The sequence below is a fragment of the Dermacentor albipictus genome, chromosome 9, assembly GCF_038994185.2.
Source record: "Dermacentor albipictus isolate Rhodes 1998 colony chromosome 9, USDA_Dalb.pri_finalv2, whole genome shotgun sequence".
Lineage (NCBI taxonomy): Eukaryota > Metazoa > Arthropoda > Arachnida > Ixodida > Ixodidae > Dermacentor > Dermacentor albipictus.
Window position 1 is genome coordinate 16,144,626 of NC_091829.1, and position 71,744 is coordinate 16,216,369.

General features: G+C 47.1%; 3 protein-coding genes across 4 annotated transcripts in view; all 3 read right to left on the bottom strand.

The window, feature by feature from the left end:
* Positions 1-10,581: 10,581 nt before the first annotated feature.
* On the bottom strand, positions 10,582-37,786 carry alphaCOP (coatomer subunit alpha). Its single transcript, XM_065434002.1, has 14 exons — positions 37,418-37,786; positions 35,564-35,948; positions 34,601-34,772; positions 33,001-33,158; positions 29,894-30,056; positions 27,534-27,735; positions 25,095-25,234; positions 23,283-23,504; positions 22,221-22,383; positions 20,876-21,022; positions 18,640-18,726; positions 17,575-17,760; positions 12,832-13,096; positions 10,582-11,865 (listed from the first exon to the last, which is right to left on the bottom strand). The coding sequence occupies exons 1-14, from the start codon at positions 37,643-37,645 to the stop codon at positions 10,730-10,732; spliced, it is 3,654 nt and encodes a 1,217-aa protein (XP_065290074.1). The 5' UTR covers positions 37,646-37,786; the 3' UTR covers positions 10,582-10,729.
* A 3,777-nt stretch (positions 37,787-41,563) lies between these two features.
* On the bottom strand, positions 41,564-53,103 carry LOC135903677 (uncharacterized). Its single transcript, XM_065434003.1, has 5 exons — positions 52,981-53,103; positions 49,953-51,009; positions 46,368-46,468; positions 45,859-45,949; positions 41,564-42,495 (listed from the first exon to the last, which is right to left on the bottom strand). The coding sequence occupies exons 2-5, from the start codon at positions 50,858-50,860 to the stop codon at positions 42,369-42,371; spliced, it is 1,227 nt and encodes a 408-aa protein (XP_065290075.1). The 5' UTR covers positions 50,861-51,009; positions 52,981-53,103; the 3' UTR covers positions 41,564-42,368.
* Positions 53,104-61,424: 8,321 nt separating this feature from the next.
* LOC135903678 (neprilysin-3-like) overlaps positions 61,425-71,744 on the bottom strand; it is a 19,397-nt gene continuing 9,077 nt past the window's right edge. The window contains exons 4-7 of one of the 2 annotated variants that reach the window (XM_065434004.1): positions 70,327-70,513; positions 66,355-66,643; positions 64,132-65,226; positions 61,425-62,460 (exon numbers count right to left, since the gene is read on the bottom strand). In XM_065434004.1, the coding sequence (XP_065290076.1) occupies positions 62,109-62,460; positions 64,132-65,226; positions 66,355-66,643; positions 70,327-70,513 (1,923 nt within the window). In that variant the 3' untranslated portion in view covers positions 61,425-62,108. The remainder of the gene's footprint in view (positions 62,461-64,131; positions 65,227-66,354; positions 66,644-70,326; positions 70,514-71,744) is intronic. The other variant, XM_065434005.1, reaches the window with a different exon arrangement.

Consider the following 71,744-nt stretch of genomic DNA (forward strand, 5'->3'; position numbering starts at 1 on the left):
TTCCACTGGAGAAAATACATCCGTTTATCGAAAACAAAACTACGCGCACGAGACAGTAATTCTTGCCTGCGCCTTTAACCATTTCTCGGCGTGGCTAGTATCTCCGTATTGGCCTCGAGCTCCACCACTGGAAAAGCTGGCGCCACCGTCGGCGTGACGTGCTAGGAGGGATCACGTGGACATAGCGGCCGCGTCGGCTGCTTCGGGCGCGCCGAAGCGAGCTGAAAACGAGCTTAAATTCCCTCGTACGCTGCGGTTTTCATTTAGTGGCGAAATTTTCCCGCTTCGAGTGTCTCCTTTACAACGCTTGAAAGCACTACAATAGGTAGTGGCTGCCTTTGAAGGCGCGCGACATGGTAGGCTACTGCTCGGTGCCGCAGGGCCGGACGCACGTAACTGAGGCCGGTGTCAGCCTTATTCGCACGTAGCCGCAGGACAAGCTGGGTGAAGCTTGGCTCGCGAAACATAAAACCGGTAAACAGTCATCGGCTACAACTCGGGTATGCAGCAAGCCAAGACGCGAGGAAGATTTCTGCTACGGCGCCCGGTCCGCGACGTTCTGAAAACGCGCACTGAGACGCTCGCGCGGGTCCACTGCCCGACTAATGTCATGACGGTTTAGTCTATGAACTTGTGATATTATAGATACTGGCAAGTTCAGTGGAGTGGAAAGGCAGCGGTAAGAAGCACATTTAAAGAAAGCATGGCATATGGTCATGTTTGTGTTATGAATTATAGCACTGGATTACAAAAAAGGAGCATCGAGAAATTGCGCGCTGAGAACGCCGATAAACATACAGTGCGACGCAACTCGAGAAATAGTATTGAAAGGTCAAAGAATTTAGAAGAAAAAAAAGATTGAATCGTCGCGACGGCACATCACAGTCCCGTAGGCGTCAAGTCTCTACAATGAAATTATTTTTGAACAGCTTTGATAGCGCCCACGCAACAATGGTTGCTTGTATACTGTCAAATGCTCATATTCTGCGGCCTTAAGCTCATGGCACGGTGCGAAAACGCGCGCGCGGAGAAAGCGAAACAGTGCGCGGACAAGCATGCAGACGCGCAGTCGGTCGCGGCGAATCTGCGCGATCGCTGCATTGAGGCTTCATTCTATTCAATCACCTATATATGCAATCACCTATATATATGTTCTTCGTTTCAATAAAAATTTAGTTGAGAGTTAGCGCTCGTCTTGTCTGCTGCTTTCTGTGTCCGTGTTTGACTTCGCGCTAGAAGCCAAAATCATGTTCATTCTATTACGCTCCATTTAGTTATACAAACACTATAATAACATATTTCACATAGTTTGCTCTCAGCGTTTACCTACCTTTCACGCAAGAAGCCGGTTCGGGAGACTCCATCGCGGCGACCGCGCGCAGTGGCGTTCACTGTACGTATTCGGTAAAGAGATCGCGGCTGTAAACGATGGTGTGCTTTCAGTTTGCCAAAGATTATTATTTAGACAGTAAGAAACTTCTCTCGTTTCGGAAGCACTCACAGAAATGTCCGGGAGAGCTCGCACGTGGTGTTTTCAGTGAGCGCTGACAGCAAAACCTATGAGGAGCGCGCCACGTGATCCCTCATACTACGCCAGCGAGGCGCTTCCGATAGAGGGCGACTCCGTAACTCCTCGCCGCCAATACTCAAGCGATCCTCGACTCGAGGCTCCTCCTTCACTCCACCGTGTTGAGCACAGCGCCACTCTTCGACTGATGAAGACGGTATAAACTACTAGAGAACTGCGATGCGGTGTCATTGAAACGCAGTACCCGCTTCTGTCGAGGAGCGGCGCTGCCACCCACTTATTAGTAGAGTCACTGGAAAAAATTTCAGAGTACCGCAAAGGTCGGGATTTGACTGGCAACACTGAGCGGCCGTCGCCATATACCTTCCAAGCCGACTGCGTCGCGGAAAGGCCGCCGTGTTGGAAGAGCTTGATTTTCGGTGATACATCGGGTTGAGTGTTTACTAAAGTACAAATACTTTGTGCCCGGAAATAATGGTTGCTAAGAACGAAAATAAAATGTTATTTTGTGCGAAGTAATGCAGCCGGTGGTTATTTTGCACGCCGATCGAGTTTACTGCTGGAACTGTGCTACGATTGTGGGCAGCAGCTTAGCGCTGCTATCGGGAGCTTATGCACGCGTTCTTTTTTTTTTTCCGCTTCCGTGGACCGAGCTACGAAGGGAACATTTAGTCACTTCGAGCCGGAATGAGGCAAGCTTGTGCTTTTGGGCATGAACATCGTGGACCGCCGTCGGCTTCTGTTGAATGTTTCCAAGCAGGACGAAACTGACACCTGACAGTGTCACAGGCACGTACGTTCATTGTATAATTTCACAAGCTAAATCGGATACATCTAATTTAGTTTGTTAACGGATACCACGCGTTCTCGATTCTGCAGGGCGACTTTGTCCGCCGTATACGCACGACACACTGCGACTGCCATGTGCACACCGGTGTTTGGTCGTGATCGTATAAGACGATCTGTGCACAGCAGGCGTAAAAGCCAGCTTCGATGACCATTTTGCGCACTAAATCTTATGGAGGGCCAATATGAGCCATTTGCGTGATTGCGTACTGCGTATATGTTCTTCTGCACACTGATAATGAGCGAGAGTTTGCTACGTTGCGATTTATGAACGCGGCTGTCTAGTGCGTTCATGAGCGGTATACTCTTCTCAACTTATTTATGACTGTTTTCGTAGACTGCCAAGATTTGCTGCCTGTGTAAAAAAAAAAAAAGCAGGAACGCCCGCTGGTGACGCAGCACTTTCTTTTTCTAAGTTATATAGGCGATGTATGAAATTCTTGTGCTTTTGGAGCGGCTTATGTAACATGCATAGTGACAGAGTGAAACTAAAGCTACTGGGCGTTTTGTTGTTTTGTATTTCTTGTTATGCATCAAGCACAACATTATTTGGGCATGCACCGTAGCATTTCAACATAAAACATAATATGTATGCTGGCTTCAGTTCATTCATATGTGCTCGGCTTACGAGCTCAAAATTTGAAGTATCAGTTGTGAATATCACCTGGCCATTGGTTTCAAGCTCGAAATGCGTATGTATAAATGAGCAAAGGATAAGTGGAAGAAAGGAAGTATCATGGGCCTCGTATTGACCATGTTTTTATTGACTACGATCGTCACGATCTGCGAAAAACAAGTGTCATATGGGTCGAGTGACTCGAGGCGAAGCGCTCACGTGCGCGGAGAAATCATGCGAGTACCTGGTGCTCGTGAGGACGCGGAATTCTCGCGCGACAAGTGTGCCTTCGCGTGCCGCGAGCACGGAATAACTGCGTGTGTTGAGCAACAAACGCATACACTTGTACCCGCGTCAATCGTCCAAGATGCGAACGATCCCTGCAATGAACTCCTATTTCCGTACCATGGCTAACACCGCGGGCACTTCGCTTAAGTACCTTCTAAAACAGTGCCGAAAAGCACAAGCAAGGTGTACTTATACCTCGCACACGTGGGTGTTTTTTGTAGGCTTGAAGTTCTCCCGGCCGATTCTGTGTAACCACGCAGAACGACGCTCTCGGTCATTTTCCCCGTCGGAATCTAGAAAAAGGTCTTTCCAGACTCAGTTCGGTTGCTGCATCCGAAGACGACAATCGGAACACACACACAAACACACACGCACACACACACACACAAAAAAAAGAAAACGTAGGGAACCTGCGCCACCTGCTCTCTAATTCAGCCGGCCCGCCCGGCGCTTGGAAGGTATATGGCACCCCAGAGGTCACATGGTACGATTGGGCCAATGAACGCGTCGGCGGCGCGGGGAAAACGAATGCGGTACTCTGAAATTTTTTCCAGTGACTCTACTTATTAGAATGTGAAGACGTCTACCCAGCGGTCGATTTAGGCACCACTGGCCTCCTTGAAGCACTTGGGTCCAGAGAGAGCAGTGGAAAAGTAAACATGTCCGCAGTAGGCATTAATAAGAGGCGATTGGAGGATCGGTGGAAGAAAAGTAGGGAAACGACAAAAAATGGAGAGGTACAAAAGCACAGTTCGCAATAGGGGATCAGAAAATTTGGTTGTGGGATTTCATAGTGTTTTCTTTTTTTATTGTTTAACTTCGGTAGGACATTAGGCAGTATAATAGCAAGAGCTTAGTAGCGCAACCCACCGCCCCTTTCCAAAGGGGACGCTCATAACATCCATCCATCCATCCCGCCGAGGTGAAATGTTGATTGGAGGAGCTTTCCATAGAATGCAGGGGTACCAGCGACTTCTCGACGCGCCAGACTGTGTGTAGACGATCCAGCCCACTTCCATTGCTGTCTTCACGGTATCGGCGCAACATATACACCGCAGAAAGTGCTAAAAAAATAGCGTAACACAAACACAAGAAAATTAACGCCCGCAGCATGCAAGCGGCTAATTATGACCCGATTTCGCCCCAACTTCAGTATAGATACGTCTCGATTTCGACATAGTCAAGTGTGCAGTTCGTTATGAAGGTGTTATTCTACACGAGTATGGGTCTGTAAGTTTCGCGTTCTCGATATAACGGATAATTCGCTTTATCCGGTTTCGCTATGTATATTCGTCATGAAAAGATCGCCGCACCCGCATTATCCCTGGAGCTGGAACTGCTGCTGCTGCGTTTCCTCACGCCAGCGTTTTAACAGCGAGGGCCCGCGGTCATCGAGTGTGAAGCGTTCATGTTTGCCTGCACGCGCTGACATCATGCTAGTTCATTTAGTTAGTAAGCGAATGTCTACGAGGGGGCGTTCTACTCCGGCGGCTGCTGCGTATGGCGTGGCCGTGCGAGCCCTGCCACTCTAAACATTTTACACCCTTAAGGGTGTTTTCTTGTCGCACTGTAACACCCTTATCGTCAGGGCCTTAAAGTTATAGAGGACGACGGCGGGGCTCTAACGAGACGTGCGGTGGCAAAAGACGTAGTTGAAAACTATGTAATCATTCTGACAGCCTAGGGCGCATATAAATATCCGACAAGAGAGTTTCAGAAGAGTATAGGTTTGGGCTGGTTGGTAAAACATGGTTACACTGGAAGCATAGCGCGCAGAAAAACGAACCACAAAGACCAGACAGGACGAGCGCTCGTCCTGTCTGGTCTTTGTGGTTCGTTTTTCTGCGCGCTATGCTTCCAGGAGAGTTTCCTATCACTCCCAATGAAATTCACTTGTCGGATATTTCTGTGCGCACAAGGCTGTCAGAATGACTACATAGTTTTCAACTACGTCTTTTGCCATCGCACATCTCGTCAGAGCTCCGCTGTTGTCCTCTGTAAATTTTTTAAGGCCCTGACGGTAAGGGTGTTACAGTGCGACAAGAAAACACCCTTAAGGGTGTCAACTTTTTAAAAGTCTGTCTGGAATACGACCTGCAATGCAGACAGTGTAGGCGTCTAGGCACACCGACGGCCGGTGGCGTCGTGTGCCCTACAGCACCCATACGCTTGTGGGTCACCCGCGTGCACGAAGTGAAGCGTCACTATTTTTTTTTTTCTTGGAACAGAACCGCAACCGTATAACTTCCGCCTGCGATGGTTTCGTGCTTGTCCAAACGCGGAAGTGCGAGAAAATAAATCAAACTTGAACACTCAGAGGCGTATTTTGTCTTATTTTCCTGTTGTAAAACAAAAAAAAAGGCTTGTTTTCTTTTCCTCAGCTTAAACTAACGCGGATGAACATTGGGGACTCCTTATCAGTAGCGCTCTTGCTTGCGCTTTAATTGCCCCCAGAGCTTCATTGCCACAGAAAGTTGGCCCGCGGGCCCAGTCGCTAATCATCGCTATGAGACTAATAAGACATCCGAAAACAGAAATTAATTGCGACAATATGTAAAGTAGTTCGGAGAAATCTTCCTGCTTAAAGTCTATCCGAACCGCAACATGCGGAATCAAATAGACGACGCTTGACTACATACATACACCGCGGTGGCTTGGCGGATGTTATGAGGTTCTGCTGCTGCGCGCGAGGTCGTCGGTGCGATTCCCTACTGCGGCTGCGGCATTTCGATGTGGGCAAAATGCAAAAAAAACGTTCGTGCACTTGGATTTAGGAGCTCGTTGAAGAATCATGCAGTTGGTCACAATTAATCCGCAGTCCTCCACTATACGGTGTGCCTCATAATTACACCGGAGTTTTGGGAACATAAAGCCCGAGAAATTAATTTAGACTCTTGTCTACGGCCAGCGTATGGAATTTAATTAGCCAAAATACCAAGTGTAAAAGAATCGGCCAACGGTCTGCGCACTGTCCGAATTGATTTTTACAACGCTCAATCCAACGCTTGTGACGCGCCCATGAAGGCCGCAGGCGTGTTGAAGGAAAATGTATGCGCGGACAAAATGTCGGGGGTAGTGCACTCCTCCACAAGTTATGCTAAGAATTCCACAGTTATTTTTTTTTCTTGACTACATCGAAATGTCTTGCAGGTGGGTCTTTGAATGTCAAATAGCGCACAGTCGGGCGTGCGGTATGAATCGTTACTGTCGTGCCAAGGATTTGCTTCCGAAAGAGTTACGGTCATACTAAGCGATTGTATTGCTACGAGTTGAAGTAGTGACATTATACCATGTGACAAAACGAAGAGAGAGGTAAAAGTGCAATGGTCAAAGCTTTGAAAAGAAGGCGGCCACAGGACCGGAGAAAATAGCGAAAGGAATAAGTGGAATGTTTCTTGGATAGCGTTGATGATTGTGTCCAACGATTAGAATCACCCAACCTCGTTTTCAAATAAATGTTCATCTGTATGCCTATAACATAGCTTAATGGGGCCCTGAAACACTTTTCAAACAGAATAAGCAAACACTGCCAATCTGTATACGAGGCTTCTGTGAGCATGTAAGCCAAATATTATTGCAAAAGGATAGAAAGTTGGGCGAGTTGGTACGGTAACATGATCTTGGATTGTAGTGCGAAGTAACACGGACAGAGTCGTGTCTGCTTCTAGTCTCTGTCCGTGTCACTTCGCACTACAATCTAAGATCAAATATTATTGCACTGCATGCAGCAGGGAATTCACAATCTCGTGTCAACAACAGTGAACAATCGCTCGCTCTCTCCGCAATGTCGCCACGCAGCTACGTCGCAAGCAGTCAAGCCCATCGAACAGTTATTGGCTGATTTCGTGACAACGAAAACATTCTTAGTAATACTACAATTGCTCATTTTTAGTTCAATAAATGAAAAATACACGTCTGCGATCTCAGATTGCACAGGCGTGCTGCGTAGCGTAGATACCGCGGCTGCCACAAGGTGTCGCGAGTAGCCCTCTCACAGTTTATCACATGCGATACGAACAAAGAAACGCGTGCGCTGATTGGCCTCTGTAAATGACGTAGGAACTCCAGGTGCCCGAGCACCCGCCTCGCGTCGAGACAGCGCCGCACACGCCTGAACCGAAAGTAGCGTTATAAAGAAAAAAAAAAAGAACTTTGTGGCGGGGCCTTGCCCCTTTGCCATCCCTCCTGTGTAGCTTCTAGCGCGCTAGTGGAGACGAAAGGAGAAATCCGCGCGTCAGTGCGATGACTACCACTAACTGCATGCATACTAGTAGAATTCGCTTTTTTTTTTTCCGGCAGAATTGTGAAGCGACGTCTTTTATTAGCGAGGCTATTCTTTGATCTGTGTTTTCGGGCCCCTTTCATTATTAAAAAATGTTTGACAGATTATGTTACCATTTGCTGAAACATTTCCAAAAAACTATGGTCAAGTGGCCCCCTTTCTGATCCACCCGGTTGAGTCCAAACTTGTTCGCTTTACTGCCGATTCTTGTAGGCCCCATTTGTTATCATTTGCTTGTTGTACTCTGTCGCCATCTGCATGCAATGCAGCTGGGGAGTGGGGAGTGGAGGGGTGTTCTGTAAGTGTTCTACCCAGGCTCTTTTTTCCATGTTCGTCTATTATCATTTGGTCTAGTTGTTCGTGGACCATTTATGAGACTAAGGCGTAGTCTATACATGACTGCCCATTTCTGCATTGCCATGTGACCTGTCCACGACTTATTCTCCCTGTTAACTGCCATAAGGCTCTGTTTATCACACGGATCCAGCACTGTAGAGAACCCAATATATCCATCTCAGAAACCAGTACATCCGTCTAAACCATCCATGTGTATGTTCACATCTCCCACTAATATCCCCTAGCCCGATTTTCTGAATTCATTAATATTGCTCTAATACAATCAATCAATTCCTTATTTTTACCTCTGCTATAACTACCTGTCTTTAGGTAAGCTACTTCTAGCCATGTCTTTTTGCCTTGCCATGTGCCGCTAGAACATAAATGCTCCTTACATGTCTCTTTTACCCTTTGAAATCACGGGGAACGCAGGAGATGGAAATTCAAGACAATGAGCAAAGCGAGAACAACGTGAGAGCAGGAGCCAACTTTTCGACAAGTGGACTTGTCTTTTTCGAGGCGACATGTGCTCTCCTTGGCACAGCATATGTAGGCACGGTTGTTCTAAAGGGGTGAGACGGTAAGGCGGGTGGGTAACTCCCGAGGGTGCGTTAGCGGCGAAAGATAATGCACTATCGAACATCGGTGGAGGAATGTGACCCTCTGCCACTTCAGACCGCGCCTAATTAGCAAGCTTCCGCCTCCGCCTTTCTTTGACCCGGTCATTCTGTTGCATCCCTCCCATACAAAAATGTCAATAGCAGACGGCTGCACCAAATCTCGTAGATGCCTTTCAGTCACGGCGTGCACACGCTAATCGCTTCGTCATTTAGCTGCGTTTTAATTTCCAGCTACTTTCCTGCTTGTGACCATCTCGCATGTTTATGTAACAAATTTTACCTTCTATATTCTTATCCTTTGTACGTCTTTTCCCAACTCCTAGTGGTCTAAGCCTGCCCGTTAACGGTGTGTTTCTATAGTCAATACTCAATCTTTGCCGATTGCCTGGGGCTCACGTAAAAGAAGCTACAGCCAACTCCTGCTGTAGGCAGTCTAGCCGTGACCTTAGCACACACACCCCACCCATAAAAGCTGCACTGTTCGCTTCGCGTACCGACTCAAACCGCGTTTCTTCCAACGCGCAAGAGCGCTCGTACCCAGAACAAAGCACACGTGGGTTCCCCCTAGTACCAACCATCACCTAGTACTAACGAGGCACAGTGTCTCTCAAGTGAATGATGCAGGCGACGCCATGTAGAGCAAAGCCACCTCCATCAGCTAAAGAGTGCTGTCATTCAGTACAAGGAATTGTTACTCTAAGGCACTGCTCAATTAGGATTTCAGTCCAGATTTCATGTTGTCCTGTTTTCACATCAAAACATTATGGATGGAAGTTAAAGCACCAACTTAGCCACTGGCCCATTTTGCGACCTTCAATTAAATCGTAACGACTAATTATTCAGATGGGCTTCAAAACTACAATAGTGGCTATGTAGAAAGCATACACTCACCCTAATACTGCTGGCAGGTGACCCATAGTCTCCAGGATTCCCAATGCTATGGTAGTGCTTTGCAGACAGGGTGCTGTACATACAGTCGTCAGACTCAATCAAGTACTCAAACTGAAGGGCCCCAAGTGGCTACTACACTTCATTTCATACTTGGCGTGCAACACTGTGGAAGCTATGCAAGAAGTTTACTCACCAAAATTTATTACTCTGTGTATTCCTTCTATACTTTGCTGAGTGCCAACGGCGTTTGCTCGTGTGAGCATGCACACAAGGCTACTTCGATAGGTTGCAAATAAAAAACTCGACAAGAAATAGCATGAAATGCAAATCGACCTAAAAACACATAAGCAGCCATATAAATGCACAATTGGTTCTTCATGAAGAATTTCTTTTTCACATAATACTGAATGTAAATAAAGAACAATGAAATCAAAAGATCGACGAAAACTCGTCTGGCCAGGATTGCTCATCGTCAAGGGTAAAATGGATGCCGACTGAAATCATTAAAACAAAAGAAACCAAGACATTTTGGCTTCCATACGGAGGCCTTGCCCACAAATCTTCACTACAGTTTGGCCATACGCCCGGCTAAGATCAACGAGATCAAGAGATTTGTGAACTAGGCACCCGTGTGGGAGCCGAAATGTCTTGGGTTCCTTTTCTTTCAACATTTTTGGTCGGCACCCGTTTTACACTTGACTAAATAAAGGACGCTTTCACCTAATAGCTGGCAAGCACACCGCACGATTTGTTAGTACGAACCAAGCAAGTGCAGAAAGTCTCTCTCTAGCCTCCATAGTGTTGAAAGACATCTATGGAACAAACTGCACTATCAAATGTATCAGTGTCCAATTCAAACGGCTCTGTATACAGCAGAGATCGCACATCATATCTGGCAAAACATCAGTTCCCATACAGGGATGGCAGGTCAGCAAGTCCAAACCTAAAATGTCATGTATGTCAGTAGAGTGCCGAGCTGCTGCCAACTCGTAGGTTTAGTTTGTCAAACAGCTCCAATGCTTTATTCTCAGCACTAACTGAAGTGGGAACTCATGAGGGGGCAGGTGCCTTCCGAGCTTAAATGTTGCATGTTGCCTAGGTTCTCTAAGAGCATATAGAACTACTTCGAATGCATGTCATGCTCCAGATCTGAATAAGCGAGAAGGACATGAGCTCTTTTTCTCATTGCAGCTGTGTTTTATTCACTGGAATGGACAGCAGCAGAAAAAGAAGAAAGTGCCATTAGTCTCTGTCGAAAATAAAATAAAGTCACTGCCAAAGCTATACAAGGTTGCCAGGTCTACAAGAGTTCCAACATAAGCTCAACGGAACTGCAGAGCACTGATGCGCAGGCCAATGGTATCCTTGCCAACCTCGGCCACAGAACAGACACCGCACACGGAACCCTTGAAATCGGGTAGGTAGCTGGTTCCACACAGGGGACATTTCACTTCTGGCTTTCCTCTGTATATCGGAACATAGCTTTTGCCGCACAGGGCAAATGGGTTGTGCTCATCATACCGCAGCTCGTGCGAGTCTGTCGGTGTCTTGTCGCAAGCTTGGAGGATCTTTCTAGTCTGCGCGGCAACATCAGGACGTGGTCCTAGTTCCAGAAGCCGCCTGCCAAGGGATGCCGCTGTCTTGTAGTTCTTCAGCTTGAAGAACAGGTTCAGTGCGGTACGAAGGGTCAGGATCTGGTGGATTGGCTGCAAGTTACAGTGCGTGAAATATGCTGCCATCTCGCAGGCCCGCTTCTGCTGCTCTAGGGTCTCCTTGGGGAGGGCCTTTCGTTCGGTCTCCAGGGAAAGACCCAGGATGTACTCGCGACAGACTTCAATGAGCTGCTGGGCCTCCGCCATCTCCTGTCTTGTGTCAACAGCAAGGAGGAGGACAGAGAGGAGAAGGGCCCGGAACTTTTCAACCGCTTCGGTGAACTTTCCAGATGTGGTCAGCTGGTAGCACAGCTGCAGACGATCAAGCAGGTCCGAAAGCTTGCAACCGACAGCAGGGAGGCCGCTCTTGGCAGAACTGGCGTCCCTCCAGTTCCGCAGAGGGTGTCCATAAAGACAGGGAAGCTCGGGCAAGCCCTGAAACGCCGTTCGAGAACGTGCGAAGGTTGCCATGAAAAGTGGTCGAAGAGGTTCAAAGACAACCGCGCCGACTTGGTCATGAAGCAGGCGAAAGGCAGATTCGAACGAACCAGCCAAGACATGGTCGACGGCAAGCTTGGAGTTGTTGGTCCATTGCTGGCTCTGGGAGACACCCTTGGTTGGGGCCACGAAATAGCCCTCGTCCCCAGCACCAGGGGTGGGTCCCGCTGCTTCAGCAAGTTCTGGTGGCAGCTCGATGTCTTCGTCGACGTCCCATCCGCCTTCTCCGGCTTCACCAGCTTCGATGGGCTCCTTTTCAGCAGCAGCGCCTTCTTCATCCAAAGCAAGTTCAGCATCATCTCCCCAGCCTAACAAATCACAAAACGAAATTACATCAACGCTACTTGTTTCAAATGTAAAAATAAATTTATTAAATAACATAGTACTAATGGTGCGAACAAGAACTAGCTAGGAGCCATCTCACAAAGGAAAAGGAAATGGGAGTCCCCAAAGGAATCCCTTATCAATCAGTAGTTGCAACTCAGTGATGCAACTTCCTGTCACCCTGCAACACCATATTTTCGAACAACTCTTGGACAGGCCTGTGACCATATTTACAATCGCCCACTCCACCCGGCATATCTGGTGCTGCAGTTGAATCTCATCGCAACAAAATAAACAGGGCTCGTTTAAAAATTCCTTGTCACAGAACTTTATAGTTGCGAAATTTACAAATAACCGTGAAACATGCAGCTTGGCTTCACAGAAAAAAATTTTTTATTCCTAAAGTATGTAATTTTGGCATGCTTGCATTTGCTGGCAAGCAGAATTGTGATGTGGCTTCTGCATTCAGTGATGTGAGGCACCATAGTGACACCATCAACGTGCACTCCTAACTAAACATTGCATTGCATCCATTACACAAGATGCTGCCAGTATGGGTGGATAGCCATAGTCTGTCTTTCGATAAAGTGAAACCACTGAAAATGCTCCTTTATAGAAAAATAAATAAAATTGAGTGTATTTCTTCATCACTCTTTACTATGCAAGCGACAGATATCACATACTAACGAATTTCGATTGACGTGACTCAACAAATTTCTAAAGCAGAAATGTCTATGGAATACTGAAAACAGGTGACATGTCTTGGCTGCTGCTAGCTTAACACGTAAAATGGTGTATCTTTTGAATCAGCTTTTGGAAGCGTTAATTGCTGTTGACGCTGCACCAACAAACCCAAATCTTTATGCTTCTAAATGTTATGCTCATAGCAAATAGAATCCAGACTAAGCTACAGAAAAACACTGCTTATCTCACACAACTTGCAGACTCACCTTCAGCGTCCACCTCCACATCTGCTGCAGCCATGGCAGTCTTCTTTGTGGTAGCCGCACTGTCGAAAAAGCCCCGGGTGACACTCAGCAGAGGCCAATTCTCATCGCATGGTTGGATCGGCACAGGGGGCGTGAGGAGAGGGGCATTTGGATCCGGGGCACTGTGAGACTCTGCATTCGGCACGGTCGGAGCAAGAGCCTCCGCCTCCTCTGTAAGGCCGTGTGTGCGAGCACACAAGTACGCCAGGGATGTCTGTCCGCAGTTCTGCAGGGCAGCAACATGAAAAACACATGATTTCAAAAAAAGAACTGTAGAGGGCAACTCAAAGAAAAACCATTAAGTGGTGCAGGAAACAGTCTAGTCTAGTGAAAACGATGACGGCAACAATGGTACAATGGCGGCAGCGATGATGATGATTATGATGACGATGGCATGGCAGCAGTATGACAGGGACAACACAGCAAGGACAACACTGTTTCAGAAAATCTACTGTTCATAAGAATGTGCTACAAGCATATACCTATGTATCTGAAGTGCTCTGTAGTACCTTTAGCTTCTGTATCTTTTTCGGTGTAGTATATCAAGAAAAATAAAGCGTCTGAATGGTAACGATGCCAGCATGATGGCAACCTGCTCACATGTTGTGGACATTGGATAAAATTCGGAATGAAGACCCAAGTTTCTTTTTTACTTGTCACTTTTGTCAAGGAAACATGGTCATGATGCCAGGGAAAGATGCCACAAGAACTGGACAAAGTAATCAGATAATGCTACAACAATCAGACTTGGGAATTCCTGCTGTGAATTCATTTATCAGGACAGCAGCAAGCTCTCAGTGGACACTGCACCTAGTTGCTCTTCAAATTAAGGCCCACTATCTTCTCAAAAACAATTTATTCTTTCCAACGTGCCCACGAAGTTGTCTTCTTCACATGCTACAGTATTACTTGCCGTCGCCCTTGAAGGGCCATTTACTTCGGTAGAAGCTGCCCTCGGGTAACACTTTCAACACCCCCCCCCCCCTCACACTCCCCTCTTGAAGTCAGTCAAAAATTATAAAATGTAACAGAAGATTGAATTTGGAACATATAACATTCAATATTTGTTAATACAGTTGCTAAAAGGTTTAAAGCTGTTGGCATAGCCGGCAGCATGGGCAGCACAGAAGACAACTATCCTTGAGAGGGTGCTAACGAGGCAGCATTTCAGTTTCAGTGACGACAGGCCCAACATCAAGAGCAGGAGCCACGAGGAATGAAGTAGAAGTGGATCAGTGGTGCTGAATCTTGATTTAAATATATTTGTAGTGCTTAGCTAACGTTTTCATAATTCTGAACATCATTTGCAACATTGTCCTCGGTTTCAGCAGGTAGTCGCATGACCTACTTGTCTGAAAAGCCGCACCCTGCTATTATTTCAACAAGTGGATCTCACATAAGTAAACACAGTAGACGCACAGGTGCCACCACTCTCGGGGTCTGCTTGACATAGAAAACCCCACAAAAATTGCTAAGCGTGAATGCTGCACAAGAGGTCAATGGGTAGCCCATTTGGCTTCTACATAATCGCACATCTCCACAGGGAGAATAGTTTAAAGGGACACTAACCTAAACACAATAATGACACAACAACAATCATGGCATAATGGAAAGAATTAGACGTATGCAAATATTCAAAGCTTAAAGTATTCTATTCGAATCAGTTGGCATTCGATTCGATTCGAAAGACATTTCTATTATTCAAAATATTCCAACCCTCAAATATTGCACTATCTCAGTTTTCAGAGCACATAGAGCCATAATTTTAACAGTGGCATGTAGCTCTATGTGTTTTCTACATAAAGCTATGGGCAGACTTTTTCATTTCGCTTTTGTAAGTGTTAAAATTTGGCTACTAATTGCACCACATGCGTGCCATATCTGGAGATCGAACTTCAAATTGCTGTAAAATTGGTAATACCTGCAATATAGAAAAGGTAGCCCTACAGTTGTGTTGCTTACACTTTGTAGTATCCAGCCATATGTCTTTATAAACATTCTGGGTGATACTCTTCTTACAGTTGTTCAGATAAACAATAGGTGATTAATTTTAATTATATCACGAACCACTCAGTCAACTTAAAAAGCAATTATATTTTTGAAATCAGCATGAAAAACTCTGTCTGGGTGACAATTTTCATTAAATGTAGTCAAAAAATAAAAAAGACAGTTTCTAATCCCTTCTTCCCCATGGATTAAAAACCTGGCTTTAGAAGGAGCACAGAAAATTTAAACACCTAGGAGCCCAGACATCTGCACAACAAAAGCTCCCGAAGAGGCTCATTCCGCATCAGCACTGTGGAGAGAGTGATAAGCACATCTACCAGCAGCAATTTTGACTTCACTGCCACAAAACCAGGCTGAAAGATGTGTGCATGATGAAATTTTGGGCCATAAAGAACATTGGTGCGAGCAGTAGTGTAAGTATGGTGCCCACTGTCGGCTCAACTTGCGAAGAGATACCAGCGGGTCCAAGACACTGGTGCATCCAGTGAGCGACTCTTTTCAGTGTCTAAAGAAACTTTGACATGCAGGAAGGTGTCACAGCCCCCTCGATCATGTTGAGCAGCTATCTTTCGTTCATGAAAACATTAAATAATGGCAGTTGTTATACAGTCGCCGACTGATTTTCTGGACTCCGAAAATTCAGATATGCTCGATTATTCGGTCTGCTTCGCGGCACCGCCATTCTCCCCCACAGACGATAATGTATAACAACTGCCGAAAGTTCGGACACTTTGCAACCTCTCGTCTGATTTTTCGGACACTCCTTGAGCCAACTCAATTGAGAGCAGCATGCACCAACTCTAACCGGTGCATGGTTCGACTTGCTGAACGCCATTTTTGTTTTGAACAGAGCCTCCTTGCTGCCCCACGAAGTGGTGCTGCTCATCATCCCCGCTCATCATCATCGTTTCTGCCTGGTTCAATAGAGTGGCTTTACAGTAGCTCCGGTTTCAGCTTAGTAAGCCATATCAAGACAATCCAGCAGCTGATTTGTTTCTTTGCACACAGCGTTGCGAGTAGGCCACGTTTTTCATTTGTGCGACTGGTGTTTGCTGTGTGCTGTGTCGAGGTTCCGGTGATTCAATGCAGCATACGGAAACATCGCGCCAAGTGTCTAATGGCACTGACAGTGCCCGCGCAGACTGCGGGGAATGCTGGCAAGTGGGTGCCGGGAAGCCTAAGATTTGTCGCCTTCCGATGTGCTACCTACTGATTCGGAAAATGTTCTGCCGAGACTTGCACAGTGGTTGCATGGCCATTCCGAACACCGTCTCATTTGACAGTTTCACAGGTGCTGACACTGCTGTCCTGACATGCGCAGAACTCCACGACGGCGAGATCATTCGTCAGGTTTCTGCTGCACTGTAGGACGATGACTCCAAGTCGGAAAATGACACACCATGTGCTACGTTGCCGTCGCATGCGGAGCATGTCATACAAGCAGTGACTGTGCTTTCAGCTGCCTATAGTGACCGTATGACCCTCTCTGAGATTCAGGCTTATCTGATTGCGCGTAAATGGAACAGCGTGCAATGGCGCATTCAAGATTTCTTCAAGCCTACGACCGAGCCCGAATAAGTGCATGAAAATAAAGGATTTCATTTTTTTTTTTTTCCTTAATCTGCTTTTTCTAACACCTTTTTATTCGGAGATTACCGCAGTCCCTGTGAGGTCCGCATAAAAGGTCAGCGACTGTACTGTGAAGCAAAAGTGTTCTAGAGATCTTTGTTGACTACAAAGCGTAATTTTCTTGTGAATTATGTCCCGTACAATAAACTTGCTCGTTTTTCTCACATGTTGCATTGGCGAAATAAATTGCATTTTTATAACATCAAGAGTGTTTCTATTTGAAAACTATTTGATTAGATTAGCACTTAGTTTTCATTATTCAAATTTAGTTCGAAAATTCAAAATTTTATATTTGCACACCTAGTCAAAGGATGGACAGATGGACCTAGCAAATCCAGTTTCAAGCTTTTAACTGCTGTCACAAATCCAACTGAATAAGACTTTGTCCATGCAGGTTCAACCTTGACATAGCGAAGTGGTACTTCCCGGAGAAAAAGCTTGTCAAACCAAGAATTTTATTTGAGTGGCAGTCCCCTGTCTCACAATTCCAAGAACTCCACACGCTCCAAAAGCACTACCATTTGGTGCCTGTGTTTTTTCATTGAACATTTAGAAATAACATGTCACAAAAATGCATTTATAACTGCCACTACAAAGCAAGATTATTTTGCCCAAGTGCGGCAAAAAAAGAAAGTACACTCTTCATTGAAGCTTTATAATGAAAACAATATGGTTAAATTTCGAATCTTGCTAAGCCCACATTCACTATATGAAGAGTTGGCAGAAATATTAAACAAAACAACTCAGCATAAAAAGCTACATTTAAAGGGCCAGCTCCTCATGAAGGTGAACAGTATGGTCCACTTTGAAAGAGGACACCTAATAATTATTTAGCTACCAATTACTGCTGAACAATGCATTAAGACACACAGACTATTTCTTTATACACAGATGTCATCCCACTGCATCCTCAGCCATATTTCTTTATCAATAAAGTAAAGTGTTTGAGATATATGGCCTGTATTAGCAGCTCGGTGCTCGAACAGTGGATCATACTGTGCATCTCCCGCCTCATAACAGGCAACCTCACCGTCAATGAAGAAATGAAAGGCAATGGCAAACACCAACCTTGAGGATCTTGATGCGCTCCTGCACATCGCCGAGGTAGAGGGCGTTGGTGAACTGCCCGCTCGTGTCCTTGCGAATCTCCGCAATCTTGAGCATCTTGCGAAGCTTCTCCAGGTTGCCCGTGATCAGGTAGAGGAACGACAGCTTGTCAAAGTTCTTGGTGCGCTGATATGCCATCTCCACCACCTGCAACACCAACAAGGAATGCAGGTCCAAACATGACATTCACGACATTACAACTCATCGGTTGACCCTTAGACAAGCTTAGCACGTTGCATTTATAGAGCCATCAACAAAAATCTGACTATTTGAACTGATTATTTGCATATCAACAAGTAGCATACAGGTACTCAATGCACGCTAGTGCATGCTAGCGACAGTTAAGAAGGATTCAGCTGCATTTGTTTGGGTGATTAACTAATCACTCCAACCCTCAATAAGTGCCCGTCTGCACAATAAGGGGTTGTCATGCACAGTACTTGTCATGGTCCTTCTGCATGACGTATGTGCTGCTAGCATCATCATTACGATTATGTGAATAAGGACCTGGAACTTAAGCAGATCTCATCAGATGCACCATACCATAAATTAGGTTCAGTTATTGCTATCAAAAAGAGTGACTGAATGGCTAAAGGCGTTCTAATCTGGATATCTTAATTGAATAAGTGTGCACAAGTAATTCAAGAAATATCTTAAATTTAGTTCTGGTTAATGAAAAAGTGAGCACCAGTGGGCCACACCAATTTCGCTTTAGAATCTAGCAATCTTTAATGAAATCTGCCTCAATTGTTCAAAACCTTCTTACTGGAATCCAATTTTCATGATTGAAGTGAACATCACATGTGCCCTATAGTTGATGAACAATGCTGCTTAAAGTAAGGCAACATTTTTAGTAAATTACAAAACTGGAAACACCAGTGCACGGTGTAATGTATGCAGAATGTATGACACGAAAATGTGAACTGTAGATTTCAGAATGCGCAACATGCCTAATCACAACACTTAAATTCTCTACGCAGGTGCGGCAAAGGCAAATCCATGTTTTCCTTCAGGTGGCCCCATTACCTGGTGATTTCCTTGCAGCAATGCAGCTTCGCCCAGCTTTTCCCAGCATTTCTTATCATCCAGGGTGCGAGCTGCCTCCAAGGCAACCTACCAGAAAGAAACACATACATTCTTGAGGGCTGGAATGAATGCATGCTAGCATGCTTTCATGAATACACCCACGCTAGAATTAATGACTTCGCTGCTTTGTTTGCACAGTGATGGTCTCAAAATCAGGAGCCTAAAGTACAGTAAAGCTAACCTTAATTCCAGGTAAAGTAATAGATCACTGCTGCAAAGTGTGAAAAACATTGCTTTTATAAAAAACATTTCTACAAAAAAAAAACGAATAAGGCAGGCTTTTTGTCAAACCTACCTCATGCTAACTCCAAGCATTTAGTGTTGAAAATGTTGCGACAGTACTAGAGGCATAGTTAAAGCTATGCGTGTGCTTAGTTAGTGACTGATGCTAGTGTTCTACAGTAGCGATTTCAATTGCTCCTTTGCAGCACAAGATCTTAAATGGCCCAATTTCAATTGTGCCCTTCAGTAGCAATTTCATTTTACCCCCCAATGGACGTTGATTCTCGACTGAACAACTTGTATCAAGCTATATAATGCAGTTGGCCCTCACGAACACAGACATAACAAATTATCTGACATAAAAAGTTGCAGTTTTGCCGGAAAGGCGAAGCATCAGCTGCAATAGCAAATTAGTACACAGCTATATGAAGTAAGGATAGATGTTTTACCAGCCGTACAAACTTGGAAACATTTGCTTACTAAGTGAATTAACAAGCATGGTGTCAGCGCACACAAACAAACATGAACACATCACACTCAATGAGTGCGGACATTGGCTGTTAAAACGCCCGTGTGCCCAAGTGCGGCTGAAGCAGCAAGCAAAGTGACCTTCGTGCTGTCTATCGCTTCAATGCAAGAGCGGCTAGAACACAGCGTGCACAAAGGTATGAGCCGTCTGCAGACCCCTTTCAAGATATGGCGCAAGTGACCGCGTGCGGCTGTGCAAAGTACAGACTTATTGCTGGAGTCGAAGCGCCACCCCCCTCCCTCTTGCGCTGTCTTCCCGCTTTTCTCCATATATGGCGCGAAATTGAGCCACGATCGTAAATTCCCTAGTGCCTGGTCGCAAAATACACAGTTACTGCCGGAGCACAACGCCGCCCCGCCCCCTCTCCCCTCCATTTCTCCCTCCCTCCCATCCCCCCACAGCCTTTTGCACGACGGAAAACAAGCGCATCTGCTCTCTGCTTTCTCCTTCATGCACGCCAGATTTAGCCGTAATTGCCAGCTTCCGTCGCATGCTTTCACTCACACATACAGCATATGACGCGCGGCAATGGCGTTATCACCCTTTGACTTTATACGGAGCATCACGGCGACAGTGATGCCGATGTCGAAGGGGCGAAAATGCACCTGGAATGTCCACATAATTGCTATCGCAATAATACAACGATGTAAATCTAGAATTTTTCTCACTGATATCAACACAACAAATATATAATTATAACAAAAATTGTATATAAAGAAGGTATTTTCGTGTTTGAAGCAACTTCTTTATAGCAAGGTCCAACTATATAGCGAACCTATTGCTGCTTCTCTCTGTAACTGCTCTGTACACCACCTTTTAATAGCTTCCTTTTCCATTACACCCTTTCTGGCACAAAATTATCAAAACCAAAACACTTTATCGGCTCAGTGCCATCTCTCTAGCAGCATCAAAACAGCTGACCTCAATAACAGTAGCAAAACAATATGAATACTTTGCCCTCAGTGTGAGACGAGACTGAGTGGTGGCAGATTTTACCACTTATTTCTTGCCGTCACGATGGACAACCAGCAGCAAGAGCACAACTGAATTGAAGCAGGCAGTCCGGCCCTGCCATGTATAGTTATCCCCGCTTACCACCACCAGCTGTAGCTGCAGCAATACTCAATGGCATAAGATGCACATGCACACAGTATTGCAGTATGGTAACATGTCATGCAACATGCACAGCTAAAATGTCCATTATCTTAATGGGTAGAATTGCAGATGCAGTGTCAGACTTTGCACGGGATGTGTCGGCTTCTACAGCCTTCACTGTAAGAACACCGTTTCTCGTAGAAACCGGCTCATCCGAGATATCACGAAAAGAATAAGGATCTTGTGCCAATGATGTTGCCTCGTTTTCCTTGTCCACACAGTTTGACCTGTCACAGTTCCCACCACTGTTTCCTCACTTGCCCTTCTCACCTCAATGTTGCCACACTCCAATGCAAGGGCGAAGCGTGTCTTCTCGTCCTTGACAAAGTGCAGTGCCACCTCAGGGTAGCCCTTCTTCTGCAGGTAGGCAATGATGGACTGGCCCACGAGCTTGGCATTACGCACCATGTGCAGAACCTGTGGGTGGAGTCATCATCATTATCATCATCATCAGCCTGGTTACGCCTACTGCAGGGCAAAGGCCTCTCCCATACTTCTCCAACTACCCCGGTCATGTACTAATTGTGGCCATGTCGTCCCTGCAAACTTCTTAATCTCATCCGCCCACCTAACTTTCTGCTCTCCTTTGCTACACTTCCCTTCCCTGGAATCCAGTCTGTAACACTTAATGACCATCCTCCCTTCTCGTCACACGTCCTGCTCATACCCATTTCTTTTTCTTGATTTCAACTAAGATGTAATTAACTCGCGTTTGTTCCCTCACCCAACCTGCTCTTTTCTTATCCCTTAACGTTACACGTGGGTGGGTGGAGTGGTAAAGTGCAAACTCCTCATGGCAGTGTTGCCTTTGCAGCACCATGCCCTAGGGCTGCATTTAACCTAATTTAGGGTTTAAAATCCCCAGGCAGTCGACGGGCTATGACCATCCAGTGTTCCTTAACCCCACAAAGCCTGAAATATCATTTTTGATACACTGAATTCGATACCTCAAAATGCTGATTTAGGTAACGGGAATCTTAAAGGGCCACTAAATCAAAACACTAACTCAGTTTAAATTGATTAAATATCGCTTGAAAACTTTATTGTCGTTAATTTCGTGATAATATGTTCATCATTAGAAGAAAGATGAAAGTCAAAAGTTTATTTTGTTTTTGTTTTTTACTTTCACTCTAAAAACCAAATACTGATACGTCAGTGGGACGTCACTGATTTGAAGGCATATTTTTCGTATTGGTCAGCTTAGCAAAAGTTCCCAAAACTTGCCATAGTCAGTCCTTCGCTTCTTTAAAACACAATGCCGTCCATTTTTACAGATAAAGAATTACCTAGGACCAGCAGACGTCATCAAAATCCATGACATCATGGTGGTCTGTTGCAGGAACTTCAAAGGGGCGGCGCTACCATTCTTCCATTTTTCCATCTTTTCTGGCTTTTTGATATTTTAGAAGGGCAGTTTACTAATACAAGTAAAGTCATTTTTCTCTTTAGTGTCCCTTTAACACGAAACCCATGGCATATCTAGAACAAAGTTCAACTGTATCAACTTCACTACAATTCCCAAAGTCTTGCCATATAGAGTCGATGGGACTTATAGCAGCATTGTTACAAGGTTTTTCTTTTGTTTAGGCCACAATATCAGGGGAAAAGTGCTCACCTCATCATACTTTCGGTTGACCAGAGCAAGCTTGAACCGATACTCAGTGGGGTCGATGCCCAGGACACGGGGCCGGCATTCGCGGTCCAGGCAATACACACTCGAGTCCTTCACACGAGTTATGTAGATGGGCAAGTCCAGGGTGCGGATTATGCCATGATCTCTGCGATCCGACCCAAAAGGAAAAGATGTGACTACAATACACTGCTCACAGGAACTAGACTGCTGACAGGGTGAAGTTCATTCAAAGGATACCGAGGCTTTGATAGAATAACAATCTACAGACAAAACAGAGCATCAGCAAGCCTATTTTTAAAGGACTGTGAAAGAACTATATCTGGCACCCTCTGCCAACTCAACATCTTGCCTAACGGGAATTCATGGCACAGGTGCTAAGCATAAATTTAAATATGAACCGGAAAAAACTGATCGGAACACCCATTACATGCAATTATATGACAGTGCAATGTAGCTGTTTTTTAAGTGTAAGGTAGTGCCTAGCATACACATTGAAGTCTGAAATAGGCCACTGTTTCAAATGCAGATGAACCTGAAAATGCAACAGTGCACTGTGGTAGGTATTGACTTGTTAATGTTTGAACTCAAGCTGATAATTACAATCGCTTTGTCTTCAATTCATCAAATTTCTAAAACAATGATGTCACATTACCCTGCAATCTATCTTTCAGCAGCACCTTTCTATAAGCTTCTCTTCCTTTCCTGGCTAGGGTAGCCAACTGAGCAGTATTCTGAGGCAGCATTCTCGATCGTTCACTTTCATTGATACATCACACTTGCATGATTTTTCACATGGCTAGCACCGGACACATCTGCACCTGTGGGCGACAGCAGTCCTGGCACAATGCAAAGCACATCTGTCTTGGCACACTAGAAACGGTCACTAGAAGCCGCCGATGAACTCAAATCTCATGAAAGTGACTGCATTTCCGTGAGTAAACGACCGAAACTACCATCCCTGGTTACCGACCTGCCTTTTGTGCTAACATGCTTGCTCCCCTCTCTTTCGACATAATTACTGAGCAGACGAGTGTCGGTGCTCACCCATTGGTGAGGGTGTACTTGATGTGGTTGGAGGTGGTGTAGACGAAAACACCAGAGTCGTCCCAGGCACCGCTCTTGACACGTGTGCTCTCCTGAACGCTGCAGAGCACCTCCAGGTTCCGGTTGCAGATGGTCAGAGTGTGCTTGGCCAGCAGGGCCACGTGGCTCATGTCTGAGCTCCAAACCACATACTTAGCCTTGGCCTTGACCGAGGCTCGCTGCCTGAAAACATGGACGAAAAAGCATTGCGCTATGCACTCAAGTTGCAGCAACTAAAGAGCAGTGTTGTGCGAATATTATAATTTACATATAGTTGTTTCGAATATTTTGCTGCTGTTCCAACTAGCTTCAAAACAAAATTTAGATCTCGGCTTTTCAAACTAATAATCGGCTCCCTATTTTCAGCTTCGCTGCAATACAGCCAGTTTACGCGGTGAAGCATAATTTTCGTGCAGTGAAGCACATTAAAAGTGGAAAGGGGAAGCATAACGAGGCTTAGAAAGTATTCATTATACATGTGTGCACGACCTGTCTCCAGTCACAGTACTAACACCAAGATGTCTAATCAGAATAAAAGCATTGGTATAGCCCTATACTGTGTTTACACTTCCTCTTATCATTGCAATAGTCCACATTTTCAATTTGTGCATTGTTTTACTTTTGTGTTCTTCTAACTTCCTACATGCACAAAAGCAGTTGCATCATGCTTTGTCATAAATGAACCACTTTGTATCTTTGACATCTAGTTAAAGAGTTCTATTCCACTAAATTTCGGTCTCATTCTTCAACAGAACAAGTAACTACTTCCAATGCACAGTAGTTCCCATGCAAACGAGTTGGCAGCCACTTTTCTGCACAACAGCTATTCAATATTCAATTAGAAAATATTCATCCCAAATCACTACAGTCAACTTCCATTAATTCAACTCCGGTTGATTCAATTTTTCAGTTAATTCGACACCAAGCGGAGGTCCCAACAGGTGCCCATGCACTTCATGGGTCCAAACTTTCGTTATTTGGATCCTAGTAATGGCCTTTGCCAGACAATTCAAACTTTACCAGTCAGCACGAATGTGCCTGACCCCTACGGACCCAATAGTGACCCCAATAGCGATTCCTTTAGTGGCAGCATCTGTCTCAGAGGAGCTTAGGGGACAGTGAATGTGTTGAACACACATCATCTCCCATCGAAGTCACCTATTTTCAGCCTGCCCTAGGAAGATTTTCAAGCAATAACTGTAGCTCACAAAGTCTGATCACGATATCAACCCAATCTTAAGTACGTAATCATTCACTGTGAACTGCTGTTCCTGCTTCGAAATTTACCAAAGGCAGCCCGACAAATGGCATTTTCGACGGGAGATGGATGACATGATACATTTACTCCTAATGTTGCCAAGACAGACGCTACAGCCACTGGAGTCTCGATTGGATTCATTATTGAGATGAGGTGTGTGCTTACTGACCAGCAGAGTTCAAATCACCTGGTGAGGGCCAATTCAAGGATCAAAATAATGGAAGTACTGGCCCGTAGGCACACATGGGTGAGTGCCAGGACCTTCAGGTGGCATCAAATTAACTTAAAAAATTGGATTAACAGAAGTGGAATTAATGGTCACCTACTGTAAGGTTTACAATTTATCCTTATCAACAATTCAAACAATTAACAGTTGAATCTGTTCAATGGAGACCTAATCAGAGCATTTTTAGATATCAAATGGACTATTTCAATAGCAAAATCAGAGATGCTCTTGAGCTAAAGTTTAAGCCCTTCAGTTCAAGGGCAGCTTAAATGAAAGCCAGTACACTCACCTTCCCTGAGTCACATCAAACAGCATCAAGCTGTCTGAATCACGCAACAGAAGCATGCCTGTGCCAGCATAAAAGATCTCATCGCAGCTAGGCGTCTGCACCTTCTTGCTGACCTCATTCTTCATGTTTTTGATGACAATCTGAAAGTGAATCGGCAATAATGCAAAGTTACAATAGTTTAGGTAAGACCACCGTTGCAAATGTCCTTTTTCAATCTGCAACACTTAACAATGAACACATAAACAGGTCAGCACATCTTTCCTGAGGAGCTTGTTATAATAGTTGGTGTTTTAGCTTAACATTCCCATTTTTTAACAAGATTAAAACTCACACAAAGGGAAAAAGGACAAGCACTAATAAGCCAAATCAAATTTTTTCTTCACATCCTTTCATTATGAACCCACCACACATCTGAAAGACGTGGAAAGGACCTAGAGGTGAAGTCAGGTCTAGAGTGAAGTCAGGTCTGACAAAATGACGTCTGGTCAGGAAGAATCATCACTAGAACAGGGAACTGAGGCTGGCCACGGTGAATTGCTCAGTGCTGTGGCATGCCCCTGAAAGTCTGAAAGACAGTGTCTTTCGGACCTTTATACAGTCGTATCACATCTACCATTTGCAATTCATTGCTCCTCTGAAAACTCACTATCACCTGCTCGGCACTCTTCGGCCTCCCTTGCACCAAATAACCGCATATACATCACACAACATTACTGATGATGATAACAACCTCAGAAACTTCATCAACTTTCTATGCATTAATGTGGTCTTCTCATGTCCTCATCGTGTTTGAACTGCGTTAGCATTCCAAGATGACATATCTCACTTACACACAAATTTACAGAGATATCACTCTACTTTCCTTTTGATGAAATGTACCCCCCTTCTCGAAGCTCCCATACAGCACACTCATGCGCAGCAAGATGCAAGCATGAAGTTTCAAAATGGGTTGCAGCAAAGCTATAGTGAGCAGTGCGGTAACCAATGGCAGAGCCTCCTGTATGTTCTGTGCCTGCTGGATCATTGGCAAATGAATGAGAAGCAGCTGTCATTGAAACTAGGGCTGTGGCATCATTTAGGCAGGCTGTCTCAAGCGCACTTTTCAGATTTATGGCGCTCGATGCCGAGAAAAACAAGCATGAGCATCAAAAAAATAGTAAAAACAAGCTAAACTTGAATATTTCGCTTATAAGTGCTTATCAAAAAGAAATTATCTGTTACCGCTGCACACGAACATTGGCAATTCTAAGCACATACAACTTTTGCCCTCCACCGTCAATGACGCGCAATAGGGCACTGGCAATCTTAGTCGTTACCCTGCCCAGAATACCATGACTCTCACCCTAAGTGGTGTCTTCTGAGACAGCACTTTTGAGGTCACATGACAGACACAGAGTACCGTATTTACTCGCATAATGATCGCACTCGCGTAATGATCGCACCCCTGAATTTTGTCGTCAAAATTCGATTTTTTTAATTTCCCGTGTAATGATCGCACCCCGAACTTGCCGCAGCGATATGTGGTGTTCCAAGTCTAGCTAACAATGATCGCGCTTACCATCTGTCGAATGCCACGCGAACGACTCGCCTGCACGCACCAAACATTCTTAAGTGGATGCCTCATTTCATTACTTTCATCACTTTCCGCACTTCCATGACAAAAAGAGGTAGAACGAAACCTGCCTTTTTTATGGGTAGGCTTTATAATCGTTGTGGTCAACAAAAACAAAAGAGGCGCCTTTCGATTCTTTTCATGTGCACTCGTGAGCCCGCAACAACTCGCGCGCGGCAATGATAGTAGCCACGTTTACACGGATACGTTAAAAGTGTACCCTATTCATACGCCGACGCTTGTAACGCAGCTAACATATTCGCCCATCCTTAGCGAAAACGTGCCGTGTTAGGAGAGTAGTGAAACCGGTGCCGCAGTTTCCGCAGCACACCGGCCATGCGTTTCTGTCACTGGCAGCTAAGTGCTCCCATCGGTTTCTGTCCCCTCAAAGTGGACATGGCTACGTTATTGCCGCAAACTTGCCGATACTAACGATATTATTCATCACTGACACGGAAGAAACTGTTTCAATGCACGTAACGTACTCACGAGAAGATAAAAAAACCGCGTTCGGCGCGCTCGGCTTGCTCCGCCGGCCGCCATTTTTGTTTTGGTGTCCCGCACCCGCATCCCGCAGCAAACGCGGGACGAAAAAAAAATTTTTTTTTTTTCGTGGGAAATTTAACCCGCGTAATGATCGCACCCCTGAATTTGCGTCAGTTTTTCTGGCGAAAAAAGTGCGATCATTATGCGAGTAAATACGGTATATATGGGAGGCTACGCCAATGGCTACAGCTACATTATAATCTACCAAACAAATGGTGCATGCTGGCGTTAAACTCAAGCCAATTCAGTGCAAAAGCAATTCAGCAGAAAGAGACACTCACATTGTGGGTGCGATCAAGTACAGCGAAACGGTTGCGTGCCACCCAGACAGCGGTGAGGCCAGTGGACCGCTTTCCCTCGACCATGTCAGGATTCTGTGGGTCGTAGTCTTTAGGAACCATGCAAAGGTCGTACGTGCTGTTGTCTGGGTTTGCAGTGCGTGTGTTCAGCAGAACGGCGTTCTCCGCTGGATTGTACGACATGCTGCCCGGAAAAGGAAAGAAATCGAAAAACTATTATCAGTTGTCCTGTTTAAGTTACACAAGTGAACCCTCTATGTATATTGCCTGATAAGTTTGTAAAAAGGGTACCAGAAAAAGAGGATATCATATCTTATTTAGATCACAAACATACTATAATGGAATGACATTGGAACAGAAATAATTACATTATCACAGCCCTGCTTTCACTTGGAGAAAAAAAAAATATCCATACCACTGTGAACCAGCGTCATTCATCAATGCTATAGCAGGGCTCTTACCGCTATTATTAACAGCCACAGGGCATTTCATCTCTGGTGCCGTCCACAGCATTTGAGATACCAAATTTTTTAAAGGGACCCTGCACCACTCCCAAGACAGCTTGTTGGGTGGCATCGATAGCAGCATAGTGATGGGGCGATGTGGTTAACTTCATGCGACAAACCTGACATCAATGAGAGGCGCAATGATTGTTAATTGACAACGTAATGTGCAATTCACATTTGCAAAATATTTCTAGTATTGTGGGAAAAAACTATGGCATTGCATTCGAAAGCCATTTTAAGTATCACCTCATTATCGCACAGCCATGAGTAAGATGTTGCAAGCATGGGACCGATGTATCAACATGGCGAGCACGTGGCACGTCAACCACGACCTCACAGAAGCTGTTGTAACCATAGCAGGGACACCATGGTTTCCGAGATTAAACCATACACATTGCCTGATCACGGAGAACATAAGAAGGTCCCTGGACAAGCTGAGCAGACTTGGCAACCATGGCGCACGATTTCCGCTAATGCCCTGCTGCTATTGGCGCTACTCTATAATGTCATCGGAGAATGAAATGGGGCAGCTAGAGCCGTGAAAATTTGAATTGAGGATGACTAAGTTGTAGAACTTTGAAACTACCCTGATCAATAACTTCGGTTTATGAGCACTCATTATTGCAATTTCTTTTGCTGTTAGTTTTTTGATGTATTGAGAATACAGTAAACCCTCGTTAACTTCGGCGTCTCGACATATCGGTCAAGTCAAATTTTTCCTGGCTTAGGGCAGCTCCATGTATCTTTCATCTTTTATCTAGAAAGGCTTGTGCTCCGTACTCCAGATATCTTGAAATTTACCCCGATTTTTACAACTTCGAGTTAACAAGATCTCGCTGTATATCTAGAGCACATATGGTGGCTTGAAAAAGTTGGTGATGTTCCACTTCATGAACTTGGGTGATGCGCAAAGTATGGGTGCTAAAGCGCACTTGAAGCTATCGGCCCTCGGCGCAACTAGACTGTATGCATCGCAGATCGCTTTCAAGATAGGGGTAGTGCAGCCGTGCCATACACAGCAGCTTCCGGAGTAGAACGCATTCCACTCCAATCCTGTGGGAAGACGGCGAGCTTCTTCCCTGCTTTCCTTTTCTCCCTTGTGCATGCGAGATTAAGCCACCATTGTTGGCTCACCACCAAACGCTTTCACTTGTGCATACAGCACATGGGGCGATGTTATCACGAAACAAATCTGGTACATCGATTCCACACACAGCACCCATAAGCAACTGCCAGAAGAAGTGAACCCAGCACGCCTCCACCTACTCTCCTCCTCTGGAATGCTTAGTCTTTTTTCCTTCCCCGCTTCGCTCAACACCACCTAGACTTTCCTCTAGATGGCGTTGCTTTGCCGCGCACTCAGCGCGCTCCTTCGTACTTTCCCCGGCGTGCGATTATATTCTCTACCTCCAGGCACTTTCTTCCTTCCGCACTCACTTCCTTCGTGGCTTCAAGCTAAATATTGCCAACTTCCCAGGTAGGCCACTTATGCTTGTGTGTAAAAAAGTGTTGCAGGGCCCCTTAAAGTGCCTTGCAGACCATGACAAACTGACGAACGTACCAGTAATGGGCACAAAACGCTGCCTCGGCAACAGCAGCTCCTATTGTAGAAGCAGACTTTGTCAAATGGATTACAACAACTTTTCATGCCAATGATAATAACTTGTCACACACATAGTTCATGTTTTGCACTCAATTTTGAAGCAGATGCAATTTTTTTTGCAATATTTTCAACAACATAAGTATGGTACCTGAACTGCAGCTAGGAACAGCAAGCTGTTTACTGTTAACAGTTTACTAAACAACTGTTAACCAGGTGGCACAGACCGTCCATACCTGAAGACAGGGCTGCGGCTGCCACCTCGGAACTGCAGGTAGGCCACATCCTTGGAGGTAGTAAGGTCCAACCGTCGCAGGAAACGATCCTTGCAGTAGTACAGCAGGTTACCATGTAGGGCAAAGGCAGGGCGCTCACGCTCAAGCTTGAACAGAATCATGCCTGTGGGATGACAATGAAGCACAGCTTGGATTGGCACAAGTTGCCAAGAAACAAAGAAAACATGGCAATGAGGGGAGTGGAGTTGTAAAGCAGATTGCAAGAAATGCAAACAGAATGAGAATATGATGTGGTGATACGCAGAGTAGAAATTTTGTATGACTGAAATTTACTGAAGGGGCTTCATATAAAATTTGGTACACTTGCTGACCCCGTAGTCCCTGTTTGTGTGGGCGCATATTCCCAACTGTGTAAGGACAGCTTGTACGGCCCAACGTGGTTGTTGTAGTTGGCACGGTAAGCACCTATGGTGGGTTAAAATTTAACTATTAAACTCTAGTGCCAGAGCCCCAATCTGATTATAAGGTACGCCGCAGTCTGGATTCATTTGCTTCAGCTGAGCTTATTTAATGTGGGCCTAAATCGAAGCACATAAGCATTTTTTTAGTTTAACCCCATCAAAATTCAGCCACAGAGGCTGGGTCAAACTGCTATCTCGTGCTCGGCAGTGCGAAGCCATAGCCATTGAGCTACTGTGGCGGGTGCCAGCAATAAGTGACTGCCAAAAAGACGTACGTATCAGAGTGAAAAACATGATGTGCTTGGACTTATAGGACAAGACTCAGAAGTAAACAAAGTAATAAAGTAAAAGGATGGATGGTTCACCCAACAGTGATAAGTTTAAGAAATTGAGAATGAATGCATTTGTGACAATTCAGCCGTTTGTAGTGCACTATAAACACCTCATAGAACATCTATAATGCACCAACTTGGGAAGAAACGGAACACCGGCAAATGACATGCCAGCACAGGGATTGAACCAGTGGCCGGCACTGTGACAAAAAAAGATGGCTGTGTCGGACAGGTGGCAACTGTAAGCATAGGAAAAAAGTAGCTCCGAACCATGCCCAAGACAAGTTGCCACAGAGCTAGTATAACAATACTGCCATGATGTTTTACGGAAGCCAGCATAGCCTGGTCCACATGTACATCCAATACTACAAAACTAAGTTCAACCTCATGAGGAAGAGGTCAAGTTAGAGCAGACAGAATTTGAAAAAACGCATGCCGCAAATTCCTCCACAGAACTATCACCGTTCTATGTGTCCAAACTAAATCAGCCACTATGATGAAATGGCACGAATTGATTGCACAATGCTCAACACTGCTAAGGGAAAAGTCTAAAGACAAGCAGGAGCAAAATACCAGATGAAGCTGGTGTATCTTATTTTTCAGATGAAATAGGCTCTGCTTATCTTAGAGGTGAAGCAACTTTAGACCTGACTGAAGCTTACAAAGGAACCAAACAGCAGTGTTAAGATACAGACTTTGCAGATCAAGGAACATCCATGCTGGAGAATCCGAAACACAGAACCATTCTCTTTTCAAAATAATCACTCATATAAAGTTGGCGTTTCAAAAATACATAAATGCATCCCTTTGTAGCCCTCACTACAATAGGGTAGACAGCAATTTCTTTTAAAGCGCATCTCAGGCGGCCGTTAGTGCGTTGAGCGTCAGCGTGCATCGGCCACGTTGTAACTTGTAACCGATCGAACAAGCATAACAAAAGATAAAGATCGACACGGAGGAAAAGGTAGCAAAAGCGGAGGGGAAACGGCCTGTGCATGTGCCGGGTTGCCGGCGGTGACGGCATCTGCTGCCCGGGGGGGGGGCGTCAGGGTGGCATGAGGTGGAGGGGGGTTACGCTCGTGCGCGGTGTCAGCTGCTGAGGTCAGTCTGTGGTACCAGCTTGTGTGACGAGAATCACTGCTCCTGCAAGGGGCAATGGTGCACGGCTACGAGTAAGGCTCGATGTGACGCTCCCTTGGGCATTGTCACCGCTGACACTGGTGGCATGATTTTTCTGTGACGAATGGCCGCTCTCGTCACTGGTGGAACGAAAGCGTGAGAAGAAAAGTGTAGTGCCTCGCAAGACGATCTGTGCAGCAACGATAGCTACAATGTGGCGCCAAAGTAGCGCATGTCATCTATATGGAAACAAAGTGCACTGCTTACAGTGTACTCTTCCTAATATAAACCGTGTACCTATATACTCACAATACAAAATATTGACATGCGAAATGAAAACCTGTATAGAGCTGCACTCAAATTTTGCACTAGGAAGCATTATAATCGTTGAAATTTTTCTTTGTTGAACATTTAATCACACCTCAGTAGATTGCTGGAGCACTTATTTGATATTTCTTTTGTTTGATGCTTCCAGTTTTCAATAGAACATAACGATGCCATTTGCTAGTCTCCTGGTTAGCTCTGATGGTAAAGTAACTGACCCTCGAAGGTCATAACCCCTGGTTCAATCCCTGATCAGGGATGAATTTTTCATTACCTGCAAGATTAGCTTTTAGAAGGACACTCAAATTGGTCCCTTTGTCGCATTCTCTTGCAGTCAAGGCAATTTTTTCAGTACACAATAAAGTACATGAATCCCATGTACATGTACATGGGATCGGCTAGCGCAAGACAGGGGTAATTGGAGATCGCTACGTTGGAGCTTTCGTGATGTGGTGGACATAGGATATGCTGATGATGAAATTTTATCACCTGTTTAATTTTGGTTCCAGCCCCTTTCTATGGACACTTAATTCAGCATTTGAGGGTTCTAATTTTATTATTTTTGCCATTGCCCCCTTTTCATGTGCTTCATAACTTTATGTAGCTGCTGATTTTTGCCCTCTTTTTTTCATTCTGATCTTGTTGTTTTTGCAGCCCACCGATTTCAGCATTTGCTGTAGTAGCTTTTTTTGTTTCTGTTTTACTTTTCATTTGTGTACCTGTCCACCCCTAAAGCAGAAAGCTCCCCAAGAGGCATACTAGAGATAGCGTACATTTTTTTTTAAGACACTATAAGTAAGCCTACCCTGTACCTTCAGGGTAGTTCATCTACAACAGCAAGCAAGGACTTACAAGCTTACAAGTAACGCACCTGAATCATGTCCTGCTGCGAAGAGGTTGAGGCTCGGGTGGCTAGCCAAGATCCAGAAACGATCATGCTCGCGCCGGAAAGTGTGCAGGCAGGTGCGCTTCGACATGTCCCACACTCGGATGCTCTTGTCTTCAGAGTTACTGAGGATGAGCTCCTGCCTGAAAATGAATGAAGAAAAAACAGGTAGCTTAAAGCCCTTTTCATAGGCCCATTTCACACTCACTTAACTTACTTGGCAATGCTTCACTTAAAAAAAAGAAAAATAAGGAAGGGAAGAAATCAGTGCTTAGCCATTGCAGAGGATGCTTTAGTAACTAGCACTAGGGCAGTATACCATACAGAAATGCATATTAAAGAAAACTGTTTACGATGCATGGCAGACAAGAGAACAAGCATTCAGGCCAGCTAGGAACACCATGCACTCGCAAACAGAAGGCCGTTAGGCAAACCAATAATTATAACATATAATCTACGACTGCGAGTTCATGACAGTTTCAGGTGGATGCCAGCTTCCTTGTTCATGAACCAGCCTCCACATCACTCACTAAGGCACATTAATGAGCCCCTAAACAACTCTGAGCTAAAAAATGTGTTATGTAGCAGCATCTGTGTACCAGCTTATAATGAGCATACAGCCGGAAGAATTTTCTGGAATGATGCCATAGCAGCAAAGTTACAGGCATTTGATGAACAAGTATTTGAACAAGTAGATGAACAGGAAGACATGTGGGGTGTTTGTGCTCTGCCAGTGTTTTATGCACCTTACTAACACAAATAAACTAATGAAATGCAGTACGCAGACGCTGTGATTTCTCTCAAGCCTTCACTACCTCTCTCAACAGGCACTCTCTCCTCCTCGCCGCATACTCTAGTTAACTTCAGGTAGTGCAGCGAAAGCTACGGGTCACAACACACCCGAAGAGAGACTCCTCCATTGTTTGTCTCGAACTGCCCTCCGCGTGAAGCCGACCGAATGGAAGCTCTACAAAAAATTTGTGGTGCATGATGACCAATGGGGATGATGGGCAAGCCTCCCCACCCTTCTCAGAATACACAGCTGGCTCTCGTCATGTTGGCACCATCATCCCTTGTCAGCTGACCGGTTGACAGCTTTTACACTGATGACTGATGACACTGATGAGCACAAAAGTCTAAAGAGGAGCACAGGAGCTTTTCCTTGAATTTGTGGCATCCTCGTGGTGCATAGCTGCCATGCTGCATGCGATGCGTGTTAATATAAATTGTGTGAAAAAATGTCAGAGGCTGTCTAGGGGCTTCCTAAGAATATTATCCCAAGAAAACAGGCTTATACTGCCAAATCATTACAAAATGACATGGTGGTACACTGCTCTAAGAAGCCATACTATCAACAAGGACATGAAATAAGATACTAGACACACATGAAATGCAGTATGCGTGTTCAGTGCAGTGTTCCACCCTGTTATAGAACCATCTGGCCCGCTACAGCATGTTATCAATACAAAGTGACTAACTAAAACCAGCAGAGAAAATTTTATCTGACAGTTATGAAGAGGTGAGCCCCATATAGGCTGAGAATGTGCAAACACCACATGTCAAATTAAAGAAGCTATATCCTCACCTTGGGTGGAACAAAACGCAGGAAACATTGCAGTAGTGGCCACGGCAGGTGTCCACTTCCCAGGCCTTGGACTCATTCATGCGCCAGAGCTTGATCTGCCGGTCATCAGCGCCCGACACCACGAGGGGTGCGGTGGGATGGAACACTGCCCAGTTTACACCACGTTCATGACCTAAGGCAAAGTCATGCACTTGTGGTCAGTCAGCTTGCATGAAATTTTGGCGTCGCTGAAATCTCGAACATTGCAAATGATCCCTTCCTTTGATATACACATAATTCCACAGTGTGATCAGTGTCTTACGAAAAATGAAAATCGCCTTAGCCGATTCCATGGCAGTTTTGACGTAACAGCTGATGAAGTCAAAAAGTAAACACTAAAAGACTGCATAGAAGTTCTCAGTAGGCAGATTTCACAATATTCAGAGCACATGAGCAGCAAACTTCCTGGCGTCATGATTGCAGTCTCCCTCATCGCGACACTAAGGGGAATGCCACAGATAATGCCATGGTTGATTTTTCCAGTGAATTTTACAGGAAAGTAGTGGCAGCTCGCCTAAACCCCGCTACCCTAATGCAGAATCGTTTTACGCTCACATCTCTGCCTATTAATCCCGAGAGCTAAGCTGGTTTGTCATGGTAGAAACACAACATGCTTCTTACCATAGCTGCCTTCCAGCCTGCGAAGGACTTCTGCTTGCCTAACATGCTTAGCAGCAGCATAGTGTAACTGACAGTGAAATCGGTCTATTGCTGAATAACATGGCTATGTGTCATCTAGAGATTGAAAACACAGCTGAGGGCAGCAGAAACATAGCGGTAAAAGTGATAAAATTAGAAAAGCCACAGGCAGAGGATAAGTTCGATTACTGCAGGACAGGGCTGATAAGTAGTATGGTGCTGGTGAATACGCTGAACCGTCAAAACAACAAAGAAGTAAGTGTGCAGTCAGAAGGCAAGCTGTACCATCAAGGAAGTGCCGCACAACAGCATCCGACGTTCCAAACAGGTCCGTGTGACCTGGATTCTTCAGGTGTTCGTCAAGGCCCCCCGGTCCAGGTGCGACATTTTTCTTTCGAAGCCCTCCCAGGTCCCAGACACGGATCGTCTGGTCAAGTGAGGCCGAGACCATCAGGTCCTCGGACGGGTGGAACTGGGCACACATGACATAGTGAGTGTGTCCCGTGAGCACGCAGATGCAGGTGCGCGACTGCCAGTTCCACACGCGGATGGTCTGATCGTCCGAGGAAGACAGGATCCATGGGTACTCGTGGTGGAACGTGGTTGTGCGAATGTAATCCAAGTGGCCTAGCAGTGTGAACATGCATCGCCGCTGCTTGTAGTTCCAGACCTAGGAGCAAGAAGTTATAATGTTAACATGCCTTGAAGTTTATAACTTTTTTATCATTTGCAGGCAGCACTATGAAATACATGGCAACCATTTACAACAGCAGCCCTAGGTTGCAAAAAAGTATGTTACTTACTCAGTAAATACATGAAAAGATATGATTTGACGTAACATTATCTTTGCACATTATCAGTGTGATATACGAAAATGTTATTGTGAACAGGCCACTGCAAATTTATACCACTTGACATAAACACTGCACAGCTTACACCCTCCGGTGCCTCACACATCTGATGCAAAACAGAAAACAGAAGTATGAAAATACTTTTAAGTCTACATATTTTGTAGTAGTAATATATGAATTAGCTATTGCACAAGGGGCCTTGCAAACCTATACTACATCACCTGCAAACATGCACAGGTGGTTGCTGAAGATGTTTATCTCTCTCTTATGATTGCACAACTTGCATAGCCCTTGCCGCATTGCCTGTCAATTACGAAATGAAGTAATGTTTTGTAATTTTAGGCACTTAAACAAAAAGATAATTTCCGGTTTCCATGCGGGGCCCTGTTCACATGGAAGCTTATATTATTTTTTGAAGGTTATTTAAACAGCAGTTTACAGTATTATTTAGTCATAGGCATGCTACCTCATGGCAGCATCGTAAGATACCAGGAGGGTTTGTGCTCTTACTGGTGGGCAACTCTTGCAGCTGAAGGCAATACGTTTAAGAGTGCTGCTCACACATTGCAACCCACAAGTACGCCACAACCGCAGCTAATTTGGAATTTCACACAGGAAACTCAAGAAACATGGGTTCCACTAGCAGCCATCTGCACATTCTGTGACATCCGGTAGAAACACCCCTCAACGTACCTTGAAAGGTTACGGACTTTCTGACAGGAAGCACAGAGTAAGATCTCACGAACTGGAAGTCTGCAAGTGGCTGATATCCCCGTGTTAAAACCTGAAATGTGCAGTATGGCAAATCGACCGGCACCATTCAATGTGCAAGGTGCCAGGCATATCAGGTACTTATGACGAAAATTGTGCCAATACGTTAACTGAGGGATATCTGCAATAGCAAGAGACCAAAGATGACGACTTCGGCAGAGGCAAACATCGACAAAGCACGTTCCCGAACCAACCCATACAACGTGCATAGGCCGAAATTTTACAGCCCAGCTAGCAAACAATATGCACGAGTTACTATACTAAACCGCCAATTACTGCACCTAACTCCAACGAGACACAGACATACTATTGCGATTAGTGATGATGCACAGCAGTATATTGGGCGTCTCTCCTTGTCTGTTGTCAACTTTGGTGGAGTAACATTCCGGCTATCATTTTTTTCCATTTCAAGTTCGCACGTAAACATTACAAGACTCGTAGCTCACGGCGTCTGAGTGACCGGCTTGGGATGTCGGTTAACGTTGAATGGCTCGTTCTTTTCGCTGGGTTGCCTCACCTTGATTTGATAGTCGTCGCCCCCGGAAACAAACAGCGGCTGTTGGTTGTGGAAGCAGATGCCCCTCACAGGACCATCGTGCTCGTCAAATTTGTCGAGAAGCGTGCACATTCGGTAGTCCCATAGCTGTATGACACCGTTGTGGAGACTCGCCAGGATCCATGGCCTCTTCGGGTGAAAACTCAGCCCCTTGACACGGGCCGATTTGGTCTCGAACTTCGTCAGCATTCTAACTCTTGTCTTCGCTGAACGCTAACGAATGAAACTGCTTTATTTAGAGCGATTGCTTGCCCGAAAACATTAACTTCGGCGTCGTGGCAAATCAACAGGCACGCCAGCACCGCTGCCGACCTGTCACTTCCGTTTTCAGTAGCGATTTCAGCGCCACCGGACGCGCGAGAAATACGAACACTTCAAGTAAATGTCTTGTGTTCTGTGCTTTTATCATAATGTAGCATCAAAATACTTAACAAGAAACTGACACTAATGAAAATCATATTTTTATTGTTTCCTCTGGTGCACTGCCGCTGAGCGGCTGCTGGAGTCGTGCTGCTGGATCCATGGCTGGATCCCTGATTGATCAGCTGACCCCTTTCGCAAGAATGGCGCCTACTTCAAACGCTTGAAGCAACGGTCGTTTACTTCTAGGCTAATATATTCCTTTAATTACCCTGAACCACACCATTTCTACATTGTGCGTTAGTATTTATGCAATAATTGTGGCATGAATTAAACTCCTCGTTTTTAACATAAGCGTGCTACCAGCGCGGACGACTCTTTGAGCGTAGGTTAACCTGTACAGTTAACCTAAAGAGCAACTACATTAACACTATGAACTGCTCAAAAAAAAAAAATGAGCCGACCTTATACAGCGAGGGAAACACTTAACCGAACGGCACAGAACCGCTCGGTAGAGCGGCAAGCACACTATGTGCACTCTGGTGCATGGAGGAAGGAAATAAGAGGAGGCAGCACACCGAAACGCGATTGAAGCCAAACCGGTCGGCCCAACACGCAATCGCACGTCAAAGTGCGCGTTTGGTTTTATTTTTCCCGCCTTCCAGGCAGAGGCACGGCAGGGCAGCTGAACAAGCGTGCACCAAACAAAATACTACTCGCAAAACTACTGGGAACCAAACTTCTCAGCAAATGTCGATTCTTGATCCGTGATCTGGACGCAAGAGTTGACGTGTTGGACCACCACTGAGCAAATGTAAGGGCTTCACGGAGCGTTCGCCTGCCAAGGCTGGCTGCGTGACGTAATGCTCCCTCCTACCTTATTCCTTCCTCCATGGTGCGGAGGCATCGAACGATAAGCCTTTCAGCAGCGGGGAGCCGATCGCCGTTGCATTGCCACTTCGCCAGCCAGCAAGGAGAAATCGCTGGAGGTGGAGACATCTTGGCGGCGACCATGAGAAACACGGGTCAATATTTATTAAAAGCGAACATGCGCCCATAACTCGCACGGTTCCAGCAGTCTAGTTCTCCACTGGCGTCCAACTGCCCCTACACCACTGTTCTACGCTTCTGCTGATCAACACGCTTAGGGCACTTTCCAGTTCATCTATCGGTCAATATAACAAGGGAAGATATTATCCAAAGCGAAAACGAAATATGCAGAAATCATCGGCAGTGGCGTAGCTAGGTCGTCTGGCACCCGGGGCCCTCAGCTTTTCTGTCAACCCCCCCCCCCCCCCCTCGGGCGTAGTCGAGGAAGACGAGGATATCGACAATTTTCGGGTGTCTTCAGACGTATATGACACCCCCCCACCCCTCTACTGGCCCCGTGCACCCGGGGCCCACCGCCCCCCAGCCCCCCCTCCCCCCTCTATTGCTACGCCACTGATCATCGGCGATCATTGTTAATGTAAGTGATTAGTCCTAACGAACGAGCGAGCAAGAGAGATCACGCTCCCTTTCAGTGGGCGCGTTTCCTCGCCTTCTCTCGTCCAAGTCCGACCACCGTCACACCTCCGAACTACCCCGAAAGCGGCCGAAGAAAGCCGAAGAAAGCTACTCGCTTTAATAAACGGAAGCTATAGCCCTGGCCAAACTCCGATACCACCAATTCAAATACACGTAAAATGCATAAATGCCTTTATGAGGTAACCCCTGTACCGATTTTAATTAAATGCGTTGCATTTCAGAGACATAGCTAAATTCTGGACACTGCTGGGAGCGGAATTTCGATTTAGGGCCTGAATATTTTTACAAAGATTGCCGAAAATCAGTAAGGTTGAAAAAAATATATATAGAAACACGAAGTTTACAAATCCGTTACTCAGCACCAAAAACACATATTGCGGTTGCGCAAACTTCATACGTTATAACGTAGAGCAAACAAATATGCTATAATAATTTTTACCGCACGTGAATCTGTTACAATGTTTACGAGGGTTTTGGGAAAGTCCTGCTCACAAATATTAGTGGTTTGTTTGAGAGCCATGTATAACCATGAATTTCGTTCCCTTTAGATGTACTATTACATGCGATTTGCATAAATGTGATATCACTTTTTCATTGCCAAGTCACAGAGTAGTAAACTTGAGTTTCGTTTTTGTCTTGTTTTCATTGGCGATTTTCAACAAATTTTAATGAAATTGTTAACCTTCATTCAAACATGCGCTTCCTACAGTCACTAGATCTTACATTTCTCTTTTGAATGCGACAAATATCGTCAAATTCGGCACAATGGTTGCCAAGCACAAACTATTTCTTCTTTCCCGTGTATTTAGCTAGAGTCCCAGCAAGCAAGGAATTCCAGACGCACTGTATACAGCCGAATGCAAAATTCGCAAAGGCAGGGCAGACCTTCAGCACATGGTTTGGTCGTGCCCCCTCAAACGGAGTCACGTACAACAGAAAGATCGCTCTTCTTTAGAAATCAGCTCTGTGGAGCAGTGGGAGACCGCGCTGCTCAGCTCCGATCCGGAAGTGCAAGTCCGACTCGTCCGGATGGTTGAAATCGCCGCCGGGGCCCGAAGGCTCCTGGCTGCCGCCCAAAGGGGGAAGAAGACAGAAGAGGATCTCCCACCTCTTTCCCTTGACCCCCTCGCGGGCACACAATAGAGTGTCTTAGCTTAGGCTACGCAAGCGGATTGCGTACCGCTCGTCGGTACGGGTGCGAGCGCCACTATAATAGACGTGGCTCGGTTGCGCTAGCTGTGCTATGTTGCGCGTAGACCCCTACTTTCATGTACAACGATGGGCCCTCGAAAGTATCGAGCAGAAGAGGAACGGAAGAGCCCAAAGGCTCGGCAGAGACTACAGAGGTATGCGATGCAGTGGAAGGGCAGGAGGCGAAGCGATGGGCCGACGTGCGGCCGTGCACTGCTATATTCTTTATTCTTTATTCAGTGAGTGCCCCGCTTTTGCCAGTAAGGCGTTACAGCAGGGGGGGGGGGGGGGGGGTTACAGACTTAAATAGAACACTTCTTCTTCTATACAGCACACTTGCGTCTCTTGCAGCCGGTTCCAATCTCTGATGGTCATCACAAAGAAGGAATTGTAATACATAGTTGTTCTTGCACGGTACTCTTTCACTTTGTGTCGGTGATCATTTCTACTGGATATGTAATTGGGTTGATACAAGTAGTTATTATAAGCAATTCCAGTGTTACCATGAAAAATACAAAAGAAAAACTTCAACCGCAATTTTTTTCTGCGTAAAGAAAGCGATTCCCAACCCAATTCCGTTTTCATAGCGGTACAGCTATCTGTCCGCTTGTACCGCCCTAAAACAAACCGCGCAGCTCTATTCTGAATTTTTTCAAGTTTATCTATAGACCTGGCCTGCATCGGGTCCCATACAGGGCATGCGTACTCTAAAATCGGTCTAATACAGGTGAGGTAGGCTGTGTTCTTTAAATTCTGGGGTGCCCATCTTAGGTTCCGTTGGATAAAGTTAAGAGCCCTTGCTGCTTTACCAACAACATAATCAATATTAGCATTCCATGAGCAATCATGCGATAAAACAACACCAAGATATTTGCATGTCGGTTCAGTAGCAATGACATACATATTCAGGCTGTAAGATGTCTCAATTGGTTTCTTTTTTTTGGAAACACGCATGTGCACACACTTTTTCGGGTTCAACGACATTTGCCACTTCTGGCACCACCTTGTAATACGATCCAAATCCTCCTGCAAAGAAACGCCATCACTTGCGTCCCTAATCTGCCGATATAAAACACAATCGTCGGCAAATAAACGCATGCGCGATGAAATACCCACAGAAATATCATTAACAAAAATGAGGAATAAAAGCGGCCCAAGGACGGAGCCTTGTGGCACGCCTGACGTTATATAGAGCGGCTCACCAACTACAATTTGTAAATTGCAATGTGTCGTAAAAATAATTAGTGACTTTTTTGTTAATAAGCTGAATATGTGCTTCGACTTCTCGTGCTAGTGATGTCCACCTCACCGAATAATCTAGCTCGAGGACAAGAATTACGATATCTGCCACAGGCACAGGCATAGCCTGTGGCAGATAGCCTCATTCACTTGAAATTTCATAGTGAACGAGGCTCCCGTGGGGGAGCCGAAACGTAAATATATTTCTTGGACCGTTGTGGTCGATGTACGGACCTCTTCCTTTTACGTATGCATCACCCCACCAGACGGGCTTCCGTCATACTCTCGACTTCGTTAATATATAGTTCCCACCTCGCCCTATTAGGTAGTTATTGAATTACGTATTTCACAAGGGTAAACAACAACAGCAGCAGCAGATCTTGTCTGCATCGGACGACTAAGCAGTAACCGGAACCTTTATTGATCTCTTATGAAAAGCGTAGGTCTTTCTTCGACAACCAGGAAACAAACAAGGAGTGGAGTGTATGTGCATGGCAGTGTTACAAGCGCCTATACAGAAATTGCTTGCAGGGCGCTTCGCAAAGCGAATAAATCAAACTCGTGCTGGCACGAGATGCAAACAAAGTGCCTTCTTTCAGCCGCACGACTTTCGCACGACGAAGCGCAGCGTGCCCCCACACTCTTTGCAGTCGCTCCGGGTGTTGTCGTTCTTCCTGGGAATGTGCCAGCAGCGGGTACAGCGTACTTTGTACTTCTTGTACCTGCGTCACAGCAGAAGCACGCACAGAGGAAAGTAAATGCATGGGTAGTATAGTGCCAATACCGCATGGCGAGCGTGACGGGTTTTCGGCTCCCGTAATCACAAATACATGGCCTTAGAGATGTGATCCCGTTAACTCTATATAACCGTATTTGTGATTTGGGTGTACAAGTCGCAACCCTAGTGATAGTGATGGCTCTCTCGGAACATGATCTCATCTCTAAGGCCATGCTTTTAGCAAACGCCGGAAGCCATTGCGGGAACCAAAAATCCAACATGGTCGCCATGCGGTCCTGATACGTAAAATCGCAGAGTGTAATTGCATCTTAATTTAATTAAATCCTGCGGTCTTACGTGCCATAACCCCAGTCTTATTAGGAGGCACGTCGTAGCGAAGGGACTACAGATTAATTCTGACTACTTGGTTCTTTAGCAGGCAGCCACGCGGTACACAAGCATTCCTGCATTCCACCCCCGGCATCAAAATAAAGCCGCCACGGATGGGATCGAACCAGCGGCTTAGCCACTGTGAGCTACCGCGGCGAGTGCACAGACGCAAGTAAACGCAACGCAGAATGACATTCGACCAACGAGCCCTATCGGGACGCCCTCTAGCGATCTGAGAGGATCACTTGTTCACGCAGACGCAATGCATTTTGATCAGTTAAACACGTGATTTGGCCTTATAATAAACCGGCTGGTTGTTTGCCCTTGCTCGGGTCACTGTTTTTCCTCTCGGCCCCGTTAGCGCGTGCTGTACACAGCGCCAAGAAAAATGAACGTACACAGACGAGCCTTATTCATCGCTTCGACATATATAGCATGCCCGATACACCACAAAGGGGCATTAAAAAGAAAATTCACCGACGATTACGATACTCCGTAATGCGAATATTGAGTGCAGCTCTATAAGTGTTTTCACTTCGCGATATATTGGCTCACGTGGACAATCTGTCACGTGCGGCACGTTGCAAAACGGAGCGAAGTGTGGCGCGACTACCTCGCTAATCTGGAGATCGCGAGAGGCAACGCGTGGGCGGCGCGTGGACGCGACTCACAGCAGCCGCCGCAGACACACCTCTGCTCATGCAGCGCTTTGTTTACATACAGACGACGCGCGCGCTACGCTGGCGCCATCTCGTAGCCGTAGTCGCCGCACTACGCTTCTCTCACGCTTTCGCCATACCTTCCCCCTCCGCTTTCCCCCTCGCATCTTTCATCCCCCGCTGCGCTCCGCGTTCGCTCTTTCATCCTTCGTCGTGCTCGTTCGTTCGGTCACGCCGACGGGTGCCGCAGGAACGGGCGCCAAAGAGCTGCGCTCTGAAAACAATACGAGCTGCATTAGCAGACCGCGCTTTTGGAATAGAGGGTGTCCAAATCCAAGCCCCGGGAACACTTGCATATCAGTACCGAAAGAAATAAATCTCGAATGCCATGTTTTTGCATACTGCATGCGCTGGAAGCAATTGCGAAGCCAGAAACACGTCATGGCAACCATGTTTGAAAGGATTGGCAGGGCTAGAAAAGACGCACAAAAAGAAAGACTAGAAGCGACGCCATCTCGATGTTGCTACAGAAGATCACTTTTTACTAGGAGCACCCCCCCCCCATATTATGATCAAATTTCCATTTATGAAATTTTGTGCTGAAACCCGACCGCCATACGTCAGCATGACGTCACGGATTTCGGTGAATCTTCGCTTATTCAACCTCCCGGTTCCGTCGTGGGAGACGCCCACTCCATGAGAGCCCAAAGCTCTCGTGGCCTGCAGGACCTGAATAAAGTTGATTTCCTTCCTTCCATCTTCGCTTATCAGGACCGTTGCGGTGCAGAAGACTTCGAAACCTGTCAAGTTCAGTATTTGGCTCGTTTAGAACATAATGCAGTCGAAAGATCTTTACCGATTAAAAGAATTAACTAGGCCCGAGCAGATTGCGCAGCAAATCCGTGATGTCATGGCAATTTGGTGCGGGAAAGTCAAGGTTGAGTTAATTATCATCCGTCTTTCGTTTGAGTTTTGTTTAGTTTCTTTGATTGAAATGAAAACAGAAGAAAGATGCAGTCACCACCTAAGGATGACGGCTACTCTTCTTCACATAGTTACAAAATTTTTTTAAAAATTCAGAGTCGTTCTATTATGCGAAGATGGAAGACCAGAGAAGCTGTTTAGCGCACACAGAGGTGACCCGAATATTGAACAAAGGTACGAACATATTGTCATAATCTGTGGTCATCGTGGCAATATAGGTACGCACACACATAGGCGTATCACCTCTGTTACTAAATTTTTCCGTCACGTAAGACAATGAATGGCTTATACCTCCTTAAGCAATGGCTCATACCCCCGTAAACACTGCCTTCCCATACGATGACAGACAAGTGAAATTCAACGCTGGAATGATGAGCAGCAACGAAGCCAGATGCGGAAGATGACAACGCTCGAGCCATTGCTGATGATGATAGTTTTTTGCACAACGGAACCAGCTGTGGAGGAAGACGACGACGAACGAGCGAGCAGTGGCACTAGCGCGTTTGTGCGGTTCGCGCCGAGAATTTTTTAAGTCCTTTTTGAAAAAGTTGTACAGAACATTTCTTCAAAAACATCAGGGCCCGCTTGCACAAACGCCAGCCTCTAAGTCTAGACTTAAATCCGAACCTTGTCTTATTGTAACCTAAAATAAGACTGGACTTTCCGGCCATCATCTTACCCTTGTGCCTGGGACCTCTTTGGGTCCCACGTGTGACAAGGCTAGTTCAAGGGCGCATTACAGGTCTCCGAACCCACAGAAGTATATGCCACTGAGCTTGAACCCTTTCTGCACTATCACCAGGATCGGCCCACATGATTTGTTTTTGTCAACATCTCGGACATATCTTTTTTCCAGATCCTAACCACAGAGAACTTCGCTGTAAAAAGAACACTGTAAGATAAGAGACAACGTCATGAGTGCGAAACACCTAGAGCACAACACTTCTATACTTACGCGAGCATGGCTAATCAGTTCTGCGGATCTGGTAAAGCGGAGGAACGTTGATAAAAAGAGGGAAAAAACGTGGTCCACCAGCGTACAGGACGAAGCTACAAAGGAAACCCATAGGGACTTCTCAGAAAGAAATATTCGCAGTTGAAGAAAAATTCTCCCTCGTCCAGGGATCAAACCAGTTACCAGCGTCTTGCCGCGATGGTCGATCCATCAGAGCTAACCAGGAGGCTAGAAGATCGCAGAGCGGAGGCGAATGAATCGACAAGTCAAAGTACAGGAACACTGAATATGGCAAATAAGTTCTGCGCGAATTGTTTCTTAAACTTCTAAGGTTTCTTTCTGAGGAACCCGCATGGGGTTTCTCAGTGACGTCACGTACCTGATGCCGCACGCATTGCACAACGGTGTGCCGTCCTCGGCGTCCCTCCACAGCGGTGTTAACTTCGTGGCGCAAGATGCGCACTGTTTATCTGGAAATGTGCGAATAAATAAACAAATAAATAAATAAATACATAAATAATGTGCAGATCCAATGCAAACCTTGTGTAAGCTGATAGGTTTGGCGAGTTAACTTATTTCGTGAATCGGTTAACTGAATGCTACGAAAGTTGGAGAGGGCTTTAGGCTTTACGCTTTATGCGGTTGCAATCTAAAAAAAAAACAATTTTAATCCTTGCGCGTGCGCTTGCATTTTTTAGCGAAATATATCTGCGCATTAGGGGGGGGGGGGGTGTAGTCTGAAGCATATCGCTTAAAACGCAACAACGCTCTAATTTTCTACGAAACTATATATACGTTGCGCTGAGCCCCTCCAAGAACTGCTGCCGACCATGTTCCCGGTATGAGGAAAAGGCGACAAAGTGCAGCACAACATGCCTCCGTTCTCACCGTGCTGTTCGACGTCCTCCTTTCTGGCGTACTCAAAGTCGTCCTCCGATTCGCTTATCTCGGCGTAGTCCGGTCTTAGAACGCCTCGTCGCTGCATGTTGCTGCAACGGACGAACAACCGGGTTGAACACTCCGAGTTGTCACAATACGTCGGCTGTGTCAAGTAGGGCCGTAATCAGAGGTATAGGTCCTGACGCCCCCCCCCCCCCTAAATTATACGAATTATTATACAATTATAATTATAATTGACCTGTCGAAAATTATGACCGCCCGAAAAGACATCTCGTATACTCCCCCATACAGAGGTCTGTTGGGAGCTCGGTTTAGTAAAAGCAGGTTCGCCGTGTGGCAGTGGTGATGCCCCTCTAGGAGAGCCGCTTCGGTTCGAGAAGGAGGCAACGAAGTGACGAGCGGCCGCTACAGGTCTAAAGTGTCAGGAATGCCGCGTAAACAACAGCAGACATGCAGTCGAACATCTTAGAGGGTGAAGCCGCGGAGTGGCCCGTATACTTTTGACAAACGCTGTAGTTACACAATGCATCGACAGCACTTCCGCAGGCACCAGTAATTACGGTATTCGCAAAATATGGAGTCGGCTGTCTTTATGTTCTCTTGAGAAACGGGCCCAACTACATGCACAGCCGCCGTCATGCTTAGCCCGAACACGCCTTTCGCGTCGTCTTGATTCTACTGCGGGAGGTGCTAGTGATTTCTGGACGGGTTGCATGGAATTAACTTGTTTAACGAGTATTCTTTCCAAACCACTGAAAGATCTGCTCCTTACAAGCAGCGCTTGTTCAAGTTAGGCCGTTAGAAATATGTCTTCCGAGTTCATATCAAGCTTGACGGCGGCTGTACAATCTGAGATAGGCCAACGCAAGTGAAGGCTCACAATGCCTTCTCGTATCCGCCGCAAAATTTGAACTTCGGATAGACATACAAAACAACAAGAAAAAGAAAACGCTGCACAAAATATTACTGAGCATTTTTCTTCACCCATCTATTTATGCTTCCGGAAAAGAAGCCGAGGAAAGTTCACATTTTAACGTAAGCACAGACTCGTAGAACGGAAAAGAAAAATAAATTCAACAAACTTCACAGACAAACTAACAATTGGTCAAACAAGAAATGTCGCTAAAGCCTTAGAAAGGAGCGTTACGCAATCGACTGAGGCCAAGAGAGTCGGACCAACACGTCATCATCACATTAGAGCGCGGGGTAGGTTCTAGCGCTTCCACTCGGCAAAACTACCGGAAACCAATAAAAAAAAAGTAATAAATTTATGGAAAAAAAAACACGACACGAGCGCTCATGTTTCTTCCTCGTCCCTTGTCTGTCGTGCTATTCTTCGTCAGTAATTGTTTCTGGCGTTTTACGTGCCAGAACTACGATCTGATTATGAGGCACGTCGTAATGGGATGGGGGGCAATGCGGAATAGCTTCGACTACCTGGGGTTCCTTATCGTGCACCCAGTGCACGTTTTGGGCATTCTTGCATTGCGGCCGCCGCGGCCGGGATTCGCTCCCGCGACGTCGTGCTTAGCCGCGATACGCCATAGCCCATCACAGTGGGTGAACCACACTTTCTCGGCCAATACGCCGAGTCTCAGAGGTCATGCGTGGGGGCGACACCGCGGGGGAAAGAGAGGAGGGAATGGCTTCACTGAAAGATCGTTTGCCAAGGCTTGCTGAGTGACGTCATGCTCAATCCTATTTTATTTCCTCTCTCCATTGTTCGACCACTGTCGATCAATTCGAGCCTCTTTCTTCCTGTGACCCTCACACTTGTTTGGGTTGTAAATCGTAACTAAGTGATCGAGTTGTGCCTTCTTAATTCAGCTGATAAAAGGGGGGCAAATATTTTCCCGAAACGAAACAGTGGCCTTGGAATAAAAAAAATAAATGCTACAGAGCTGTAAAGTGTTGATACGCAATGCCAGGTTAACAGTTACGAGGTCTGAACGATATTAGAAACGTCGTCCCGCAGTTGCGAGTCACCGTCATCAGCATAATCTGCGCTAAATAGGACCAGGTGTTCCATCAGAGAATTTCGGCAATTTTCAAAAATCACCTGTGGCAGATAACACATTTCTAGTCCTTCGGCTGGTCCCCTCGAGGAGGCGGACGTTGCAGGATAAAAAATGCATAATTCAATTAAAACATTAAGTAAGTTTTAACTAGTTACCTTATGGTACATATTGCAATTTACAGATTGTAGCGAGTGAGACTGCAAGGCATATACACTTGAAAAGAATGACGTGGATGACATCATTTCCGAGATATGCGCCATCTAAGTTGCGGTAAAAGTGCACTGTCGTTCCACTTTGCATAACGAAGCGCCGTTTTATGCATTGAAGCACAAAATTAACTGAACCGGCAATGTATTTATTCGCAGAGTTCGGGAATGAATACTTAGACACTTGCCATCGCGAGAATTCGAAGTCGATACATCGCCTTGGGAACGCCTTGGCTACAGTTTGCAACGTATAGGGTGTTCCAGCAAGTAAGGACGCGAACACAAGTAAAAGAAAGGGACAGGACAACGCTGGTCTAACGAGCGTTCTCCAGCGTTGTCCTGTCCGTTCCTTTTACCTGCGCTCGCGTCTGTACTTGCCGGAACCCCCTATACTTTCACCATGCACCACGTGACTCAGGAAACCACACTACTATACAGTTTGCAAATTGCGATATGTTCCGTAAGGCAATTAGCTTAAAAACGTTGATAGCGAAGTTTTTTTAATTAATCAAGTATGAATTTTGATTTTTTGTGCAAATAACGTCTGCCTGTTCGAGCAATCCAGCTCAAGGATTCGAATTGTGCAATCTGCCACAGCTGATATCTAAAAATAGGTTAAACGTATGCGCATGAACACCCGGTATGTAAAGATTTATCAGTGCAGCACTTTCAACTACGTTGTTCCTTGCGCGGGAAGGCAAAGGCTTTGAATTTAGCTCATCGTGGCATACGCTATTAGTGCATAACGGCTCACTTGGGGCGCGATCGGAGATCGTTGTTCGAAATGCACGTTCAGTTTGCGTTCGGTTTCCCCTCGCGCGAAACTGAGCGCAAACTGAACGTGCATTTCGAACAACGATCTCCGCTCGCACCCTTGAATTGAGATTCCAGAGGGTACAGTTCTAGCAGCAGTTCGCGGAAGAAAATTGTACGGCCATTAACCGTAGTGTGCGGTCGAACATCGCGTGCCGCGACCGTAACGAAGGCGCAATTGTGTTCCCGTTAGTGTTGCCCTTCAGCCTGGCCGGAACGGTCTACGATAAGAACTGTACAGAATCGGGCCCGGTTTGCTACGTTTTCACCCTCCCAAGTGTCCGCATCGAGCTATACACAACTGCTTCCGCCGCCGATGCAATTTGGTAACCAGAGATAGCATCAAGCAGTTTTGATGTTCTTTTATTTCATCCATTCGTCCGGACAATATGCAGCCCTTCTGCTTATCGATTTGGCTGTGCCTTCTTCGCACAGATATACTTTTTTTCGCTTTGCTTTGATGATGGCATATGTGGTCATGAAAAGCGGTCAAAAAGAACACGCCTTATCCTAGAGCGATGAATAAGCCGTCTCACTTGAAGTAATGCTCCATCTTCAGCTTTGGCATTCCGTTGACCAGCTGGAGACGCATGTGAACCACGGCGCCCTTGAAGTTGGGGTCGTCGGCACTGGGACTCTTTCGTGGAATCGCCTTCTTTCGACGACCGCCGCTCTGCGACGAAATCGGCGCAGCACTCGAGCAATGTTCCCCTGGCGAACCGTTCGAGTTGTCCGCGACGGTTTCTGGTCCGTCGGGCATAGGCGGCGACGTCTCGGCGGGTTCACCCGGCGGTTGCTTCGAAGACTCCGCTGACGTCGCTCTCGCGGGAGGCGAGGCCTGGACGACGACACGATCTGAATGGCCCGCTGCTTCGGCCAGGGGCATAAGCGACGACTCTGCCAGGGTCTTCAAGCTCAGCGAGGCCACCGACGGCGTGGCAGGATTCGTCGGCTCTGTAGTTGAGCAGGGTTCGCCGTCGACGTCCGTCGACACGACGTCGCGGTTGCAGAGTATGGCCGCGTCGCGGGCCACTATCTCTTCGGCCAAGTAATGAATCTTCATAAGCCTTTCTGTCTCACCGGGGGCGTCAAAAGGTTCCGAGTCTAGGTCCTGCGGAAACAACTCCGTATACTGCGACGGCGTAGGCAAAAGTCCAGAGTTGATATCGGCAGGGAAGCTGTCCGCAAGGTACCATGTACTTCCAGTGGCCCTCCAGTGAGCACGGTTCGCCTTGCCAGGGGAATAAGGCCGCAGATACTCATACGGCGGGCAGGCGTACTGTTGATACGGTTCACAATACCGGCTGTTGTACGGAACTCTTCTCTGCTCGTGGAATCCCTCCAAACGTCGCGTGTGTGCCGGAGGAGCTGCCCCGAGGAACAACGCAGACACAGAGTCGTCGCGACGGAGGTCCGAAGAGCTGCGGTCACTGCGCGCAGTCATCGCTTCGACGACGTCTTTGCGGTGCAAGTTGCGCGCCCGTTGGGTCTCGCGGTGGATGACGAAGCACACTCTAGACGTCTGGCGTCCCTAGAGGTCGTGGCGAGGTCACGGGCTGGCTGAGCCAAGCACAGCGTCGGCGACTGGGCTACCTGCGTGTTTCGACACAGCAACGAAATGAATGCGCTCCAATGCTCGGCGCGGCGCTTTTTGGCATTCTAGCGGGCGATAAAGTGCGCAGTCATCCGTCGCACCGCCTCTGCTCTTGCGCCGTCACCCAGCTAACTCGCGCGCCACATTGTTTTCAGCTATACATTCTTTAAGCAGCGTTTTATAACAGGGCAGGAACCGAAGAAATGGCGAGGGTAAAGACACATTTAAGTGCCTAGCCTCTCGCTCAAAGATAAAGAGCTGCTTTGATAAGACCGCCCCATAACGGCAGATGGAAGTATTAGGATCCCTCTACATTCGTGACGAAGGCTCCGCCTGCCAGACATCGCCGCTTCCTTCTGGTGAATAGATCTTTTTCCGCCTTACTTCTGTAAGGTGAACCAGGCAGCAATTCTTAGCAACAGGCACGTCATTGGGCTGTCGTCATATTATCCAGCACTCGAATACGATGCACTAATCGTCCCTGCCACATTTTTTTCTCTTTTTTTTGCGTTACAAGGATTAACGCTTTCGACTTTATGCTTAACGACGACTACGCGGCTTAAGTGAGGTCAACAAAAACATTGTTCATTACAGTACAGTCATCCACATTTCTGTATAGAGTGCTGAATCGGTGAGATGCGATGGCAAAAAAAAAAAATCTACATGTGCGTTACTGACCGGTCCAAGCGACAATGCTTGTGAGCCGCGGAAGCCACAAGTACGCCTGGACAACAACGTATTCAGCCGGGTATTTTGAGCCTAGTCAGCTGTCGTGTTATTGCTCTTTATACTGTAGCCCAGCGCTCCAGCGATCTAGATAGAAGTGAGGAAGACGGTACAGATGCAGCTGAAAACACCGACTTGTACAGTCGCAAGCTACACGAGTGGATACTGGAACCTGAGCAACTCGATGCAGGCATAACAATCTGACAAGCGGCTGGCGCACTCTCTGATTCGTATAGTCCACTGGTTTAGCCATAGCTTTAGCTAAGCGCGCTCGCGCGTCGTCTGCTAGCCTACAGCAAACAGCGCGACATCTGTAAATGACGGAACATGCTGTGCCATGCGCATGCGCCTTGACTTATCACCTGCCTGCAGGCTCTAGCAGGCACGGAGAAAAGAAAATAACGAGGAGGGGGCGTTATACGTAACAAAACTGAAGCCAAGAAAAGTGGGCCCAACGCGTGATCATGTCGAGCTAAAGCAGGTAAAGCGCACGCTCTTCCGAAAAGACAACGGGTGCGAAAGCAACACACGGATGCCGCACTTGCACTACGTTGCAAAGAAAGCGACAAATTAATACCTTGCAATGAACGGCCGAAGTTGCACTATAGCATATCGGGAGAAACGAGCACAGCGCGGACGGTTGACAAAGCACCCGAACACGTGCGCGTTGATTAGAACCTACCGGGAACCAGGCCCACTGGGCTGAGTCCGCCGAGCGCAGGGCGATGTGTTTGGCCGGCCTTTTGAGCATTCTTTTGAGAGAGAAAAGGCGAAAGGCATGGGTTCACGGAGAGTCGCATTGCCAAGGCTGGCTGCATGGCATATAACGCTCCCTCCTAGTCTACTTCCCTCCTCCGTGCTAACGCGCAGTTCAGAAGACGGCGCAAGCGCGATCAGGGAGTGCACCCGCTAAACGTACAAGCTACAAGGGGTTGCGTTGTGCGTTAGCCGCTCGCCAGAGTGCTCTGCCTGTACCGTGCGGGATGGGTTCCCGTGTTCAGCTTGTGACCTTTGTGACTGCCGAGACTGTAGCTCGGACTTAGCAGATGCAGCAACGCTATTACTCCAGCTTTGCTGTGCAGCCCATCTTTCGAGCACTCTGTAGTGTAGTCGACCACACAGATGCTAAGCCGAAAACACGCGCGTGTAAGAGGGTTGCTGGTTCTGGCGACAAGATCGGCGTTAACGATGCCCTTAAAGTCCGACGACAGGGCCAACAGGGCTACAATAAATCCTGTACTTACAGAATTGTCGGGTCTCTCGCAAGTGAAGGGTGCCACGATGCAGCTGGGAAGCGACGATCTCGATCTGCCGTCGGTCGGTCGACGTATGGGGCTGCGTCCGTTAGCGTAAAACGCCCAGTCATGGCCTGGCATTGGCCGAGGATGGTTTGCTCCTGTTCAATCGCTGCGCGCTAGCAAGCCTTTTGGCGATACAGGAGCTTTCCGTCGCCCTGCCGTATTTACCACGGTGATCAAGTTCGTTCTTTTTTTTTTACTTCCTTTTTTTTTTATTTACGACCACCCGTCACGCAGGAAACATCGCATGCTGCAACGTGTTACACATAGGAAAACTGGCTTTTGGGGAATATGATGATACGAAATTCTCGGTCGCCGCTAACGTCATAAACCACACAGTGGTGGCAGTTACTATTAGCATAATTAAATTGAAACGCGAACAATTCCGAAGCTATTCCAATGCGTTCCGTCTCCAGGTTCTCCTTCGTTTGTTACAGTTGCTTAGTTCGACTCCAAAACGTACACTTGAGAACGGCTACATGCTTAAAAAAAACGGCTACAGAGTAACTTCACGTCGCACTTCCAATAACGCGTAATTACACGTAAGGTGGTCTGGTCATCTATTTTCTGTTGACGTTTCAATTTATGCTCGTGGCAATACCACACGATGAGACGGGGTATCTCGTTCGTTGGCTTCTATACACAAGGCCCTGTCTGCGTTTGCAAAAAAAAGAAAAAAGAAAAACCAAGAAAAGCGACAGCCGTGCAGCTGCTTTGGGCGCAGACTTCGCCGGAAACCAGCGAGATGGTGCATGTTACGTGAAAGGAAAAGCTTCGCATCTATCATATATAGCTGCAAATAGCTAATGAAGATAAACACGTAGAGCTCTAGCTGATTTGGGCATGCGTCACAAGGCGAAGAAAGGGGACAAAACAGACAACGAACGCTACGTGCTCAAGCATAACTGCGAGTCAGCCTAGTTGGAACAGATTCATCTTAAAACTTTTTGTGCGCAAACAAACAGGAACGAAGAATGTTCGAAAAACAGGGACAAGCAGGGACGACGTCCTTGTGTTGCCCCTATTCTTCGTCCCTGTATGTTTGCGCACAAAAAGCTACGTGCTCCCCTTTGAATGGCATTCAAGCTGATAGTGCGCTAGAAAACGTTGTATATGTCAGCTTCCACGGTGTCTTCAAAGAATTAGACCACTCACCGACTTTATATTTAGAACTAATTGAAGGGAGTGAGGGTGGGGAATGCTGATATGTGCGCAAATATCGAAGTGTGTGGATCAATAAGGGGTTAAACTAAAATTACTGAACCACCGTTTTCTGCCTGTTTGCAAGGAGACGTTAATGTGAAACGCTCAATGTTTGTGGGTCAATTTCACTGTTTGTAGAAAATTACTTGCACAACCGTTCCGGAGCTTTAAAAGCGTAGATTACGATCCTCCACTGGAAGTTGCCCAAAATGAGACGCAGGTTAAATTTAATGCGTGGCAAAACCTTTTCGCTACTAGCCTAATTAGCAGCGTTGCAAATAATTACTGTGCCATCGTTTTCCCCCCGCGTTTTTATGCGTTATACGACGTCCGCAGTTTGTCTGCTCTCTGTTCACGCTGTCCTCGCATTCGGTAAAAATAAGGGGCACGTCATGGGGGACGTGTAGGCAAGGTCCAAAGCGTGTGGGTGATTGCGGCCTTAGCAATACATTACGTATTTAAGCTCACCGGAGCGTTATGTGAGTATTCCTCACAAACGGCTCAGAATTTAGCCTACATATATCGCCCTTGGAGAACAATAAATTCCACCGTCATCAAATGTATCAAAGATGGCGGACACACTGTGGCAAATCTGCGCGCCAATATAAATGCGTGTGGGATAAAGCGCAGGTTTTGTAGAAAATTCCTTTATCGAGTGCTCGAAAGATTTGTACGGCTATCTCACGCCATATTTTCCAGTGTCGGGGAAGAATTCAACGTTACGCTGAGCTTACATTTGGTGGAAATGTAAAGAGGGGGGGGGGGGGGGGCGGAGGTATTTGATGCGTTACGTGTGAACTTTAGTTACTTGGGAAGCCAGTCTCATGAGTGGGCAGTTTGGCAGATCCGTGGTCAGATGTGTGGAGTATTCTCCGGCGCGAATCCGACTTATTTAGGAACGTCGTAAATAATTTGATGAATTTCTCTATCTTTATTTTTTTTATCTACTTTCCTATGTTAGTCGAGGTTTGTATATGTATAGGTTTCCCGGTGTCCTCAGCTAACTCAACGCGACACCTTGTTTATCTTTGGTGAAAATTGGCGGCAAATTATGAGTAACGCTTAGGCGAAGTTCGAAGCATGTGGCTTAATTACGACCTTAAGTTACGTATGCAAGCGCTGCAGTGCGTTTTATAAGTGCGTTTTGCTAACGGTCGCTGAAATTAGCCCGCTGCCACGGGAGAAGTAGTACATGTTCCATCGAGATCAGATTTAGTGGAAACGGGGGATCATTATGGCCGATGTCCAAGCGAAGTTTAGTATCGTGTCGATAAATTAAAGCCTATGGGGAAAAAAATATCCTCTGGCATTTGCTCGAAAGGTTTATGCCGTCGTTATCCTCAATGTTTCGCATTGCTTTAAGATAACTGTATGTAGCACCAAGTTCTCATTCAGTGTAAATGGGAGCAATGCTAAGGGTTATGTGCGGAGCAAGTTTAACGTTTCGTGCCTAATTAGGACCGTTGCTAAGGATTACTGAAGCATCGATTTCTCCCTACATGAGCAGTGTCCCCTCTGAACTAAATGAGTTTCCTTATTTATATTTCGTGTAAATAGGGGACGCGTTACGGGTGACGCATAGACAAAGTTCGAAGTCTGCGGGTCAATCACGGCCTTCGGCAGTTTAAAAGCGCTCCAGAGCTCTACGAGTTTGTTTTCAGAATAGCGTATGATTTACCTGCCTGCGTACTGGAAGAACTAAACAACAGCCACCGAAATCAAATTTGGTGAAAATTCGCTTCTAATGATTTTCTTTGGAATAACGGGTCTTAATACTCTTGAGCAGGTTGAGTGTGTGCTCTTGTCTGTGGATGTGTTTGCCATTTGTGTGTGTGTGATCGCACGTCATGTCTTTCACCTATACCTGGAGTGATATGCCAGGCTGTCAGCCAGGCGAATACCTCGAGCGTTCATTAAAAGATTGCATTTGTCTCTGTGGCTTAAGCTTTTTCTTCTTCGTCGCCCCATGGAGAGAGTTGAAGCTGATGGTGAGTAGGCAGGGGACCTGACTACAGCTTAGGTTGGTTGTCGCCAGTAGAACACAGAGGACACACAGACATATAGCAAACCCTGCAGTGTTTCGGGTTCTTTTACTCCCGTGTAGATGATGTCCAAAACATGGCGTCTATGTCGGGCCTCCGGCTTGGAAATTACTTCCTGCGCGTGCAGTTAGCGAACACCTAGCCTTTGAGATCTGTTTCTGTTACTCAGAGGCAATCATCGCAGGTGCGTCGATTTCGACACCACCTATTCTGGAACGCTCTTCCACTCAGCACTGCACTTCAATTCAACTGCTATGAGATACCCTTTGAAACGGGGTGGTAAGTTGCGCCACCAATCTCTTGTTCTTATTATGCCTAATGTCCCGCCTATCTTTTTGCACACACACACACACACACACACACACACACACACACACACACACACACACACACACACACACACACACACACACACACACACACACACACACACACACACACACACACACACACACACAAACGCGCGCGTGCGAAAAGAATTCCCAGCATCAAACTTTCTGAATCACTAACCAGAACTCTGTTGTTGTACGACTCCATTGTTTGTGGTCTCCTTACTTTTCCGCCACCAAATCTTCGAAGGCCGGTTACTAATATACTTTTCCTCTGCTATATCCCTAAACCCAAGGGCTTCAAAGAGGCCAGAGGAGCATAAAAAGAATCACAGTGATTTAATTTGTAGGAAAAATGGCTGATGCTTTGTCATTCGTTTCTTTAAACACAGGCAATTAACTGCGCGAAGTGCTACACTGAACAAGGTAGACTCTTAAATGCGATCTTTCTGCGATAAATGCCATCTTTCTGCGAAATTTGAGCAACAACAGCGAAGGGGTAAGCGCAACATCTTTTTTCGCACATTCAAAGCGTAATATGCACGTCTCTGCATACCCACGCACAGCGCACTAACCATTATTCCCATGGCAGCTGAATGATAACAGCGCCATCGTTCTTTCTAATGATATTTTTTTGCAGATAACTCTAAGCTTAGTACAATGTCACTCATTCTACAAAGACGTGAGGGCGCTGCAAGTGCCCCGTGCCGAACAATTGCAGCAGCACGGCTGGCGCGTCCGCTATGCCTCGTCGGACGCTTACCTGTCGCAAACATTCCCGTCAAGCGTCAGAGCGCTGGTGAGGTTGTAATCCTCACGGTGCACCAGATCGGCTGCAAGGGAAACTTGCTCTGCGAAGCCGCCGCAAGAGGCGAGAAGTGGCTCGCACCGGTTTCTTGCATCGCAGCAATCCTTAAAGATGTTCTCTGCCTGTGAAGCGACGTCATCGACGCAGCAAGAGCTACGCCGCGCGGTTGTCGTTCGCCCGTGGTTACCTTAGGTCCACACTGCGTGTGAGGGGCGCTACAAATAGTTGAGGAGGAGACCGGCGATAAAGCACCAAACGTGGCACACGAACAGGAGAGACGGATAATCAAGCGCGCGTGGCGCGTTCACCGGGAACGCCGGCTGATGAAGGACGCCTTGTACGGCGTCCATTATGCGTAATACAAGGGTCCTTCTATAAGCTTTATCGAATGACTATGGTGATACGAACGCGTGCTGCGTGTGCAAGTGACATTTCGTCGCCAATCGATTCCGTCGTCCTCTGTTTCGCATGAAACTTTGTTCTAACACCAGCGCAAGTGTTGAAGTTGACTCTTGTCTATCCGCTTCTTGAACGTTTTGAATTCAGTGGAATAAACCCGTCTCTTTTCGTGCATCCAAGCTCCTGCGCGGAGCGTTTCTCTCGTCCGAGAGAGAGAGGCCACTTCGAACATGTACGCCAATTTCAGCAGCTCATCCACACAAGGCGGTGAAGCTGCATAAAGGCGTTCTCACGCTCCGGAAGTCGTAGACGTTTGTTTAGCCACACTGCCCGGTTATATAAGAGGGCCGCGTCCGAACGTAGCAGCAACGCATGCTGCGTTTCTGCACCATTCGAGCGCGGCCCTGATCATCGACGCTAGCTTCCGGGCTGCCGCCCCACATTCAAGGTCTTTACGGCCGCCTTCTGGCGTTGCGTCTCTCGGCGTCGTCGCATGAACGCCATAGTGAACGCCGCCAGAGAGAGCGCCAACCAAGGAGGATACATAAAAATTTTTATGTATCCTCCTTGGCGCCAACCCACACGAGTGGCGCACGGACCAGCGCTGATTGGTCTGCGCTCATCGAGTTGCTTCCGGCGGTGGTGGCGCGATCTGGTATCTCTTGAGCGCGCCACCCTCATCGTCGACGCCGAGCGACGCCGGGTGACGCCGGGTGACGCCGGGAAAGCGCGTACGGCTACGGGGGCTCCGACGCAGACCGTGTTTCGTCACCGACGCTTGCGTCCGGCTGCGCGTTCTCGGCGACGTCTAGGTCATACGGCCGCTTTTAGGGGCGCCGGCGCAGACTTCGTTACTCTGAGTGACATCTGATGCCGCCCGATGCCACCGCTCAAAGCAGTTGGCCTTCGCCGCCGTCGTACGAAGCCATCACCGCCGTCATCCTGGCGTTTACCAGGCATCTCACAACACTGGTGTGGCGAGGAGCGCCACCAGCGGCGTTGCAGCGTCGCATTTGGTAATGCCGGACATTAGAATTTGAGTGAGTGAGTGAGTGAGTGAGTGAGTGAGTGAGTGAGTGAGTGAGTGAGTGAGTGAGTGAGTGAGTGAGTGAGTGAGTGAGTGAGTGAGTGAGTGAGTGAGTGAGTGAGTGAGTGACTGACTGACTGACTGAGTGAGTGAGTGAGTGAGTGAGTGAGTGAGTGAGTGAGTGAGTGAGTGAGTGAGTGAGTGAGTGAGTGAGTGAGTGAGTGAGTGAGTGAGTGAGTGAGTGAGTGAGTGAACTTTATTCAGTCCAGATTTGGGTAGTGCACGAAATGACACCGCTCACTGCCAATGTCACAAGGAGTCACAATGTCACAAGGAGTCGCTGTCGCCACACGGGGAGAGATTTCTATAAAACGAAAAAAAAAACGAGGCGGGAAAGTGCACGTTGTGCTGACAATGTTCCCACGCTCGATCACGGCAGCCGACCCATGCGCAAAAGTAGGCGTACGCACTGAACGCCTGTGTGGAGTCCGTTCGGCGTCTTCTCCGATCCCCCGGATCATAGAGTTTCTCACTATAACACCTAGAGGGTAATCTGGCGCCACCGTCTATGGGAGTTTCTTAAGGGGGCACCGTGCCGTCATGGGAATGACGGTATATGTGTCTGCGAGGCTCGTGTTGGCTGGTGTTGTAAGAGGCTTCGTCTAAAACGTGGATATGGCTACGCAAATAACGCGTTCTCAAAGCAAAATCTTCATAAAATGATTCCATTCACGCATATTACATCTTAGCTCACCCACAATGCATGACCGAGCAAAGAAAAGCAAGAACAGACGACCAACTGTTTCAAAGCGAGCGCGAACCTTGTCTTCTGTCCTCCAACTTTAGCGGCCCGCTAATACCTTTTACGTAATATGTAGTCGTACACACAATAACAAGTTGTCATAGTTAAACAAAACATGTTCTCGTGCAATAATAAAACTAAAACAGCTTTTCACGTGCTGTTTTAGTAGAAAATGAATCATTGTGACAATCTTAAGACGGAACGGTACTTGCCAAGCGCGTCTTCAAGGTGTCCTGTCTCTACGAGAACGATGCCAATCCGAAGTCACAATATACCGGCATTCCCATGCATACCACAGCGCAGCAGCGCCAGATTTCCCTCTAGGTAATCTAGTGAGAAACTCTATGCCCCGGACGGACGGACGGACGGACGGACGGACGGACGGACGGACGGACGGATGGATGGATGGATGGATGGATGGATGGATGGATGGATGGATGGATGGATGGATGGATGGATGGATGGATGGATGGATGGATGGGATGGATGGATGGATGGATGGATGGATGGATGGATGGATGGATGTTATGAGCGTCCCCTTCGGAACGGGGCGGTGGGTTGCGCCACCAAGCTCATGTTATTTTATTGTCTAGTGTTCTACATATGTTAAAGAAGAAAAAACAAAAAAGAAAAAATCCCATGAGGAATTCCCATAACCAACGTTTCTCAACCCCAATAGTGAACTTTGTTTTTGTACGTCTGAAGTTGAAACCGAAAATAAAAAGTAAGATTGATCAGAGAGAATGCATACTGATAAGGATACATAGAACTCCATAGAAAATGCATGGGGAATCCTATAGGGTGGGCCAAATGAAATTTGAGGGTGGGTCAACTTGAAATCTGGGGGTGCTTTAACTTATATTTTGGGGTGGGCCAACAACTTAAATTTGGGGGTGGGCCAACTTAAGTATATACGCGGGCGGGTCAACTTGAAATATTGGGGTGAGCAAACTGAAATTTGGGGGTATGCTTACGCATACTTAGACAACTCCAGTCGAGTTTCTGCATACTTTTCTCTTAAGCAGAAGAAAGTATTCAGGGAAAATCGTACACTCAAGAAACCTACAGTTGACTCCTCTTCCTTAATATAACGTCGAGCCAACCAAAGCATGTATACTCTCTGTGCAAGCTGTTGAATAAATTCTGGCAACAGTCGCTCAACCCTTGCTTGACTATAGAGGCTAGAACCTTTCTAGCCTCTATAACTTTAACTCCATAATATAACTACATATTATATTTCCAAGCGGTAAATCTGACGCCAACGTTTATATATGGAGTTTTCTAACGAGCGCTGTGCCGTCATGGGAATTACGGTATATGGGTGTGCGAGGCTTGCATCAGCTGGTGTCGTACGAGGCTTCGTCTAAAACGTGGATATTTGGTTATACAGATAGCGCACTCCTAAAATAAAAATATTCGCAAAAGGTTTTCATTCACCCATATTACATTTTTCAATAAAGTTTACTCACCGACAGTACATAATCAAGCGAAGAAAAAGCAAGAGCAGACGACGACCTGTCCCAACGCGAGTGGGAATCTTGTCGTCTGTCCTCCGACTTTGGCGGCCCGCTGATACTTTTTACGTTTCGAATAACTGCACATCACAATTACAAGTCTTCATAATTAAACAAAACACGTTTTTTGCGTGCGTAATACTAAAGCTAAAACATCTGTTGCTGTTAACAGCGCAGCAACGCCAGATTTCCGTACAGGTAATATAGCGAGAAACTATATGCTTGACACCAACCATCTCTTTCATATGGTTGCCACGTGTTTATTATGATTTACCATACCGTGGGCACATACCCACAATAGGGATTGACGATGACCAAGTACAGCTCTTTGAGGTGATCGCCGCGTGCTGATGATGATTATAATTTCATTCCATGGCACATACCGACAACGAGGAACCGGCCTATGATGATGATGATATGCGGGGTTTTATGGCGCAAGGTCCACGGACCGGCCTATGAAGCACGTTCACGTGTAGATATTGATGGTGCTGATTCATATGCAATGGCGCATATCCATAAAATTAGGTGGGGTGATGATATTAGGAAATTCGCAGGCGCGAGGTTGGAATTTACTAGCGTAAGACAGGAGCAATTGGAGATCGCTGGGAGAGGCCTTCGTCCTGCGGTAGACACAAAAATAGGCTGCTGATGCTGCATGCTGGTGATGAATAAATTCACGCAATTTTTTTTTTCAGTTGTGGCTAGACGAGTAGCAGTCGCATAACAACAAAAAAGGTTTCGAGACATCAGTACCATAATTGCACGTGCTGGCATCATTATCACGCACACACATAGCCGAATATGAGTACAATATAAGCTAAACGAAAATAAGTTTAAAAAAGAAAGAACGGCAAATCTAAACGCTACGGTAGGTGTCAGTGTGGCGATGTCCGCGACGCAACCGTAATGCGCCTGCTACGCACGAGGACGGCGACGAGACGAGAGCGCGGTCAGAAGAGGTCGCAGCGCACCTTCGAGTTCATCACTGTGCCCGGCGCGCAGCTGAAGGCGTCGGCAAACGCCGGCGTGTTCATCAGGGGTACGTTGCAGCGCATGTTCAGGGGCGAGTACAGGCGCACCCACTCCGCGTTTTTGTCCTCGTCGTCGTCTTTCGCCTTCCGCTTGGGAACGCTCTTGGCGCACCACTTGAAGCAGCTGCTCACGAAGAGCGCCTGCAGAGCGGTGAAGCGGCGCCCGCCCAGCGTAACGTCGGGCTGCGGACCGAGGTCCCGCAAGGCGCGCAGCACCTTCGCCATGCCGCCGCAGTCGGCGAAATTCTCGGAGAGCGCAGTGTCGCCGTACCTGCGTGCGAACGATGCAGGCCGCGGTGCGGTGGATTGACAACTCATTAGCGAGAGAGTCGTATTGACGACGACTGTGCCTTTATATTTACTACAGTCTTGACTAGTGCTTTAATAAGACTAGCATTCCTAGCCTACTTCAACCGATTTGTGTCTACCCGTCTAGCCTCTTTATGCCGCTCTCCGAGTAAAAAAAAAATACCAATTAGTACTTGACGGATACGAACCCGCGTGAGAAGGTTCGCTTTAAGCAAAGCTGCACGGCACATCAGCGCTGCGCCACGAATGCCCCCAGTGCGACGCGAAATTCTCAGCGTTACAGTACTTAGGACGCGGCCGCTGTGTCCACGTGATCCCTCACGCCACGTCACGCCGACGGTGGCGCTAGCTTTTCCAGTGGTGGAGCTCGCCGCCAATACGAGCCCCGCTTCGGTACACGCCTCGCACATGACGCGTTTTGGCAGAGGAGATACACTGCGATGCTACATTGCTTGAGTGCTAATTACATTATCGTCAATTAACGGTTATTGTCAGACGGGTTCTACCGGAAGTTTGTGGTATTTAAGAGAAAGAATAGAATATAGTGGCTGTAAAGAGCAGATGATTAACTTAGGCCATCAATTGTGTAAGAAAAAGAAACTGAATATCATGATATACCTGAGAACTGCAGCATAAAGTTGGCATCTTTGTGACTCAGGAAAAAGTGCACCTGCTGATACGTCTGAAGCACACACGACGTATTATACATTACTTTGAATTATACGACTACAATTGTTACGTGTAGCTGCAAGACGTTTGCGACCCTTGAAAACATTGCTTCATGTTTGAATAAATATGTTCGAACTCATCTATCGAATAAGTGCACTGAAGATGCCCCAACAAATGCAGTTTGCTGAACTGTGTTATCTATTCTTGGGGCAAAGTGCGGATTTGTAAACGTAGTCATTCAGCTTTTCTTTTTTTTTTATGAACTTGCCGATTTTTAGCACTTCTTGAAGCCGAAGTTCTGCCTCGTACGGTCTGTAAAATGTAGTTTTTTTCCCTCTTAAATTCAACGCGTTTCATTCTATTTGGTTCAGCAGTGGTCTAATGGGAGCATTTAACAAGCATGACAGCCACTGACTCACTGACCGACCTACGGACTTCTGTATAGGATCTCTCATGATCATACTGCGACGTGTTTTTTTACTTGCAATGTTGCTTTTTTTGCCTTCATTTACTTCTACGATTCAACCCACGATAGCACAGCTTTACCTCTGCGCAAAACACGCGTGCTGTTAGAAATTGTCTTTACGATACGGAGCAGCACAGAGATGAAGACGTAGTTCATACTGTGGCGGTCCCGTAATCGAGTAATATCAGAGATGCAGATAGTGCATTCTATTAACTTCCCTCAATGGAACAGCTTACATTCTTGCCCTTCTCCATCCCTGACCACCTGATCGTTGCTTTCACGCGACCGCCTTATTATAAATCCCAGGAGACATGCGGTGTTGTTCTGGACATCGTCAAATTCCTCCATATACTGTCAAATTCTGCAATGGCGGCATTTTGAGCCAGTCAGGCCATAACAGTCCTTTGGTCCAATCAGAGCTGACAAAGATGGCGAATGTGACAATATAGCGGAATTAGACTATATGTCCAGAGTAGCACAACTCTGGTAGTTATTTACCTAATGCCATTCGTCCACGGTACCGCATTGTAGAGGTCGCGCAGACACTGGATGCGCTGGTCGAACAGCTTCCTCGATTCGGGACTCCACCAGTCGTCCTTCAGGCCGGACGCGTTGAAGACACCGAGCACGGGATCGAAACCATGCGTGACCTCGTGACCCACCACGTGACCCAAGGCACCGTAGTTGACCGACTCGGGCATCGCGAGCGCATAGAACGGGGCGAACATGATGCCGTCCATGATGAAGACCCAGTGGTACACGGGTAGGTAGAACGCGTTCACCAGGATCATCGGCTGCTCGGGGTCCTCGCCTCTGAACTCGGGGTCGGGCGCCTTGAGCCGCGCCAGACGCCGCGTCGCCTGGGCGTCGTGCACCGCCGTGAACATGGCGGCGTGGCTGGCCGGAAGCCTGGGCAGGAAGGCGTAGTGCGCGCGCAGCTGCTCCTTCGAGGCGGACAAGTCGAACGGGTGGCCGACGACGCGCCCCAGACGCCGGATGTGCCCGAGGCCCCGCTCGCGCGTGGACTCGTCGATCCAGGAAAGGTTGGCGATGATGGCCTCCGTGGCGTTCCAGAGGGACGCGGACATGGCGCGAATGGCGGCCAGCTTGCCGTCCTCGACGTACCACTCCACGAAGAGGTCCGCCATGGCGTACGAGAGTTCCTGGTTGGGAACGAGCAGGCACGCCATTAGGCGGACTTTGGTGGTGGCCCCTGGGAGGAGCGCCGCCAAGTAGCTGCCGGACATGGCCGGCGCCAGCTGGAGAGCGACAAGGAAGGCGACGTAGCCGGACACCGTCTCCGAGCCGGAGTACTCGCCGAGCAGAAGGTCGCCGACAAATGGCAGCATGAACTTGTTCCTGACGATCATCTGGTCGTCGGCGGTTAGCTGTCGGTCCGCGGGCAGCAAGCGATTCACGGCGTGCAACAAACGGACGGAGCTGCCCGCCTGCCCCGTGAACGAGTGCGCCTCCGAGAACTTGACATACTCGAGGGTCGCTTTGGTTCTCAGTGCCAGCAGCGGCATCACGCTGACCGTGAGGAAGCGGCTGTCGAGCTCGATCACGCGCGCGATCAGCTGCGGATGCGGTACCCTGCGAGCGAAAAGCGATACATTAGGCGGTTGCGCTCCAGCTAACGCTTACTCCAGCCTAATCTGACATCGCAATTTCGTCTTATGACAACGAATAGCTTTCTTGTAACACCCAGTTTACACTGGCGTACTGCTTTCAAAACATAACAAATATAGATAACTGTCAGAAATAAGTATATATTACTCATATGATGAATGATATCACGAAACCCAGCTAGATCTATGTGACGCGCAAACTCGGAAGTTATACATGGTGTCTAATTGCCCTCACCAGCGACGGCTTCCTATGAGTAACAAAAGCCAATCTCCAAGGTCATGCTTTGGTGTGCTGAGGGGACCGGTAGCAACTGCAGGAGCCGGAACGACGTCATGGCCTCATTACTCTGCGAATCATGCGCCTATTTGTGCAATCTGAATTAAGTGATATAGTGACCTCCGAGATTTTCAGCAAGTGGCGAAAACGCACTGAATATCTGGTATAGGCAGTGCCTTTCGACCCTTTCGCTATGTGCAAACGTAGGCCCTGGACGGCTTCCGGTTTTGCTCACTGCCCTAGCCCGCTAAATGTAGCTAGCAGGAAAGCGTGGATGAAGGAAAATGACAGGAGGGAGCATACCGAAACTCGATTGGAGCCGACCTGGTGGCCTAACACGTGATCGCACGTCAAAGTTCGCAGTTGGTTTAAGTGTTCCCGCTCTGCAGGCAGAGCCAGGGCAGGGCAGCTGAACAAGCGCGCACCGAATAAAAACTACGGCATAGCTACTGGGAACCAAACGTCTTAGCAAATCTCGATTCTTACTCCGTGATCTCGACTCAAGAGGTCACGTGTTGGGCCACATCTATGGCTTCACGGACCAGCCCTTGCCAAGTCTGGCTGCGTGACGTAATGCTCCATCCTATACTTTTCCTTCCTCCATACGAGAAAGACATTGATGTCGATATCGAGTAGCAGGAGTGCGTTAAAATCTAACCCAGCAGATTTTCAATACTTTTCCTCTTTACATAACGACAATTTAGAAGTCAAGATTGCCGTAAGTTCTACGAAAATTTTATGTATTTGTCTAAAGGCGTAATGAGCATATAGGCTGCGGACGTGCTTTTATTCTCGGGGCACGTTGTTTCAACGCACCCGCCCGTGAGCACAGACGCAGATTCCACGAACGCCTTCTCCAGTAATTCATGTTCTATCAGAACTTCTCGCAGAAGAAACCAAACGACGATAGCTTGGAGATTAATGTCCCAATGGAGCAGGTAGAATCCGGGCCTGCTGAAGTCCTTGTCCGGCTGCAACTGGAAGAACACGTGCACGTCTCTCTTCAGGCTCAGCTCTACCAGCGTGTCCAGGAGAGACGCGGGCAACCGCTGCTTGTCGGGAGGCCACGACAGGTTGTAGCTGGCCAGGAACTCCTTGAGCATGTCTGCGAAGCCGCAACTTTTGTTTCAAGTTTGAAGTCCAGTGCCTTCTCTACTACCCATATATAGGGGGGGGGGGGGGGGGTGCGCTGAGTTGAAATTAAAACTAAACGAGTTCCAATGGGAAAAGAAAATGCAGTGCCATTTGACTCTGTCAAGGTGGATGACCAGCGAAGCTGTGTATGTGGGCCCCTTAATGCCGAACTGTCCATTGCCGTGCATGCGTCAAACGCCGTACGCACCTAAATGGAAGGCGAGGCGCGACTAGACGCTCCACCACGATGTTGAGCCTCGGAAGATGACGAGGCACCGGGGGGGGGGGGGGGGGGGGGGCGTACATACCCACGTATTGTTGCAAAACGCTGTACGACACATTTTGCTTACGAATCCCGGCTGGTACAACGTATCTGACACACTTTCTTTCTTTTTGACACACTTCTTTCTTTTTTGCTGTTCCCTGAGCAGCTGTCACTCCCGCCACCCTTCACGAGACAACCTGCGAATCCATTTCGATTACCTTATCAGCTTTTGCACAAATGTGTCATTGTTAGCCAAGATATGCATGAGATATCGCCGCACACACGTCATTGTCATGAAAGGGAAACAAACAAAAATGTTGCGAGTTAGTCTTGGGGGTGACGGTTGCAGCCTGGAAGAGCATAAAAGGGGAAGAAGGCAGCAAATTTTTATCTTCGCAGTTCCGAAATCGGCCGCTATGCTGCTTGGAAGGCCCGCCGGTACCGTAGATGCTCGGGCGATCACCTTCAAATTGATCGCGACTGTACGTGGGTGGTTGCGGACGCCCCAGTAAAGCTGTCTAGCTGTCTAACAAATGGAAACTTGCGCGGACGCAAACAGTCAAATGATTGAATTACAAGCGGCGTGCTTGCAAACGCACCTCTCAAATCGCGCCGCGCGACAAGACCGACCGCCGAATTGGAGCCGCATCAAGTGCGATAAGGTCCCATCGCGACCAGCACACTGTGTGTTTTAGGTGCGAGTGAAAGTGCGCGAGAGTGAGACAAGATGGTGGCTTCGTGATTGAATCTAGGGCACGGAGGAAGGAAACTAAGTAGAGGCCCTACCCCCTCAGGGCGCTAGGAGAAAAGTGTGGCGGAAATGACGTAGTAGGTTCTCATTTTTTTGCTGCTTTTTTATTTTTTATTGTTTTGCTGTATGGCCACGCCTTTTGGCCCACAATGGCGGCGTTGTTCTGATTTTGAGCGCTCACACGTGTTGCTCTGGTAGGTTTCGTGCCGTGGCAAAGGCGCTGTGTGGGCGGGTTTGCGTTAGTCACCGTGTCTTGTTGCGCTGTGTTACCTGCACCGTGCTCTGCCGGATGTTGCGCGAGCGCGCGCGCTCCGCGCGCGAAACCACGCGCAGCGCGGCGTGGTTTCGCGAAAGATGTAAACAAGAGAGGAGGGTGGCGCAAAAGGCGGAGCATCGCCATGAGCAACGCCAACTTCCGGCTTCACTTTTGCTTCACAAAGAGTGACGTCAGGGCCCCTCCTTAGTTTCCTTCCTCCGTGATCTAGGGTCATTTCCTTCCTAGATCTCACGAGTGCCGCCTTCCCCCGCGAGTAAAGGAAAAGAGGGTGGGAGGAGCGAGCTCGCGGCGACCAAGAGTACGCGAGCCGAGGAGTCGGAGTGAGGGTTAAGTTTGCGCACGTCTCCATTACCGGCGCGCGCCTCCGCCGTGGCTGCGCATGACCGTAAGAGCGGTGGAGCGCATGCGCAGCCGCACACCCTGCTTTAGAGGTAATCCGCCGCGGGCGCAAAGAGTGGGGGCGTGCCGAGATGGCGTGCCATCACGTAAGCGCGGTCTTCCCGCGCCTTTAGTAATGGATATAGCGTAATCGCGAGTTCTGGCGACCCGTTGGAGCGAGAAGCAGAAGAAGCATTCGCGCCCCGCTGTCGGCGCTTTTCGTGATAGCGTCGTCCCAGTGCGGACGACGCAATCAGCCGCGTGGCTGGCTTCGCTTAATTCGTACCACCGACATGAAGATATCGCCGAGATGGCATGAAACCGTATCATTCGTCGCCGATTCCCAAATTCAGCGAAACGAATTGCTTACTCATTCAAGTTAGCTTATTTCGATTGCTCGACAATTCGGAAAATTCTGCGGTCCCTTTGCTTGTAAGAAAAATGGATCGGCGACAGCAATTATTTGCATAAAAGGTTGAATCCTAATACACAGAAATTTCGATATAAGTGTGATGTGTTCACGTTTGCTGTGCGCGCTGACACCATGCATGCTTGTTAATTTAGTTAGCAAGCGAATGTATGCAAGCTGATACGGCTGATAAGAGTACTGTCCTTACTTCATATGGCTGTTTGCTAATTCAAAAAACTAAATTGTGAGGTTTTACGTGCCAAAACGACGACCTGATTATGAAGCACGCCGTAGTGGGGGACTCCGCGGAAACGTGCACCTAAGTCTATGTAGACGGGTATTTTCGCCCTCATCGAAATGCGGCCTCCGTGGCTGGGATTCCATCCCGCGACTTCGTGCTTAGCAGCCCAACACCATAGCCACTAAGCAACCACGGCGGGTTCTCATATCGGGTTCTCATCTCATATCGATTGCGAAACTACGACATTTCTTCATACAGAATTTTTAAAGGCCGCCTGTGGCAGATAGCGTGATTAATTGTAGTCATTGTACTCGATTACTCAAAGCGGCGGACATTACTCGCAAGAGAAATCTAGATGCATGATCGAATAATGAACAAAAAATCACCAATTAACTATTAATAGTTAATTTTAATAAATTACTTTACTGCACATATTGCAATTTACGAATTGCAATCAGTGAGTCCGCACTCTAGATAGCCAAACAACGTCCCACAGGCGCCTGCTCTTTGCCGTAAAAATAAATAAATAAATGAATCGCCATGAAGGTGGATGTCCAGCGAAGCTGTGGGAAAAAACGACTACAACTACTGAGGTGGGTATGCAATGCTTCATTGTTTTAGAGTAATGATATTAATACTAATTTAGAGTAGTAGTAGTAGTAATGGGAGTAATGGTAATTTTAACAGCACGACGCTGCTGATCACATTGCCGCTTCCTTTTCGCTTTGCCGCTCCTGATATTCACGCTGCTCCTCAAGAGTCCTAAGTATGCATTGCCAACCCCTAAGAGTGCTGCAACAACAATGAAATCAGCTGCTAGGCTGGTTATCTTATACGAAAGGCTAGTGACGTCATTCCCTACGTCGCAAGCTGCCGTCGCCATGGCAGCTTTAGCAACAGTAATCTTTACCGGGAAAACGTATGCAGGGAGCGCTACGTGCTTGGCATTGTTATCAGGAGCTCCTTAATTATCATCAATTATGTGGTTTAGATGCTTGTTTAGTGCTTGTTCTTTATTGACACGAATGCTGTTATGTATGTTGTATGCGTGAATCCTAAGAATTTCGCACGTACTTTGCGCTTCACTTTCCCGAGTTCTTGAAGCCTGCTTCACATCCACCGCGCATTGGCGCGGTATTGCACTGCCTCCGGGATCGGTCCATATTTTTTTTGCCCACGGAGGACGTGCCGAAAAGTGCCGACCAACAAGAGGCTAACAACTTAGCTGTAAAACGATTCGCGTTTTATTCGCGCAGCTGCGTCATAGTCCTCGGCCATTGGATACCGCTATCTGCGTTCCCCAACCAATCAGGAGAGGCGAGCGAGGACGTACCGAGATTGTCCACGCCGTTCCACGCCTCGAAGAGACATCGTTGCGTCATGTACACGGCCTTGAAACGCGGGCTGTCCTCGCCTTCGTCCTCGCGCATCGTGTCCAGGTCTTGAAGCATGATCCTCTTGTAGAAGGACAGGATGATGCGGACTTGGAGGCGCAAGAAGGCGTTGGGAAAGAGGGAATGCTGCGCACGAGTGACGCCGGTAAGAGGGACGCCATTGAGCGCGAGAGAATAAGTGAACACAACAGTTAGCTTAGTTATCTAGCTGGCTTCATCGTCTGAGTTGTTCATGTCATTTTAAGAAACAGAAAAGATGAGGTCAGAACTTGGCACCGCTAACTCTCCATGTATGCGATAACATACTTGAATTATGATAATTGTGACGTCCGTTCAGCTGGGCGCCCCCTAGCACTATACCCTATCGATCAAACAGATGTTTTTATATCTCGTATTTCTTAGCATACGCTGAACAGACCTCGAGTTTTAGCAGGGATAGGCGGGCTAGCTGGTGGTCGATATTGGAATGCATCATGTAACCGCGCAAAACACAACAGACAAAGAAGGAAACACACAGGACTGGCGCGGATCCGCGCCAGTCCTGTGTGTTTCCTTTTTTGTCCGTTGTCGTTTGCGCGGTTAATGATGCATCCCGAGTTTTAGATATCTCCAAAGTGGGGAAAGTCCGCCTAGAATGCTAATACGAGACCGGTCGTTTTGAATCGAACCTCTCTCTTCCAGCACGGTTGCCCAAGGCTGTATCCATTAAGCCAACATCGCGCTTCTTTTTTCAAGAGCGAAGCTTTACTTTGCGAACCTCGCCGGGTTTCGTGAGCATGGCTGCGGCCTGGATGTTTTCTTGCCGAACAGGCCAACCAATCACAGCGGAGTACGCGCGCCGCCCGCACCACTGGGTTCCTTGCACCGCCACCAGATGGCGCTCACCCGCACATATTGTATGTACAGGCACACATAGTATTTTGAAAAAGCCGTGCAATACATGGCGAGAAACACGGGAAAGTAGGCAGTGCGCCGGGGGTATACCCTACCGGGGGTCCCTCAAGGCAGATGAGGGGGCGGATGAGAATGGAGAGGGCATCGAATCAACCGGCACACAATGTGATGTCGACACTAGGCTGCAGAAAATGGAGGCTTCTCAGGAAGAACTTCTCAAGCAGGTGCAAGAGCTCAAAAATGAGATAAACAGGGAGCGTGATGCACGGAAGGTAGTTGAAAAGAGACTTGAAGCAGCCCAGGAAAAGCTGAACAGGACCGCCATTGTGAACGAGAATGTGCGTGACAATGGAACGCAGACCCGCGGCGTGACAGGCGAGGGAGTGTCAACAAAGTACGTGGAATGCATGCAGCGTGACGAAAGGTTAGTCGGAAAGAGCGGCACCTACCTTGAGGCCGCCAC

Excerpts from the sequence above, each read along its gene's own strand:
- alphaCOP (XM_065434002.1), bottom strand. The coding sequence starts at position 37,645 with ATGCTGACGAAGTTCGAGACCAAATCGGCCCGTGTCAAGGGGCTGAGT. Across the intron at positions 25,235-27,533 it reads TACTTGATCGCACCCACAAT|ATTGTCATCAAAAACATGAA; the intron begins GTGAGTGTCTCT and ends ATTCACTTTCAG. Across the intron at positions 22,384-23,282 it reads AAGTACACCCTCACCAATGG|AGATCATGGCATAATCCGCA; the intron begins GTGAGCACCGAC and ends GTCGGATCGCAG.
- LOC135903677 (XM_065434003.1), bottom strand. The coding sequence starts at position 50,860 with ATGACTGCGCGCAGTGACCGCAGCTCTTCGGACCTCCGTCGCGACGAC. Across the intron at positions 45,950-46,367 it reads GGAGGACGTCGAACAGCACG|ATAAACAGTGCGCATCTTGC; the intron begins GTGAGAACGGAG and ends GCACATTTCCAG. Across the intron at positions 42,496-45,858 it reads TGCAATGCGTGCGGCATCAG|GTACAAGAAGTACAAAGTAC; the intron begins GTACGTGACGTC and ends GCTGTGACGCAG.